The 72089-nt window shown below is 40.5% G+C and overlaps 3 protein-coding genes across 3 annotated transcripts; 2 read left to right on the top strand and 1 right to left on the bottom strand.

Moving 5' to 3' along the window:
- The first annotated feature begins 33653 nt into the window (after window positions 1-33653).
- LOC104228080 (adenylate isopentenyltransferase 3, chloroplastic-like) lies at window positions 33654-35867 on the top strand. The gene is made up of 2 exons (XM_009780479.2): window positions 33654-34257; window positions 35080-35867. Exons 1-2 carry the CDS (start codon window positions 33797-33799, stop codon window positions 35633-35635), a joined length of 1017 nt encoding a protein of 338 aa, XP_009778781.1. The 5' UTR covers window positions 33654-33796; the 3' UTR covers window positions 35636-35867.
- A 777-nt stretch (window positions 35868-36644) lies between these two features.
- LOC104228079 (uncharacterized) lies at window positions 36645-37097 on the top strand. The gene has a single exon (XM_009780478.2). The coding sequence runs from the start codon at window positions 36645-36647 to the stop codon at window positions 37095-37097; it is 453 nt and encodes a 150-aa protein (XP_009778780.1).
- A 1068-nt stretch (window positions 37098-38165) lies between these two features.
- On the bottom strand, window positions 38166-44719 carry LOC104221377 (probable glutathione peroxidase 5). The gene is made up of 6 exons (XM_070147678.1): window positions 44397-44719; window positions 44199-44275; window positions 43941-44002; window positions 43459-43577; window positions 39831-39998; window positions 38166-38435 (listed from the first exon to the last, which is right to left on the bottom strand). The coding sequence occupies exons 1-6, from the start codon at window positions 44448-44450 to the stop codon at window positions 38403-38405; spliced, it is 513 nt and encodes a 170-aa protein (XP_070003779.1). The 5' UTR covers window positions 44451-44719; the 3' UTR covers window positions 38166-38402.
- Window positions 44720-72089: the final 27370 nt, after the last annotated feature.

The following is a 72089-nucleotide window of genomic DNA, read 5'->3' as shown; positions in this document are numbered from 1 at the left end:
ACCCGATAGCAATAAGTCCCCCATGGCGAAATGAAAGCTGTCTTCTCTGCATCTTCTTCATCCATCAGAATCTGATGATACCCGGCATAGCAATCCACAAAAGATCCGATTTCTCGTCCGGCGCAATTGTCGATCAAGATATGGATATTGGGTAAGGGAAAGTTATCTTTTGGGCTGGCCCTGTTCAGATTGCGGTAGTCGACGCATACCCTGATCTTCCCATCTTTATTTGGTACTGGCACCACATTAGCTAACCAATCAGGATATCGAGTGACCCGAATAACCTTTGCTTGCAGCTGCTTGGTTACTTCTTCTTTAATCTTCACACTCATATCTGTCTTGAACTTCCTCAATTTCTGCTTGACGGGAGGGCATGCCGGGTCAGTGGGTAATTTATGAACCACTAGCTTGGCGCTTAAACCCGGCATGTCATCATACGACCACGCAAAAACATCTTTAAACTCAATGAGTGCTTTGATTAGTTCTTCCTTGATGCTAGGCTCAATGTGGATGCTGATTTTGGTTTCCCTGACATTGTCGACATCCCCCAAATTGACTGCTTCAGTGTCACTCAAATTGGGCTTAGGTTTCTTTTCGAACTGGCTCAACTCTCTGTTTATCTCTTCGAAGGCATCATCCTCCTCGTATTCCGATTCATCATCGTAATCGATCTCTTGTGCGATTAATTTAGAATCAGATTGATTATTTAGACTGGGTTGAAGATCCGTTGTGCATGCCACATCGTTAGTACCAGTGCAAAGAGAACTGTTCAGAAATAAAAGAAGAAGAAACAAAATTAAAACAAAACAAGAAAAGGAAACTTTCACTCTTTATTAAAATGCAGGATAACAGAGTTTCACACTTTTACTGAATAAAAATCAAAACTGGATTACAACTCTGGAATAAACCAGGAAACAAGAAAGAAAATCCAAAGCCTACTACCAAGACTCCCTCCGGGTAGGAAGAGGAGTAGCTGTCCAATTGTTGATCTTGGCCCTAGGCCCCACAAATTGTATATCCACCCTACTGGAACCTTCTTCAACTTCTACCATGTTGACACCGGCGAACAACCTTTCAAATCCCTCATCTAAATCTCCATCTGGCCCAATCATTGGTCCGAGAACTTTCGGGACCGACAACTTTCTGGTACCTGCTCTAACAAAGGATTTGGACAGGCACGGGACTGGCTTGGGAAGAACCCAAACTTTCTTCTTCATCTTACGGGAATGTCTGACATCTACTGATGTGGGCTTGAATCCCAGCCCAAAGGTCTTTACATTCTTGGGTAAAGAGACAGGTTGGACAATACCTTGAAGTTCAGCCCCCAGACCTTTTCCTGGCACGAACCCGTTACTCAGCATCTCTGAAACTATCATGACGATGGCAGAAGCTATTCTGGGGTGTGGAATGCTTGTACCCTCGGGGATCTTGTTTGCTGACACTGCATCAAAAATCTGGTAAACCCAAGGGCCTTTGTCATCGTTGGTTTCTATGAATGGCACAATGGAACCTCCTATAGTGCATGCAATGTCTTCCCCATGCAGCACCACATCTTGTCTGTCCCATTCAAACTTGATCATTTGATGCAATGTGGATGGCACTGCTTTGGCCGCGTGGATCCAAGGTCGTCCGAACAAAAGGTTATAAGATACCGCGACATCCAATACCTGGAACTCCATAGTAAACTCGACCGGGCCGATGGTTACCTCGAGTATAATATCCCCCACGGTGTCTGTTCCACTTCCATCAAATCCTCGGACGCAAACACTGTTCTTGTGGATTCTATCATGGTCAATCTTCAACTGGTTCAATGTGGATAATGGACAAATATTGGCACTTGAACCATTATCCACCAACGCCCGAGTAACCGCCGAATTTTCACATTTGACAGTCAATTAAAGGGCTTTATTATATTTCGTGCCTCCACTGGTAAATCGTCATCAGAGAACGTTACCCTGTTTACATCAAAAAATTTGTTGGCAATTGTTTCAAGGTGGTTTACTGAAATTTCATTGGGCACATGAGCTTCATTTAGTATCTTCATTAGGGCCCGACAATGCTCATCCGAATGGATCAATAGTGATAACAACGAGATCTGAGCCGGTGTTTTCTTCAATTGTTCGACAATGGAGTAATCCTACACTTTCATTTTTTTAGGAATTCCTCCGCCTCTTCTTCTGACACGGGTTTATTTGTTACTGCTGGATTGGACCTTCTCAACTCCGCGGGAGCAAAACACCGTCCCGATCGAGTTAGTCCCTGCGCCTCACAACTATCTTCCTCCACTTGCTTTCCCTTGTACATTACCACTGCCTTTTCATACTTCCAAGGCACGGCCTTGCTATCAATCACTGGCAATTGTACTACCGGCTTTATGATGATCGGTTCCCTGCAGACCCCTTTCACAACAACTGCGGGTGTAGATGATGCTCCCGCTATTACCAATTTGGCCGGTTCTGGTTTCCTTGTAGCGGCAGATGGATTCTTCCCTAATATCACCACTGGCTTGACATCCTCCCCTTTTACTTGTACCCCTGCTTCCCCACCGGTCGATTCTTCTTTCGAAGTGGCACGAATCATCATCACTGTCTGTGAGGGCTTCTTTGGCTCCCCTCCTTCGTGCACAAGCTCGATCATGTGGGCTTCGGGGTGCTTTGGCAATGGGTTCTGGTTAATGTTGGGTGCCTCCGGTGCCTATACCTCGATCTTGTTAGTATCAATAAGATCTTGTATCGCATGTTTCAGCCTCCAACATTTCTCTGTATCATGTCCGGGAGCTCCCGAACAATATTCACATCTTACCGAGTGATCCATATTTTGGGGTAAGGTATTTGGCAACCTAGGCTCAACATGATTTAATAAATCCAACTGCCTCAATTTGTGGAACAAGGCAGTATAAGTTTCTCCCAACTCAGTAAAGATTCTTTGCCTCTGCAGTCTTTCATTTCTAGAAGCCGGATTTCCCCTAAAACACATCCCTGGAGGGTTCCTGTAGGCTCTTGGCGGTGGATAGGTGTTTTGTGGTGGTGGGTAGGTATTATGTGGAGGTGGGTGTGTATTGTGGTAAGCTGGCGCGCGCCATTGCGGGCGAACCGGAGGTTGGGTGTATGTTTGGGCTTGATGGACGGAGAAGTGTTGTTCTTGTGGTGGGTAGTAGGGTTGTGGTGGGTAATTTGGAATGTGTGGGTAGTTTAGATGATGGGGTCTGGGTTGGTAATGAGGGGAAGGACCTCTAGATCTGGACCAATTGCCGACTTCTGTTGTCGTGACCTCTTCTCTCCTTTTCTTTCCGAGCGCACCTCCCGTGCCGCTCTGAATGGCCTGAGTCGTTGCCTTAATTGCCGAGTAACTTAGGATCTTATTGGACTTAAGTACCTCTTCTATCATGCTTCCCATTTTCACCACTTCATTGAAGGATTTGCCAACTGGCGTCACCAAGTGACCGAAGTAAGTTGGCTCTAGAGTTTGTAGAAAGTAATCTACCATTTCCCCCTCTCTCATCGGAGGATCAACTCTGGCTGCCTGTTCCCTCCATCGGAAACCAAATTCCCGGAAGCTCTCCCCAGATTTCTTTTCGAGCTTTAGCAATGTGAGACGGTCTGGGACTATCTCAAGGTTGTACTGGAAATGTCCTGCGAAAGCCTGTGCCAAGTCATCTCAGGTGTACCACCTGCTCGGATCTTGTCTCGTGTACCACTCCAATGCCGACCCACTCAAACTCTGGCCAAAGTAAGCTATCAGTAGCTCATCTTTTCCCCCTGCTCCCCTCATTTTGCTGCAAAAACCCCGCAGATGTGCCATAGGATCGCCATGCCCTTCGTACAAATCAAACTTGGGCATCTTGAACCCTGTTGGTAATTGGACATCAGGGAAAAGGCATAGATCCTTGTAGGCCACGCTGACCTGGTTGCCTAACCCGTGTATGTTCCTGAAGGACTGCTCCAGGCTTTTAAATTTCCGCATCACCTCATCCTGCTCTAGGCTCTTTGCCGGCTTTTCAATCTCCGTCGGGACCTCAAAGTGGGGATTATAGGTATGTGGCTCGGGTGCTTTGAATGTGAGTTCAGGAGGGTAATATTGTGTGTCGTGAGCCTGAAACATCGGCTCGCTAGATGATCTGTGCAATGGGGCTGGGGGAGGTGCTACAAAGACGGGAACATTTGGTGGAGGAGGGTTTTGACTGGGTGGTGGGGCTTGGTGATCATAGGCCTCTCTTCCCTGATAGTAGTGATGGCTTGGGAAACTCGTTGAAGGGCCGGTGGAAAGGTATTCCGGCGTGTTTATTGGTTGGAGGGTAGGAGTAACGGGTAGTTCCTGCCCCTTCTGGGCTCTAGCTAAGGCTATCCGCATTTCATTCATTTCTAGCCTCATTTTTTCCATTTTCTCCAAGGCGTCCTTCAGCATCTGATTGGCCGTCTTTTCTGACTCAACGCTGTTGTCTGACCCAGTCATGCTTTCTGGTATAGGACCTTTCGATCTTGTTTGATAATGGTACTGTGCCAGCACGCCCTAACAAACTAACTGGTATTGGATTGAAAAACAACAAACTTGTCAGTGTTAGCGTCTTAACAAATATTGTAATTGCACATTGGGATGCAATGTTCCTAGGCAGTTAACCATTTCTAACATGCTTTTGCTCTGACCGCACGCATCATCCCGGCTTATTTTATTTACCTCTTTCGAGTGTTCCAGAATCTCCTTTTTCTTCTTCTCCCTCTCTCTTTCCTTTTTTTTTTATTATTTAACAATTACGGTGGAATCCTATAGAGATTGCCTACGCATCGTGACCCCGCACGAATCAGACCAAGCGTAGTTCATGCAGAAAGATTTTCAATTTTTCATTACTTAAAACAAACATTACAAACTAAAATCCTTTTTGCAGAAAGAAAATGACAAACGCAAACTAAGGTCAGATACAAGTTCCAATACTACGGAAACACTTTGATGTGAAAAGACAATGGACAGACAAACCATAGGCTAAAAAATATATAAAGAAATACAGACACGAACTACGCATACTCTAAAGCTTCAAATATGGGTGCCCACGGGGCATCGTTCGGCCTCGCCGCGGGCCTAGGTTCCAAGTCCCTTTTGAGTTGCTCTAATTCATTTATGGTCCGTTTCACATAGATCAGCACTGTTGAGACAAAAGTAGCATGGTTCATGTCTTCACAAGCGCGACATCTTCTAAAAATGGCGCGGGCAATGGCTCTAATCATGTCCCTTGCTTGCTTCTTTTCTAGAATCAGGCGTTTTATCTGATCACTGCATGTTTTCAATGCCTGAGAATCCTGCATATGCTGATTTTTCAGTTGCCGCACTTCTACCTCCATTTGGGCCAACAAGTCGTAACAGTGTCCGCTTTCAATTTGGAAATCCTCAGCCTGCTTAACTGCTTTACCCTCAAGTGTAGCCACATTTCTCTTCATGTTGGCAAGAGCTTTCTCGTGGTCGCGTTTCAATTGATTCAAGTATCGGCGACGCTTATCTTCTCTTGTACCCCACTGTTCTTTGAGTTTTGCCATGATGTTCTCAGATTTTTCTAAACCATCCCGCCATTCCCTGACTTCATTTTTCAGCCCTTTTATCAACTGCTCATCTGATCGACTCCTTGGTTGTTTATCAGGAGCCATTCTCAATTTCTTGATTTGGGCCCTAAGTTCTTCATTTTCTTGGGCCAATCTATTCCTTTCACCTCGATCCGCAGCAACTTGCACACTGTTATTGAATTTCAGACTTTCATCCTGTTGCTTCAACTCACCGATCTCCGCCCGATAACCCTTTTCCTTTGCTAACCAGTTCCATTGCTCCTGGGATGACTCAGCAAAATCTATGAGATGAGGTCTTTTAGCTAGTCTCCCGCAGGACGTGTCACCTATGAACCAAGCGTGATACCCCGGGGAAACTTCTCCTTTAGCCGTATCCAACACGCAAGTATTTGCCGTCAAATGTTGACACTCACTCCAGATCTGGCGAACTTCTTTTTTGGGGAACCGACCGTCAGGACTGATTTCAACCACCTGGGTACTCAAGTCTTCATCTTTCAGAACTACTTGATACCTCCCAAGTTGCCTCAAAACCTGATACGGTGCATAGGGTTGGATGCTTTTGAGTCCCATCAACAGAAAGTGGGGCCTGGTTGCCGGCATGTATAGGATTTCCTCAACAGGCAACCATCCGAGTGTCCACTGGATTTGGTTGGCAGTGAGAGTTCGGAAGAATGACGTCCAAGCTGTGACTCCCTCGGGTAGACTAACCCCTTTGATTCTTGTGTAAAATTCTCCAATGCAAGTCTTCTCGGGCGAACCGTAACCCAAGAGCTGGGAGCGGTGGCATAAATGATCGGTCATCCACATTTGCAACAATAGGTTACATCCCTCGAAAAAGTTGCCCCCGGCTCGGCAAGCAGTGAGAGCCCGGAAGATGTCAGCCATAATCATAGGCGCCAGAGTGCTTTTATCTTGGGTGAGCAAGGTACTGACGACCCCAGCTACTTTCAAATCAATGTTTCCGTCTTTCCTTGGGAATACTATAAGACCCAAAAAAGCTATCATAAAAGCTACCAGCCTGTGTTCATCCCACTTCTGTCGGTTATCTCTACTGCATAGTTTGAAGTCTGGCTTATTGAACCCGCCCACGTGGCCGTATCTAGCATATATGAGGCGGAGACTGCAGAAACCTTTTGCAAAATCTGGATGGTGAAATGTTCGGGGTATTTTTAGGGAATCCAGAAACCGGTGTACAGTGACGGCCCTGGGTGCAATCAAGTACTTGAACCTTAACGGAGCTTCATCATTTCCGATGTATCCTGCTATTTCTTCCAATGTCGGGGTGAGCTCAAAGTCCGAGAAGTGGAATACATTATGTGTTGAATCCCAGCAAGTGACCAATGATCTGATAATATCACCCCGAGGCTGGATGTTTAGCAAATCCGAGAGATCTTTCAGATACTTCTTTACTTTGTCTTGCCCTTCCTTGCCTAGGTCATTCCACCATAATCGCAACTCAAAAGGGATCTTGGTCATTATTGAAAAGGGTTCGTTTTGTATTGTGCTCATCCTGCACATTTATTAAGGTGATTATGCCAACGAAAAACTTTTATTTGACTCAAAATAAAACTATCTATATTCTTTTCCAAGATTTTTTTTTCAAAACGATGGGCTCGGTTTTCAAATGCGGCCTTTTAGCACTTCGAGAACGAAGCATTTAAGGCTGCGAGAGTCAACTGGTCAAAAATCAAAAATGATGACCAAAGATGGCCGTTTATGCAATGTCAGCCTTCCGGCGTCCTGTTTAGGAACATTCGGCTATTTTTGCAAAAAAACGGCATCATCCAACTTATTTATAACGAAAATTAAAATAGACTTTTTGGATATTTTTTACAAAAAGGGAGGTTGGACCCGATGAGGGTTGCCTACGTATCTCACACCCAGTGAGAATCAAACCAGCGTAGTTCGGGCCAATAAACCAATTAATTTTGAAAACAAATATATTTTCCATTTTTTAGCAAAACACACTATTTTTCCTTCCTGTTTTTTTTTTGAAAACAAAGCAAACTAAAATAAAGGATTCTTTTCTACATTGAATGCTTTTTATTTCTCTCTATTTTTTTTATTATTATGGGTAAATAAAAAAAATAAAAAAGTAAAATATTTTTTTAAAAATTCGGCAGAGTTCTGATAGTACTTGGACACTCGGTTTTCTAAAAGAATCAATTAACTCCCTATTTGTTATTTCTCTCTTTTTCTCCTTTTTTTTTCAATTTTCCAATGTTCCCGAGATTAAAGCCGGTCAACATTCGGATTTGGGACAAATAAATGCACAGCATAAATAAGATGCATCAGGATGGTCTTTTCATTTCAGGTTGCTAGTCCTAGACGGACCCAACCCCTGTGTTGAGTCCCCTAAGTCAAATGCAACATGATGCAAATAATCGTTCCTACTAGGGATCCGACATGAAATTTTGTTATATTAAGTTTCAAACCTGGGTTTTTTGTTCTAGACCTGGCTTACCCGAGCGGACAACTCGAGTCGAGGAGGGGGCAACTTTCCGGGAACCAAAAGGCCATCCGACTTAGTAACTTGTCCGAGCCTCTTTTTTATTTCAGGGTATGACACTAACAGAATAGGGAGTCTCAACCAGTAAGCACATCCCCAGAGGTGAGGAGAGAAGGGTTCGACATAGTTTATATATACAGTCAGATAATATCAAAGCGGTAACAAGACATCATTTTGCACATTAAGCATGTATCATATGAAAATATCAGATAATAAAGCAACATTATAACAGTTTATCAAAGGCTCGAATTTTTAACCCTGAACCAGTGGTTCTGGGTCCATTCCCCAGCAGAGTCGCCAGAGCTGTCACACCTCCTTTTTCTGCCCCCGCGAGGGTATAAGGAGTTTTTTCCAATTAAAGGACAATCGCAACGGGATTTGTTTATTTATTTCAGAGTCGCCACTTGGGAGATTTTAGAGTTTCCCAAGTCACCAATTTTAATCCCGAATCGAGGAAAAGAATGACTCCATATTACAGTCTGCGCACCAGAAATCCGGATAAGGAATTCTGTTAACCCGGGAGAAGGTGTTAGGCATTCCCGAGTTCCGTGGTTCTAGCACGGTCGCTCAACTGTCATATTCGGCTTGATTATCTGATTTTTATACAAGTATGAACTTATGTGCAAATTTTAACTTTTTACCGCTTTCTTAATTATTATTATTATTTTTACAGGGAATTGCAACGTTGTGAAAATGTATCTCAAACCGCATCACAATCAATGTACCCGTGGTCGTCGACACACTTTGACTCCGTTGAGATTTTGATTTGGGTCACATAAATGTGCACCCGAGTTTAAGAAGGTAAGATTTATTAAAATGCGCGACTAAAGCGATTAGCATATTATTATTTTGGGTAAGGCCGTAGAGTTCGCTAAGCGGCCTATCCCGAGTTCTAAGTAATTAACACGTACATTTTGTGAGGGCCCCGCAATCTGTGCGTTTTATTTGGCGAGGCTCGTCTCATTTTTATTTAAAAGGATAAACCTACAGTGACTACATTTTTTTCTATTAAGTTCGTCTCTAAAATAAAAGAAAATCTCTTAATTAATTACATGCTGAAAAACGTAACTTATTAGTTATTAGTTTACGGCTAATGCGAATGGAAAATTGCGATCGAGTTTGTACAAAGAAAAACTGCTTTCATTCTATATTCTATTATTCAATAATACTAGAACATGAGATTGACACACCATAATATCAAAACAAATTAACTAGTATTTGATTAATTTAAACTAACATTATTAGATGAAGTTATACATATGCAACCTCATTACTCATTAATCAGTCAACTACATTTTTATACAAAGAAAGGAAAATTATATTCAAACACAAATCTAAACAGGAGGAATTCAACAGGAACAAAGCCTGATTAATATTTCATTTCGCTTCAAGCCGAGAGTGTACAAATGTGTACCTGAAAATGGCAGTACAAGAACAAAAGAAGGAGAAGTCAGCAGCAATAATAACACAGCAACAGCAGGTTCAGCAACACCGCAAAACCAGTAATAACCAGTAGAATAACCCAGCAACGGATTGAAAAATCAGCAATATCAAAGTGCAATCGCAGTCAAAGCAGAAGAGAGATGGATACAAGATGCAGTAGTTTACTGATTTTGAATAACACTCGAGAAAAGGCAAAACGGAAATTATTCAAGTGAAAGTTCAAATTGTCTTTCTCTTTTACTCTCTAACACTCTTGAAATTTTCCAGAATGTATTACTCTTAAAAATATTCTCCCAATAATAATCTCTCTAGAAGATAATCCTCCTAATCCAATCCCCTCTTCAATTCAATCCCCTCATCCCCCCTTATATACAAAGCAAGACTCCCTTTTACATCTTTCCCCTTTAACTTTTATTATTACCCACACTTTTACTTTAGTAAAAGTAGTCAACGTGGTCCCCCCGTGTTCCTTCTTTTTGAAAAGTAGTTAAAGTGGGCCCCCATATTCCCTCTTTTTGAAAAGTAGTCAAAGTGGGCCCCTTGTTCCCTCTTTTTGAAAAGAAGACATCATTATCCACCTTTTCCTTTTTGCTTTTATCATTACGTCTTGTCCCCCACCATAATTAAATAATCTGCAATTGGTTAATTCTCGTATTACCCCTAAAACTACTGTTACTGCCCTGATTCAAAATCTGTTATAACTTCAAAATCTGTTATAACTTCAATATCCGGGCCAAAGTCTCCTGAAGACCTGGAATCACAATGGGCACAACTGTGCCTGAGCGGGTGCTGCTGAAGCGTCCACAGCCGGGACCTGATCCTGAACTGGGGCGGCTGGTGGATCTGTAGGTGCTGCCCCAACTGCTGTGTGGGCTGCACCTCTGCCCCTACTATGGCCTCGACCGCATCCTCGTCCTCTAGTGGCTCCAGCCGGTGGTACTGGTGGTCGTCCATCCTGACCGGTAACGTGTGTCCTCACCATCTGTGAGAGAATTGAATAACAGAAGTTCAATTCTCGGATCAACAAATTCGCACGACAAGAATTTCAAGAATATGGAATTTTTCCTAAAGGTTCTGCAGCCTCTCGAGGATAAATACAGACGTCTCCGTACAGATCCGCGAGACTCTACTAAACCTGTTCATGACTCGTGAGACCTATGTAACCTAGGCTCTGATACCAACTTGTCACGACCCTAAACCCAACCCGGTCGTGATGGTGCATCTCGTAAAGACAAGGCTAGCCGACTCACTTCCAATTCACTTTAAGCAATTAAAATAATAACTACTAAGTCTTTAATCAGAAATAAAATCCCAAAATAAGCATTTAACAGTATAATTTGCGGAAATAAAAGCCAACACAGCCCGACATCGGGGTGTCACCAATCATGAGCATCTAAAACAATACTACCAGTCTGAAAGTATACTCCACTACTAAATAACTAAATCAGAAAAGAAATAAGATAGAGGGAGGTTTCACTAGGCTGTGAATCACCAAGAAGCTACCTAGTAAACCTCCGAAGATCTGCTGGGACTGTCAACCCTCAGTAGCAGAACCTGTAGCGCCCGAATCTGCACACAAATGTGCAGTGAGTAAAGTGTGTACTTCCAACTCAGTGAGTAATAAGAATAAATGAAGACTGAACGATAAAAAATCACGTTAAACACAACATTTAGCTATCAGAGGCATAAAAAAATCAGTAACACAATTTAACGATGAAATCTCATAAAAAGACCTTTTTAAGCAGTCAACAATAGATATGAAAAACAACTAGGATTTGTAAACATATAAGAATTGCCCCTCGGGCACAATAACATCAAATCACCCCCTCGGGCTATATCTCATGTCACAATGGATACCTGCACTCACTAGGGGTGTGCAGACTCCTGGAGGGCCCCTTACGACCCAAGCGCAATATCAAGCCATCTCGTGGCATCATAAACAGGCTCTCGGCCTCATATTAATATCAAGCCACCTCGTGGCATACAATCTCAGGCCCTCGGCCTCATTATCATAATTAGTGTATCACTGCTACGGCATGCAGCCCGACCCAAAAGTATCCTCACAATATAGGCCCTCAGCCTTACTCAGTCAGAATCTCATAAGCCCTTTGGGCAATAGTAAAAATATGCAGCCCAACTCAAAATATCTTTAAAACATTATTTAAGGTTTCTAAAATAGATTAACATAGCTAAGTTTTGAAAACATTGAAAGATCTGGCATGACTGAGCACAAGTAAGAAATCAAACAGTGAGGAAAATATCATTAACTATCCCCTAAGGGTTCAACCAGTTGGCACGAAGACCAAATATGGCATTTAGCCAAAAGTATAATAATATCAAATAATTAGCTACCAAATATACAGAAAAATAGTCATTCGGGATGGACTAAGTCACAATCCCCAATGGTGCACGACCCCACGCTCGTCATCTAGCGTGTGCGTCACCTCAACACACCCGAACGTTGTATAATCTGGGGTTTCAAACCCTCAGAACAACATTTAAAATCATTACTCACCTCGAACTAGCCCAAAAAGCTACTCTGCAACACACTTGCCTCTCAAACCAACTTCCGAGTGCTCCAAATCTACCAAGTTCATATGTTTATCATCAAATTATGCTAAACGAATGAATTCCAATTGAAAAATATTGATTTTAAGCATAAACCCCGAAATCAGTCAAAACCTGACCTCCGAGCTCACGTCCCGAAACTGGACAAACTTTATAAAATGTTCTTCATCATCTCACAAGTCCGTACATATAAAGAACTCGAAAATCGGAGTTCGTTTGACCCCTCAAATCATCCCTAGAAGGTCTCATAATCTCAAGCCCTAACTCTACCTTTTTCTACTGATTTTCATGAATTAAACACTGATATTTTGTTCTTAATCACAAATAATCGAGCTTTAGGGTCCAAAATCCTTACCTCAATGAAGAACAATGATTTCCTCTCTTCAAAATCGCCTCAAAGCTCTTTCCTAGTTCAAAAAATGGTGTGAAAGGGTTTAATAGTTGCGGAGGGTTTATTTAAATATTACTCACATGGGTTACTGTTCACCCGAGTACTGTTCACTCGAGTTACTATTTATGCTGCTGTGAAAAAATGCAGCAGCTTTTCTTCTAGTCTAAATTGATCCGTTAACCTTTCGAGATCCACCCGAGGTCCTCGAAAATCTCAACAAATATACCAACACGTCCCATAACATCATTCGAACTTAGTCGAGCCTTTGAAACATCAAAAACAACATCAAAACACCAAAATCATATCAAATTCAAGCCTATGAACTTTGAAATTCCTAAATTCCACCAACGACGCCGAAACTATCCAAAACAACTCCGATTGACCTAAAATTTTGCAGACATATCCAAAATAACATTACAAACCTGTTCCAATTGTCGGAATTCCATTCCAACCCCAATAGCCTATTTTCCACTGCCGACCGAAAATTGCCAAAAATTAACTTTCGCCAATTCAAGCCTAATTCTACACCGGACATCACAAAAATATTTCGGTCACACTGCTAAGTCCCAAATCACCTAACGAAGCTATCAAGCCATAAAATCCGCATTACGAGGTCGTTTACTAATAAGTCAACTCTCGGTTGACTTTTCTAACTCTAAAGCTACTTTTAGAGACTAAGTGTCTCAAACCTTACCAAAACCATTTCGGATTCGATCCGACCAACCCAATACCACATAACATGGATAAACAAAGAATAAAAAAGAAAAAATGGGGAAAAACGGAGCATTAACTCATGAGACGACTGGACGGGTCGTCAGAAAGTTTCAGAAGCATGTTCTGGTGGCAACTACAAATAAAGAAGACTGTAGATTATGGCATATGAGACTAGGGTACCCCTTTATTATTGCTATGAAGAGTATGAGTTTACTAAGTCACAATATAAATAGTTCACTTTTGAATAATTGTCCAGTCTGCCTTTTCGCTAAACAGACTATGTTGAAGTTTCCTATAAGCAATTCTAGAGCTATAACACCATTTCATCTTGTATAAATGGATCTTTGGGGACCCTATAGAAATCCTACTTTTGATAAGAAATACTATTTCTTAACCATTGTGGATGATCACAGTAGATTCACTTGGGTTTCTCTATTACAATTGAAAACTGAAGTCATAGTTGCTAAAACTAACTATCTATTGTTGATCAAAAATCAATTTGGCATAATGGTTAAAACAATAAGATCAAATAATGGCAATGAATTCTTCAATTCATAGTGCACTAAGCTATTTTAGGATTTGGGAATTGTACATCAAAGCAGTTGTATTTATACTCCACAACAGAATGGCATTGTAGAAAAAAAGCATAGGCATATACTGGATGTGGCTAGGGCCTTGAGATTTCAAGCCAACTTACCTATCAGATACCGGGGACTATGTGGACAAGTTGTAGTCTACATGTTGAACAAACTACCTTCCACTGCTATACAAGGAAAGAGTCATTTTGAACTCTTATATGGCAGACAAGTATCTCTCATACATTTGAGAGTAATAGGTTGCTTATGCTATGCAATAGTGGTTCCCAAAGGTGACAAATTTGCCGAAAGAGCCAAAGCATGTGTGCTTATAGGCTATTCTAGCACACAGAAGGGCTACCTATTGATGAATTTATCTACCAAGCATTTCTTTGTAAGCAGAGATGTAGTGTTCAAGGAGTCAGTTTTTCCTTTTGCACACTCACAAACTTCTAAATCTCCTTCAATCACTGACTTTCTTATGCAGGAACCTAAAGTATTTTCTGATACACACATTCTTGTTGATATTCCCACTCAACTAGTTGTAGAAGCTACATCACTATTTATAGATCAACATGCTGGTGATACAGTTGATGTTGGTGATACAGTGGATGTTGATGCAGTTGAAGATCTCTCATTTGATTCTCCTGCTGAAACCAATAGTCATAGAGAATCTCATGATGTTCCAATGGACAACTTGCCAAACTTAGGTGTTGGTGAACCTTCACACACATGTTCAAGAGATTTTGCAGAAGCAAACACTTCCTCAACTTCAGAAATCCATCCACACTCAGGAAATCAAAGAGACAATGTATACAACCAATATGGATGAAAGACGATATCAACTGGAAAGAATACCAGCAAATATCCCATAGCCAACTATATATCATACAACAATACTACTACTCAGTATCAGTCTTATTTGGCTAACTTTTATAATCTGGCGGAACCTCAATCTTTTAAGCAGGCGGCCAAAGATAAAAGATGGATAGAAGCCATAAAGCAAGAGATTAACGATCTAGAGGATAATCACACTTGGGAAGTAGTACTTCTACCTCAAGGGAAACATGTAGTGGGATCTAAATGGGTATATAAAATAAAGTATCGTGCTAATGGTAAAGTTGAAAGGTTCAAGGAAAAGCTAGTGGCCAAAGGGTATAGCCAACACGAAGGCTTGGATTATCATGATACATTTTTACCCGTTGTGAAGATGGTCAGTGTAAGATCAGTGATAACCTTGGCAGTGTCAAAACGATGGAACTTATGTCAAGTGGATGTCTACAATGTCTTCTTACAAGGTGATCTTTGTGAAGAAGTATACATGAAAATGCCTGAGGGATTTAGAAGTCAGGGGGAGAAGAAAGTGTGCAAGTTAAGAAAGTCCCTATATGGACTCAAACAGGCCTCTAGGCAATGGAATATTAAGCTCACATATGCTTTATTGAGTGCAAGTTTTGTTCAAAGCACTTATGATTACTCTTTGTTCACACTGAATAAGCAAGGAGACATAGTGATCATCCTTGTCTATGTTGATGACTTGATGATCACTGGCAGTAATTTACAGCTAATCACTGAAGCCAAACAGGTTTTACATCAGCAATTCATGATGAAGGACTTAGGGGATCTGAAGTACTTTCTGAGCATTGAAGTACTTAGATCCAAATTTGGTGTTATTCTAAATCACAGGAAATATCTACTAGAGTTAATCTCTGAGTTGGGGTTAAGTGGAGCCAACCAGCTAGTACACCTCTTGAATCAAACCTAAAACTTACCACAGTAGAGTTTGATGCTGCCACATGAGACAAAGATGATACACTTTTAGAGGATGTTAGTCTCTACCAAAGACTTGTTGGGAAGTTAATGTATGTGACCATCACTAGACCTGATATCAGTTATGGAGTTCAAACCTTGAGTCAGTTTATGCAAAAACCTAAGAAGTCACACTGGGAGGCTGGTATCAGAATGGTAAGATACCTGAAGTGTTTACCAGGACAAGGAGTATGGCTTAAGGCTGAACCTAGTAATACACTAACATGCTGGTGTGACTCAAATTGGGCTGCTTTCCCAAACACCAGAAGATCTGTAACATGTTACGTATCAAATTTGGAAGCTCCTTGATCTCCTGGAAGTCTAAGAAACAACATACTGTGTCCAGAAGGTCAGCTGAAGCAGAGTATAGAAGCATGGCCTCAGGTGTTGCAGAAGTTACTTGGCTACTTGGATTGTGTCAGGAATTGGGAGTTCAAATCCTTTAACCTATAGTTGTGATGAGTGATAGCAAAGCTGCTATGCAAATAGCTGCTAATCTCATCTTTCACGAGAGACAAAATATATTGAGATCGACTGCCACTTTATTCGAGACAAGATTAAAGGGGGAATGGTACAAATATTCTATATGCCTAACAGGGATCAACTAGCTGATCTGTTGACTATGGGCTTAGGACAATAGCAACACTTGCATTTGTTAGGCAAGCTAGGTGTGCTCAACATATTGCACCTTCCAGTTTGAGGGGGAGTATTATCAGTACAGATTTGTACATGTGGCTTATTTAATAGATAGATAATTAGTTAGTTAGTTAGGTGGTTATCAACTGTTAATGAGCTGTCATTAGTTGAGTTAGTCAGCCTGTATATATGTATGGCTACTATTGCTGAAGCAATGGAACAATTTCATTTCCAAAAATCCCTTTCTCTCTTCTCTTCTCCAGCTTCTCTCTAATTGCTCCCATGGATGAACACTATTCTCATCCATAATTTAAAAATGAATATTTGTATTGGCTGGCTAATATGCCTTCTTTCAGCGATAGAATTTTATCATTTGACTTTGAAAATGAAAAGTTTCTAACTATATCTCGCCCATCATCTTTTGATAAGATGATGGGTTTGAATTTGATGGATTTGAAAGGGATGCTTTTGCGTGCCATACATGGCTCATTACTATTGGTGTTCAACTCTAGACCTGTGGATACTTAAAGATAAAATTAAGTTGCATTTGGGAAAAAGAGTATAGCATCAATTTGGTTGAGCCCAGGTTTTATTCACCTATCTTCAGGATATGGAATGAAGAGAGAATAGTTAGTAAGTCAAACAGGTTCGTCTTCTATGACCTAAAAGGAAAATACTTTAGAGAAAGGATGATTGATATTGGAATTTGCCGAGACATAGTGGGTTTTGAAATTTACCAGAAAAGCTTGTTTTCATTAGGAATCACATAGGTCATTCCTATTTATATCCCTTTTATGTTACATGATAAACTATCCTTATTCCTAATGTTAGGAGATATTACTCAGATATCTTATTGCATCGCATTATTGGTGAACATTGTAAGACGGGTTAATGTTATTGTTTGACCAAAAAGTATAAACTTTCGGTTAAACTATTAAATTTTATGTAATGAGAGGTTAAACTTAGTTAATGATAATATCTCTAGATATGAAGCTTGACAATGCGGATAACGTAAGATAGCATCAGTGTGAGATCGAAAGTAATGCGCATTTAATATTCAAAAAGGTATGAGCAATAATGGAGGAATAACAAGACATAAATAGCAATAAATGGAATTTAAGTGAATAGAGAGAACGATTCAACCAATAATGATTAAGATAGATGATTGTTCCCTCTAATAATGATGAGTGACAGACAAATCCTAGAATGTTTGAACTATTCTCGGATCTGATGAAAAAGTATAATGTGAGTATAAATATTTATGAAAAGGTAAAGTTTGTATCTTTGCTAGAGAGAGAATCTTCTTTTGAAAAGTGTTCTTATCAAGTGAATATTACATGTCTTATCCCCTTATTTTTTTTCTATTTATACAAGACATATCCCTAACAAACCCTAATAATACAAGTGAAGAGAATATTCAATATTCTCTTCAATGTCCTATTTCAAATACTAGCCGTTACAATCCTTTACACAATAACCAACCTCGGTCATTGTTGACACCTCGGTCATGAACTTTGCTGCTTCCTGGTCGACTTCGACTGATTCTTTCCTTAAGGTCATATTACGCTAAGGATCCTTAAAGCAGATTTGGCATATACAGTTATTTTTTATAATCGAAAAATAAAATGATGACTTATAACTCTTCAACAACAGTTATTTGCATATAAATGGGATTGAGATTATTAGTTGAATATTGATGGATTAATGATTCAGTTCCATGGTTAGAACTTTGTTTCCCTCCTTCATTATTGTTGGCCTTTACTGACATATGTTCTTGAACTTGTAAAGACTAGATTGACAATTCGGGTAAAATTCTAACAACTTATATTTTTTCCTTGTTTGTGCAAATGGCATGTGAATTTGTGATTTTATTGATCTACTTATCTACAGAGAGAAGCTTATAATGGCTTACTTTATACTATTTCCGTGTTATTAAATGGAATACAATGAAGCTCATGAAAATCGAAATTGATAATTAGTATAAAAGTTTATTTTGAATTATGTTAGGGTGTCTTGTCTCGCAATAGCAGGAAATTAAAAATTCAATATTGAGAAGACTGACATGTGTTTAAGATTGAGATTCAATCTTGATCTCCCTGGGAACAAAATAGAGATTTAGGAAAATGTAGTAGCACCAATATTTTGAAAAGTAAAATATGCGTGGGCAATAATAAAAATGTTAAATAAATATGGCACTGAATTATATGCAGTTTAAATTATTTTTTTTAATGATGTGTGGTTACACTTTAGTGAGATTTTTGCACTTAGCCTTTGAGAATTATGATATCAGTTCGATAGTTTAAACTTGACCAGGGGTTGGAATAAAAAAATGAGAGTGATAAATTAGTTTTGGTAATTTCTTCTACAAACTTGTGAGATTTTACTAGGTTGTTGTTGTTGTTATTGATTTCTTCTGCAAAAGAGTAATTTAGTTTTATCAGGTACTATATGCCAAGTAAAATCAAGTTTAACAGGACGTAAAATTAGTTGCTTGCTTGTTAAGAATAATATCAGAAACAAGTATAATAATAATCTCGAATGAAAATGAAAGAAAGACTAAGCTTTGTGAGTAGTTCGACAATTCTACTGGGTATCTTGTTTGAGCAAATAAATGCTAAACTAATTATTGATAAATTAATGGGCGAATCTTAGTTGAACTTAATAACTTCTAGACCGACTAAAATAAAACCCTTGTATAGCGAGTAGAACTCAAGAGCATTTTATAACAAATTTGTTATGCTATGATAGGCAATAAATATGATAGCACAAATGTATAATAACTATAAATAATGACAAGAAATGTAATGGAAAGAGAACTATCACCCAATGATTGTATGATTGGAATGTTTCTTTTCTTCTGACGATGACGTGGAAAAGTATGAAGTCAAAATATATATGGGATCTTGAGATTTATGGATAAGGGTTTGAACAACATGTGCTTGAATAAATAAATGAATAAGACAACTCTTTCGTATATTCTTCTCTCAATCTTTACAATATGTTTTAGTTTAGAAAAAGGCAGATCCTCCTTTTGTCCCTTATCTCTTCCTATTTATAAGGGACATTCCCCAAAAAATCCTAAAAAGTACAGCATAAAAAATATCCAAATGAGGACGACCAAGTAAAATCAAGTTATTATTATTATCCTATCCCAGCTATCTGCATCTGGTGTCAGCCTTTATGAGGACGACCTTCAATTGTTGTATCTTGGTCGACCCGTCCTTTGTCTTGCTTATCTGTTACCGTGGTTACCAAATTTGGACCTAAACATTTAGTTCCTTGCTTGTTGAGGTCGTAGCCCTGCACGTCCTCGATAAGCGAATATCATTCATTTTCGTCGTGGGAGAATTTAGTTATTAAATCATGCTGGGTCGACCAAGATCGAGAGAGCGACACAAGCAATAGAGTCATTACTGGTGTGGCTACCATGATGTGACGTCACTGCCACGCACGTCATCATTGCGCATCTTCCCAAGATAGCGTCTGTGTGCTTGTCGCTTTGGTTTTAGTGACATTATCAATCTTTCGCTTTGATTCTTGCGCCATTCTTCCCTATAAATAGATGAGGGTTTCGTATTTTCAGAAGTTTCCGCCATTTCCCTCTTTGCATGTATATCATCTTCCTTCGATTCTCTTTACCAGTTTTTGTTATCAGTTTTGTTTCTTCGATTCCATTTCTCACCTTCCCATTTAGTCATCATCTCTTTCTTTAGGCTTAATAGCACACCATTTGCTGTTGAGATGTCCTGAACCCTTCGCATACCTGACAAAGTTTCCGATGCCACTCCATTGTCGGTGTAGAAGAGATACTTCCCAGAAATCCCTCATCCAGAAGCAATTTCCAGAAGGAACCCGCTCCTTCTTCCATTCCGGTGATCTCCGAAACTGGGCCGTCTCATATAGATGAACTCCGATCCACTTACCATATTCCTTCTCATGTCGAGATGGTTTCAGCTGGGGGCGACATCGTGGAGGTACATAGACCTAGGTACTGTGCTTTTTATGTTTATCCTTTCGTGATTGGATATACTTTCCCTCTTTTTTTGCTGGCGGAGGAGTTCTATCGGTTTTACGATGTCTGCCCGGCATAACTCTCTCTGTATTTGTGTAAAGCTTTTTTGATGCTGACCATGTATGCAGAGTTGGCTAGTTGCGAGGTCGACATCTGCCACCTATTACATTTGTTCTCACCAAGCTTTCACAGAGGCACCATGATACACCTGCGACATCGCGGGACCAGGGGGCTAATAGTTGGAATCGATAACAGGGCGAGCCGAAAATTTTGGCACAAGTACTTTTTTATCAAAACGGAGCACTTGATGTTGGACCCTGCTGGATTTCCTGAGCAGTGGAATCATAATCGTAAGTGTTGATCACATATACTTGTTATCTTTTTTCATCCTTTTTTGATATTTATTCATCTGTGATTTTTCTGTGTAGCTGAGAGGCGTGCACCCTTTCCCGTCGTTGGCATTGAGGACTGAGTAGCTCGCGTGTTACCTCACGTGGTGGGGATCCAAGATTGGGCGGTTTTCTACAAAGGCTTTGGGCCGAAAGTTTCGTCTAGTAAGTGTTACTTCTGTTTCGATCTTCAGCTATTTGCCGTCATTTATTAATACGACTTCTTTGTGGTGACAGGTCGATGGGCTTCCAAAAAGAAAGCTCCAATGCCGGCATTTCGCCAGGCCATTGCATCGGCAGGGATGCCATTTACTTTGGCTGAGTCCGCCCGTGGATGTTGTACTCAAACTTTATCAACAAGGGACCCCCTCTTCGGGATGTCGCTGTACGGGACAAGATCTCTTCCTAGCCTATCTACCACCTCGTAGATGAGTCCTCTGACGGGGAGGAGTCGCCGTCGAGAAAGAGGAGGAGGGTGGAGCTCGGGAAGGCTGTCAACACCAGCGTTGAAAAGAAGAAGGTCATTGCTTTGAGAGTGGAATCCTCGCCTATGTTAGACGCTGGGACCGTTTTTATGGCGGATGCTATAACAGCGGGGAGGTGTCCTAGGGCCGAAGGGACATGCCAAGGCGGGGAACATGTACGGGCTGCTGAAGGTGGCACATCGTCAGCTACCGAAGGGGATGGAACGGTGCTCGCAGAGGACGATGGTTCAGGCTCGAACATCGATCCCGAAGAGGTACATGCCTTTTTAGAGAGAAATACCCACGTGGAAGTGAGGACAGAGGGTCATATCCGACACGTAATCATTCTTGTGGGTTACGATCTTTTGGCGAACCCTGAGTAGGCAGTGTTGGCCTTCTCCCCCTTGTGCGTTACTTCTGAGAACGCGGTGCTTCAGGCGATGAGTAAAGTGGAGCTACCGCGGAGTATTTCTGGCATGTCTTTGTAAGTAAGTATTTTTTTTCTATTAGGATTTGTTTCGTGTGTGTAATTTACTTATGCTGACTTTCTTTCCTCTGCATGTTAGACTCTCATTATGGAGATCGAGCGCGACCGGAGGGACGAACGAAGGACGACCATTTTTATGAATGTGGCCTCCAAATACAAAGAGCATCACACCAAGCACCGTGCGTTGGCTGATGTCTTTACTCAAGATAGCAATTTTTAGCTGTTTGCGACGGGCTCAAGCAGAAAGAGGAAGAGTTAGCGTAGAAAGTCGAAGAGCTGAAAGAGCGGGATGATGAGCTGATGAAGGCCATAGGTCAATGCAGTGAACTTGAGGTGGCTCTTAAGGCCAAGGATGATGAGCTCGAGGTGAGCAAGGGGGTAATGGCCGAGAACGCCGATCTTCAATCGTGGGTGGCCATCTTAACTACTGAGTTTGGGCGAAGGGAAGCGGAGGTTGTTGATTTGAGTGGTGAGTTTAGCGTCAAAGTTGATGAATTGGCTTGTGCCGAAAAGGGCAGGGTGACCGCTGTATCTGAGGTAGCAGCCCTGGATGATGCCATTTGTGTTTGTAGGTCTGAGCGGGAAAATGAGGTGGAGACATCGGCGCTCAAGGTAGTAAGGTTAGAAGAGCAGATCCAAGATCTGGAGGCGGAGTTGTCCGGTTTGAACATACAGGTTGTTTCTTTGAAGGCAAAGGAAGTGCAACGACAGTCACAGCCATCCACATCTCATACTTCTGTTGATCCTGTCGTGCCGCGGGAGTTGCATGAGATATGGGTTCATGCCGAGGCTCATCTTGATGTGTACAAGTCCCTGAAAGCTAACAGGAAGGTTTCTAAGGCAGAACTCGAGGGTGTTCGTGTTAAAGCATGTGCAACCCGTGAAGCGTATGGTTATGATCCCGGCATGCCTGGCGGGGACGATATCGATGATGATGCAGACATGCTCGCCTCTGATTCTTGGTATAACGAGGAGTATGCCGCAGGGGATGACGCGGCGTAGGGTCATTGTATTTATTTTGTTTTGCCTTGCTATTTTTGTGAGGGCGTCTTCGAGCCCTTTGTAAAAAGGTTTTGTAATGTAACAGTTTTGATGGAATGATTACCTTTTTGCTGTGTACCTTCGAATTGTTATTTTTGTTTGTTGTGAGGGGATACCTAGCTTTTCGGCAGCTTGTGTAATGTTTTGGTGTAGTCGATCACAGATCTTAGTAACTCCAGCAAGGTCGAATGTAAAATAATTCGAGCGAGGTCGAATGTTGAGTAATTCGAGCGAGGTCGAATGTTGAGTAATTCGAGCGAGGTCAAATGTTGAGTAATTCGAGCGAGGTCGAATGTTGAGTAATTCGAGCGAGGTCGAATGTTGAGTAATTAAAGCGAGGTCGAATGTTGAGTAATTTGAGCGAGGCCGAATGTTAAGTAATTTGAGCGAGGTCGAATGTTAAGTAATTCGAGCGAGGTCGAATGTTAAGTAATTTGAGCGAGGTCGAATGTTAAGTAATTTGAGCGAGGTCGAATGTTAAGTAATTCGAGCGAGGTCGAATGTTAGAAGCAAAAAACGATGGAGAGTAAAATGTTGCTTTATTTCACTCATTGGAGATTATCTTAGTGGAGAGTACAAAATGTTGCTTTATTTCATTCACTGGAGAATACTATACATGTCTGTTTTGCATATATTGGAGAAGTTTCCATGTATCTAGTCCCTTCATCGTTTGTCCTGGAGAAGCAATCGCCAGGCGGGGCGATGAATTATACTTAGAACTTCGAGATGTCCCTTTTGTCACCACGTTAAAAACCTCCCCGAGAAAACCCAATTGGGACAAAACCCGTGTAAGGGAAAAAGAGTACGACTTGAGGGGCGTCCTTTTTTAGAAGTTGAAGTATTTGAGGTGGGCGACATTCCAGTTATTTTGTAATAGTTTTCCTTCCATTGTTTCTAGTTGGAATGCTCCTTTGCTTGCTACCGCTGCTGTAATTTTGTATGGTCCATCCCAATTGGTTCCTAGTTTCCCTTCCTCCGGGTCTTTGCTCGCTTGTGTTTTGGCCTTGAGAACATAGTCTCCGACTTTGAGTGGTCGCATTTTGGCCTTTTTGTTATAGTACCTCTCTGCTTGTTGTTTTTGGGATACCATTCTTATGTAATCCATGTCTCTTCGTTCTTCTGCCTCGTCGAGGTCTTATTTTCTGTTCTCGTCATTGTTTTGTCCGCTTTCATTGGAGTATCTCAGGCTAGGCTCTCCGACCTTAACAGGTATCATGACGTTAGTCCCATAGACTAGTGAATATGGCGTTTCGCCTGTGCTTGTTTTTGGCGTGGTGTGGTAGGCCCATAGTACCTTTGGTAGCAACTCCGACCATAATCATTTGGCATCTTCGAGCTTTTTATTTAAGATATTCAATATTGTTTTGTTGGAGGATTCAACTTGGTCGTTGCCAGTGGGATGATATGGCATGGAGAGTATTCTCTTGATGCGTCATTTTTCGAAGAACTCATTGGCCTTTTTTCCGGTGAATTGGGTCCCATTATCGCAACTTATTTCTTTGGGGATGCCGAAACGACATATGATGTTCCTTCATATGAATGTGATGACTTTCTGTTTGCGTATTTGGTGAACGCACCTACTTCCACCCATTTGGAAAAGTAGTTAGTTAAAACCAAAAGAAAATGTATCTTACCTCGCCACGCTGGGAGGGGTCCGACGATGTCCATTCCCCATTTGAACGGCCATGGCAAAGTGACAGAGTGGAGGTTATTGCCCGCTTGATGTATCATAGGCACATACTTTTGGCACTAGTCGCACCTCTTGACGTAATCTGTGGCTTCCTTTTTTATAGTGATCCAGTAATAACTTGCCCGAATGAGACATCTGGCGAGGGCTCGGTTGCCTGTATGGGCGCCACAATGACCTTCGTGCACTTCTTCAAGAATGCATCTTGTTTGATTTGGCCCTAAGTCCTTTGCCAAGGGCCCCCCGAACGTTCTCTTGTACAGGTTGTGATTTATGATGTTGTACCTGGCCGCTTGCATTCGAAGCTTTTTGGCTTCTTTTTTGTCTTGTGGGAGTACTCCCTCCTGCAAATATGTCATGATGCGGTTGCGCCAGTCCCAAGTCAAATTTATGGAATGTACCTCGAGTTGATCTATTGACGAGTGAAGGTGGGTGACCACGTTTTCTTTAGTGATATTTTTGGTGGCTGTTGCTAGTTTGGCGAGGCCATCCACTTCGATGTTTTGAGCTCGAGGTATCTGGTCGAATTGACATTCATCAAATTCTGGCAGTAGTTTTTGAATTTCTGCGTGGTACTTTTGTAGCCTTTGCTCTTTGATTTGGAAAGTCCCTGCAACTTGGTTGACGACGAGTTGTGAGTCGCATCTGAGGACGACCCTTCGTGCTCCATATTTGAGAGCTAACTTTAACCTTGCAATTATGGCCTCGTACTCGGCCTTATTGTAAGTCATATCGGGGCACCGTATGGACTGGAGGATAACTTCCCCTGTTAGGACCTCGAGTACGAGTCCCAGTCCAGATCCCGACGCGTTGGATGCGCCATCGGTGTAAAGGACCCATAGGTTGGGTTGCCTAGGAGAGGTATGAGAAGCTTCCTGCTCGACCTCGGGCATTATCTTGGCAGTGAAATCGACGACGAAGTCAGCAAGTACCTACGATTTTATCGTTATTCGTGGCTGATATGTTATATCGTGCTCGCTTAGTTCTATGGACCACTTGGCCAGTCTTCCCGGCAATTCGGGTTTATACAGGATGCTCCGCAGAGGAAAGGTAGTCACCATCGATATGGGGTGACATTGAAAATAGGGTCTAAGCTTTTGTGAAGCTGTGACCAGTGCTAAGGCCAATATAATAAATTGGAGATTGTGTACCTTTATTCTCGCGGACCAGCACCGCACTTACCGCGACTTCTAAGACGGCCAAATATACTAGGAGGCATTCGCCGGGCTCTACTTTGGCAAGTAGTGGGGGCGAGGACAAGTATTCCTTTAGTTCTCTTAAGGCGTCCATTCATTTTGAATTCCACTGGAACCCGTTGTCTTTTTTCAGCACGTTGAAGAATTTGTGGCATCTGTCAGGTGACCGCGAGATAAATCTTGACAGGGTGTCTATACGGCCAGTCAGTTTTTGCACCTGTTTCTTGATGGTTAACACTTCAGGTATCCCTTCAATGGCTTTGATTTGATCTGGGTTGACTTCTATGCCTCTAGGTGATACCAAGAAACCGAGAAATTTTTTCGAGGTTACGCAGAAGGCGCATTTTTCGGGTTTAGTCTCATGTCGTACTGCCTCAATATACCGAAGGCTTCTTTCAGGTGGTCGATGTGGTCCTCTTTCCTTTTTGACTTGACCAACATGTCGTCGATGTAAACTTATATTGTTTTACCGAGTTGATCTTTGAACATCTTGGTGTCCAACCTTTGGTAAGTTGCTCTCGTATTCTTCAACCCGAATGGCATGACTGTGTAGCAGTACATTCCCGGATGGGTGATGAAAGTAGTTTTCTCTTAGTCCTCTTCCTCCATGAGGATTTGGTTGTAACCCGAGTAGGCGTCGAAGAAGCTTAGCAATTCATGTCCTGTTGTTGCATCGATGAGCTGGTCGATGTGAGGCAATAGGAAGGAGTTTTTTGAGTATGCCTTGTTTAGGTCTGTGAAATCTATGCACATCCGCCATTTTCCGTTTTTCTTTTTGACTATGACCACATTGACGACCCACTAGGGGTATTTTGATTCCCGGATGGAGCCGTTGGCAAGGAGCTTATCTACTTCATAACTTACGGTCTCGTTGATTGTGGCGTTGAATTTCCTTCTAATTTTCCACACTGGTGGATAGAATGGGTCGACGTTCAGCTTGTGTGTGGCCACGTCTCTCGGAAACCAGGCATATCTGCATGGGAGAAAGCAAATAGATCGGTATTATCAATTAAAGACTTCTAAAATTTACCTGGTTCTGAGAGCTTATGTCCGATGTATACCTTTTTGTTGCTGTCGTTGTTGTTTAGTTGGACCGGGTCAAGATCTTCTACCGTTGACTCAGCTGCTTCCACGATGTCGGGGTCCCTGATGACGTCTGTTTGTATGTCGAGTATAGTCCCTGACCTTGGTAATTGCTATGCCTCTGCATCTATTCCCTTCAGTTGTTGGGTATACGCGCAATCTTGGGCGATATGATAGCACTTTTGGGCGGTGCATTGTTCACCCCAGATACTGAATATTCCCCATGGAGTAGGGAACTTGATTACTTGATAGAGGCTTGATGGGATGGTCCTCATGATGTGTATCCATGGCCACCCTATGATGGCATTGTAAGCTGTGTCTTTATTTATGACATGGAATGTTGTTTCTAGGGTGACACCCCCGGCCAGGACGGGTATCTCCCCAGAAGTTCGCTCAACTACATTGTTAAAACCTTTAGTGTTATACAACGTGGTACTATCTTGTCTTCGAGTCTCATTTGTGTGAGAACTCGAGGGTGGATAATACACGCGCCACTTCCATCATCTACCATTATTATTTTCACATCGGTATCTGAAATACGTAAATTAATAACAAGAGCATCGAAACGTCGGTATCTGACTTATCAAAGATGATACTATCTCCGAGGTCGTCGTATCGTTCGTGAGTGATCGACCGCTTTAGTTTGTGTGTGGTGGTGAACTTTACATGTTTGATCGTTGCTTCATCGCCTCTGCTGATGATCATCTGGATGGTGCGAGCGGGGGAAGGTGGCTTTGGAGGCCCCTAGTGTTGTTCACGTCCGCGGTTGAAGTTGGCTCGTCCACGGTCGCTCATTAGTTCCCTCAGGTACCCTTGGTTCAGCATGTTTACTACCTCTTACCGTAGAGCTATGCAGTCCTCAATTTTGTGACCCCTCTCCAAGTGGAAATCACAGAGGACGTTCGACTTCCGAGTACTTGGGTCGGACTTTATCTTTTACGGCTATTCACCTTTGTGCCAATCTTCTCTAGTGCGTACACTATTTATAAAGGGGAAACACAAAAATTTTGAGTGGATAAGAGTGGAGGCATACCTCTTTCGTTTCGCTGAGTCCCTATGTACGACCTGGGCGGCCCTTTCGTATGTCGAGGAGACGGTGGGACGACTAGTCTGACGTAGGGCTGATATCTTTCTCAGTTGAGAATGAGGCTCGACTGATCCCTTCAACCGTCATTGCAATGATATTTCCTTAATTCTGCTTGAACTGATGTCATCCATTTGGTCAGACTGTTAAGGTCGTCCTCGTCGGCTCTCACCTCGGTGCAATAGGCATTGTGAATTTCTTCCCAAGTGGTGGGAGGGTATTTTATGAGCCTGGTTAATAGTTTTCTAGTTGCTCTCGACCCATTCCTACTCAATCCGTTCTGGAAAGCCGCTACCACCATCCCTTCTGACACATTCAGTAGGCTCATTCTCACCTTGTTAAACCGGGTGAGGAAGTTCCTGAGTCCCTCGCCAGGCGATTGCCTAACGGCGAATATGTCATCCATCCTGGCTTTCGCCTTTTTAGCCCCTGCATGAGCGGTGACAAACTTGTCGTCCATTTCCTCGAACGTCGCTATGGGCCGCGCTAGCAGTTGTGAATACCAAGTTAAGGCTCCCCTGTAAAGGTTTCGCCGATCTTTTTCATTAATGCTGATGGTACTTGCTCTTTCGAAAGATCGTTGCCCTTTATCACTGTAACATAATGGATGATGTGATCTTCTAGGTCTGTAGTACCATTGTATATCTTCAGGTATAGTAGCATTTTCAAGGTTTTGAGAATGGCGTGTGGAGACGCTTCCTTGTTGTATGGTTGTTCGACGAATCGGCTAACGTCTCATTTTGGTAGTAACTTTAGGGCGCCTGGTATCTTATCGACCCTTTCTTGATGCTCCCCCATCTGATCACGGAGTGCCTTGTTTCCATTTTCCATTTCTTTCATTTTCTTTAGAACGGTTGCGAGCGCATTGTTACCTGCATCAACAGTGGGGTTAGTGTTACCTGTTTGAGGAATGGGCTGCGCGCCAGTGGTTGTTATGATATTTGCTTGCGCGGTGTTTCTATTCTCCCTTTGAGAAGGTCTGTCGAGTATATAGTTTAGAGTGCTTATCGGCCATTCTTCTAGTAATTTTTTCACTGTTGGTGATGCTTCTTCAGCTGTAGACATGGAGGCTCCCCTTTCGCGTGAAGCTGTCACGCATTCGTGAGGGGAAGGTGAAGCATTTCGCCTCGGCGTAGCGTTCGGTGTCACATTCTCATTGTCTTCCCTGCCATCTTCGTTTATGGTGTTCAAAATATTGGTAGTGACGCCTGCTATCGCTTTTAGCCTTGCATCTCCTTTTCCTGCCATCGTTAGTTCGTGCAAACGAATAAGAGATGTCTGTTTTTTTTTATCTAGAAAGAATTATAGTTTCAACTAAAACCTCCCCACAGACGGTGCCAAATTATTTGAGAAAATAAATACTAAACTAATTATTGATAAATTAATCGGCAAATCTTAGTTGAACTTAATAAATTCTAGACCGACTAAAATAAAACCCTTGTATAGCGAGTAGAACTCAAGAGCATTAAATAGCAAATTTGTTATGCTATGATATGCAATAAATATGATAGCACAAATGTATAATAACGGTAAATAATGACAAGAAATGTAATGGAAAAGGAACTATAACCCAATGATTGTATGATTGAGATGTTCCTTTTCTTCTAACAGCGACGTGAAAAAGTATGAAGTCAAAATATATATGTGATCTTGAGATTTATGGATAAGGGTTTGAACAACATGTGCTTGAATAAATAAATGAATAAGACAACTCTTTCGTATATTCTTCTCTCAATCTTTACAATATGTTTTAGTTAAAAAAAAAGGCAGATCCCCCCTTTGTCCCCTATCTCTTTCTATTTATAAGGGACATTCCCAAAAAAATTCTAAAAAGTACAACATAAAGAATATCCAAAGGAATATTCCTTTATGTATACTTCTAAAGCTAAGTTACCGTTATTATCATATCTCAGCTATCTGCTTCTGGTGTCAACCTTTATGAGGACGACCTTCAATCGTTGTATCTTGGTCGACCTGCCCTTTGTCTTGCTTATCCATTATCGTGATTACCAAATTTGAAACTATACAATCACTGCAAAGACACTATCTGCCATAAACAAGAGTTGTTGACCCTTTCCAATAATCAAACTTCTGATAATTTTGTCACCTAAATTTAAACGCACGAGAAGAAATCACCTAGCATTTTCTTGTCTCTATCAAAACTTGAATCCTGATCGTGGTTAGCCTTAGTTTAAGACATGCCAGTGTCATGGATTGTATATGTTAACTTCAATTGCAATTTGCAAGTAAGTTGGGGTTTAGGTTTGGTGAAGTCCCAGTAATTTTATTGTTGTTCAAATTTGATAGAGACGCCTCAAGGGGCAAAGGGCGTCTAACACTGCCTTTGGATTAAATATAAGGCTAAAAAATTGTCAATTCTCTTTATGCATTGTTATACGATTCTATTTTTCTAGAAAAATAGAGGCAAATTTTGTTCCGTGGTTTTTTCTCCCTTCTCTTTGCTATACTTTTACATATTAGACAAAGTACTACTTAAGTAAGGTACTGGGCACACATTTACAAGGAAAAAAATCAGAAATAATTAGATATACAATTGGTAATTGAAAAATAGCCACAGTTTTAAAAGTAATCAAAATTTAATCACTTTTTCATGTACAAATAAAATATGAACAAAAACACTCTTAAGAATTCGGAAAAATCCCAGCATAATATGCTGGAGTTTGAATTTTTTATATATGAGATTCCAACATAATATGCTGGAAGTTTATATGCAGGAGCTCCATATCCAGCATATTATGCTTTGAACTTTCTGACGCTGGAATTCCAACATAATATGCAGGAAGTTTATACACATGAATTCCATAATCCAGCATATTATGTTGGAATTTTCCGTGTTTCAGCAAAATAGTAATTATTTTTCAATGACTTTACAAACGCTGGCTCTTTTTTAATTACCAGTCCGAAAACTTGCTAGCTCGTACTATTTTCACACATTTATATGTTCGGTATCAGTAGGACTGATCATAAAATCTGCCAATCTGGGCCATAAGAAAAAGCAAGGCCATTTGTCCTGTGGGTGTTTCTAACATAAGTTGAGTCAATGAGGATCCAGTGTTAAGGAGTGGTCAATTTCTAGTGATTAACCCAAATCTGAAATGGTCCATTGTTCAAGGACCATCTCGTTGCAGTTGTCTTGCACATTTTCTATGACCATACAAGAGAAGTACCTAAGCTCTTATTGTATTTTGGTGCAAAAAGTGTTGTTCCCTTGTTTGTAGTTGTCCCTTGGTACTTCAAAAGGCTAATTCAAAACATGTTAAAAAGGTATAGACGAGTGAATCTTTCAATTCTACCTCTTGATAGCGTAGATACCTTTATTGGTAGACTTGGTCCATAAATAAAATGAATAAATTGTTATCCACCATAATTAAAGAGCCTAACTAAATAAAAAACATTTAGTTGGGAGAGAAGGAAGATGATCAAGTTAAATAATTGATTGTTTTCTATCCAGAATCATTCTTTTCATTTCAAAAGCACTAATCTTCCTTTGTTTAATTAGCTTGCGAATCCTAAGATCGTGTTTGATTTCATGAATAGGATAAAACCATAATATTATAATGTTAGATCTGCTTGTTCTTTTATTACCCCCAAAATGTATATATGGTCGAATTCTTCTATTCTTAATTAGAGATCTTGATTTGAATTGCGGGAATGAAAAACTTCTTGGTAGGAAATGTTTTACTTATAGTTGAGCTATCTGGTGCGATCAAAATTAGTTGAACTAAGGGGCCGTTTGGTAGGATGTATTAGGGAAAATAATATATGTATTAGCTTTAGGGGCCGTTTAGTATGGTGTATAAGTAGATATAGTACTGGTATAAAAACTTAATACCACATTAATACTTTGTTTGGTTAGCAAATCTGGTATAAGATATCCGGGATTAAAATTAGTATCGGGATAACTCATACCTTGTAGGGGGTAGGGTAATTAGTGCCGAAATAACTTATACCTTCTTCTTAGAAATTATGCAATTGTCATTTTTAATACAACATACTAAACAGTGGATAAAAAATAATACCAGAATAATTAATCCCAACATAAGCCGTATTGTAACCAAACGACCCCTCAGTATTTTACAACCTATGTATAAATAGTGTATTAGTTATACACCATATTCAGTATTATTTTTATACATAGCAAACCATGGTATTAGCACCATAGTTTTTAATACATGGATAAACATGTATAAAGACAGAAATATCCTTTCAAAACCTTTAATACACCAAATCAAATATACAATAAGAAATAATAATCTGAGCATAATTAATTCGAACATTACTAATACACCATATTCAGTATTATTCTTATACACTCTACCAAACTACCCCTAAGGGGTCGTTTGGTAGGAGATATTAGAAAAAATAATGCAAGCATTAGCTCTATGCATTACTAATACATTGTTTGGTACATTTTTTCAACTTATGTATAACTAATGTATTAGTTATACATCATACTTGGTATTATCCTATGTATAAGTAATGCATAGAAAACCATGGCATTAGTAATACCAAGGCTATTAAGGCATGCATTAGTATGGTTAAAGACAAAATTATTCTTAAAGTCCCTTAAAGCTAGAGAATATGGAAAGCATATTTGTAAACAACTATTTTTCTTAAAAATTATGTAATGCATTATAATTTTAATACACCACACCAAAACAGTAGATAAGAAATAATATCTGCATAACTAATGCTTGCGTTACTAATACATGCGTTACTAATACACCTTATTCCGCACTATTCTTATACACTCTACCAAACGGCCCCTAATGTGTTACAATACTGGCACAAGCGATTAGTATATTCATTCGTTAAGTAATGTAGAGGTCGACGGCTAAAGAGTGAAACACTACTATATTTAACCTCCCACTTGAATAAAGAATCAAATGTGAAACGATTGATTTTAATAAAGTTTGAAAATTAAAATGTCACCATCTGCATCTGTCCTTTTTTTCTTTTTCTTTCCAGTGGTCATGGATAAGCTAATTCTTCTCAGCTTTATTAAGGCTGAGAATAAACAAAGAGGATTAGCGACAAAACATGATTCGACTTCCATTAGCAGTAATTATGTATGATCATTTCATGATATTAATCCATGAAATATGATTCGTCATCCGTACAAATCTGAATGGATTGGACTGAGTATACATTCATTGGCGGGTCATTTTGAGCATTACCCATAAAACAAACTTACCAATACATAGAAAAATAGTAAACTTTTTAGATTTGGTTTGTTTGAAATTTTCATGATAAATAGAAGAGAAAGTTTTATTAGCTTGATTGATAATTAAACAAATTATAAAAAATAAACAAACAAATAAAAAATGATTTTCAGTTGAGACGAATAATTAGGTTATGACTCATGTTCGTCCTCATGAGGTCAGAATTCAATACATTATCAGGAGCTCAAATTCTAGAGTCTCTTGTTTACTTTTAAGATTATTTATCTCCCATTTGATAATTAAGAAAACTAAGCATATGCTTATCAAAAACAAGCGTATCATTGACCCATTTGGTTAAACTAATTAAAGAAATTGTTTATGTTATCTTGAGTTAACAAACTGACCCCAAAAGTTATTAGGGAGTACCTAGTCACTTTCAACGACTCGTGACTGAGAATAACTAAAAGGTGAAAAGTGTTATATGTCGTTGAATTTAAATATCATGCGAAATCTACAGTACAGTATAAGAATAAAAGTATCCAAAAAAAAAACATTATTTTTCTTCCTTTTATCCTTTAATAATTGGACCGGGCTGCTTGACCAATTTATAAAAACAGTTTAGGATACTAATGGGCGAACCAGATTTGAATTTTATGAGTTCAAGATATATAATTATTAAATTTTTTTAATACAATTATAGAATTTGGACAAAAACTATTGAGTTTGACGAAATTGATAGTCCATCTTAAATACTCGACTCACCTCTCATTTGGCTATAAAACAAGTAGTTCCATGCATATGCTATACCCAGCAGATATACATACTAACTACCATCTAAAAGAGGAGAAACACTAGAATAATTCTGAATTTCCTTTGCTTTTCTTTCTTTCTTGATTTTCTCAATCATTCTTTGATTTATCATTAACAAATACACTAGCATTTCTTAAGAACTTTCTCACAAATTTACGTACGTTGTATGATTGGTATGAGAATATCAACAATAATGTGCAACCAAACATGGCCATCCTTACGTATTAGCAACGTTAGCCTCGATAATATGCCATTTCACCGTCAACCACCGAAAATGGACAAGCTTGTGGTGGTGATGGGAGCCACCGGCGCCGGAAAATCAAGACTCTCCGTCGACTTAGCCACTCATTTCGGGGGAGAAATTGTCAACTCCGACAAAATACAAGTGTACAAAGGACTTGATGTTGCAACAAACAAAATTACCGAAGAAGAACGTTGTGGTATACGTCATCATCTATTAGGTGCTATTGATCCTCATAAGGAGTTCACAGCCAGTAACTTTTGTGACATGGCTTCACTTGCTATTAACTCCATTACTTGCCGTGGGAAGCTTCCGATCATCGTCGGAGGATCGAATTCGTTCATTGAGGCACTCATCTACGATAAAACCTACGAATTATATACGAGGTACTATTGAAATGTGTGATTATCTCATCTAAAATAATAGCCGGTAAAATGTATATTTTTTACATATTTTATATGTTTTTTGGCCAGTGATTACAATTAATTTTGTCCGACCAGTCAAATGTATTAAACCCTTACAACAACAACAACAACCCAGTATAATCCCACTAATGGGGTCTGGGGAGGGTAGTGTACGCAGACCTTACCCCTACCCTGGGGTAGAGAGGCTGTTTCCAAATAGACCCTCGGCATCCTTCCCTCCAAGAACTCCCCACCCTGCTCTTGGGGTGACTCGAACTCACAACCTCTTGGTTGGAAGTGGAGGTTTCTAAGGGTTGTATTAAACCCTTAGAAAATGTAAATTTTTAGAGAGCATTTGTACAAATAACCTTTTTTGAGGCCAGACTTTAAATTATGCCCCACATTAGTCTACTGGGCTACATTTGTTTGAAAATAATTCATCCAGCTATTTAAACGCCAAGCCCACTAGACTAACGGAAATTTAAAGGTAGAAATGATACCAAGTAGCCATTTTAAAGGGCTGCTGTTTAGGAATTAATTAGTGCATCCTAAATTTTAGTATTTCAATTCAATTTTTTAGGACAAAAATATCCTGAAATTAAGATTTTTAGTTTAAAATTTCAGGATAAAATAAGTACTTGCTAATTCCTAAATAGCATCCTTGAGAATGACTATCTCCGCACTTGATCCAATTTAAAGAGTGGCGTCAAAAATGCTATATGGTGCAAATAATCCCTTTTATTATTTTTTGCTTTGCTTATAAAGTGTACACATTTTTTATTAATTTAATTATGTTTTCAACAGGTACAACTTTTGTTTTCTCTGGGTGGACGTGTCCATGCACGTACTAAATTCTTTTTTGACCAAACGAGTGGACAAAATGATCGAGAAAGGACTGGTCAACGAGGTAAGAAACATATTCAATCCTAAAAATGAAGATTACTCCAAAGGCATTCGAAAAGCAATTGGTGTCCCAGAATTCGATCGTTATTTTCGGGCTGAATCATCAAATTCCATTGACGAGGAGACCAGAATTAAGCTACTTGAGGAAGCCATTAATGAAGTAAAAATCAACAACTGTAAATTAGCAAGCCAACAGTTAGAGAAAATAAAGAGGTTGATAAACGTTAAGGGATGGAATGTACATCGACTGGATGCTACAGAAGTGTATACAAAACGAGGAAATGAAGAGGAAGTAATGGTGGAGGAATTGTGGAAAAATTTGGTTGTGGGACAAAGTAAAAGGATTGTGGATAGATTTTTATGCGAAAATTATAAGAGTTCAATGGGTTGTAGTAGTGATGGGACAGCCATTAACAGAGCGATATTGACTACGGCAGCAGCATCTTACTACTACTAGCTAATAGCTATACACAGGCTACAGCAGCACCGATCAAGAATTTTCACTAAAGCCATTTAAAATATAAAAAGGTAAAGACACGAAAAAGTTAAAGAGTTCATATATGTACATAAAAAATAATTTTGACCTTAATTTTATCATTTTCTCAACGTATGCCTCTTTAGTCTTTATGGCTTTCAGCTGGCAGTAATTCTCTAAGTGTTACCAACTTGATCTGCTTCACATTATCAAATGCCAGGAAGACAGTTAGAACTATTTCCTCTCCATTGCATTTTATGTCAAATTGTTTGATTGAGAATGGAGTTTAAAAAAAAATTATTGATTTTTGAAACTTGCGATTTTAAATATATGCCATAATACTTTTGTGGCTATAGGAAATTAACCATCAAATCATTAAAGATAAAACTGAAATATTGAAAGTTTGAATTATATATACTGAGAACGTAAATAGTATTTATACTATTAAAAGATAATATAATTACAAGTAATTCTAATAATAACTATTGATTGTTAACCTAAAATAAATAATAGTAGCCGTAATTATTAACCATTTTTACCATAACATCAATTAATGTTTATCATCAAAATTTACTTGTAAGTACCATGTAAATGACCTAATTGTCAGAATATTTAACACTGACTATGCACAGATAGAATATTCAACCCTTAGACCATACTATTATTAGTCAAATGTGATTGAGTTTGACGAGTAAAAAATAGTATTCAATTTCAAACTGGGTTTCTAAAGTTTGTTTACATATCAATTCGTCCAGTTAGGAAGTTTTTAGTGCTGAATAAAAGAAGCGTTGTTAACATAAAAAGAATGAGTCCTACTCACCCCCCCCCCCCTTTGTCTTCTTTACTTGCAAAACCAGAAAAAGAAAACCTAACTATGAAAGCATACAAAGATTATGAATGCAACCTTGTCATTATAAAAGACTAACATAGGATTAATTCTGGGTAAGTATCTAACTTTTCCTTGCTATTTGTCACAACATAACAAGCAAAAATGAACCGACAGAACATGATCCCAGAGATTTTATTAACTTTGGTACTCCTAGTACTTAACCTAGGAGGATCAAATAGCCAATTTATGCCTTGGCCACCTATTGTCACACGTCCACTTTGTCTCCATCAATTTACACTTGCTAACCATGCATGTCGATTTTTGCCATATACTCCATTGCCTCCACCATCCACTACCCCTTCACCCGAGCCACAACCGTCACCTCCTTCTCTTACGAGCTCTGAGTATGAAGAAACTCCTGTAGAAGAAGAATGTTGCAGGTGGATGAAATCAATCGATAGCGAATGTGTTTGTGCCCTATTGGCTCATTTGCCTCCTTTTCTTTCTAAGCCGATTCACCAATATACTGCTGTGGTTGATGCATCTTGCAGTGTCACTTTCAAGTGTAGTTCGAGGATTAGGTATGAAAATGAGAAGTCACCGCAATCTCCATGATGTCCATCTCACTTCCTTCGTGACTGAAGTACGTTCAGATGATTATGTTTTATTAATAATTAAAATGGCATATGTTGGGAAATTTGATCAGTATATTAATAGTCAATAAGTAAAGATATTTATGAGGGGCTATTGAGCTTAATTATTAACCTCCTAATTAAAGGTTTAAATGTAGTATGACTCATTGTATCACATTTTGTTATATAACATATAGTACTATTTTTCATCTCATGGATGCTTGGAAATTCTAAATGTAACAGATGGGCAGAACATTCTGAAATATTTTGATTTTCTAACAAAACGAATAAGCATTCGAATTATCATTACACTAACCTCTCAATCTCCTTCGATCTCATTCACAATCACTCTCAAATCTTATCAAGATTTTCTCAATTCAATTTGTGGGGGGGGGGGGGGCAATTTGAGCCCAAACTCATTCAATCCCCCAACCCGCTCAAGGTTGGGCTGCTCATTGACCCCCACGCCCACCCTCCATTGTTGAACTCAGCTATCTTGACCCAGTCCATCTAAAGTTGGCTGCTTTTTTGCCCAAATTGGTCCATAAGCAACTTTGCTTAAATATCTTTAAAATAATTTTTTTGGTTTGATATGTTATATATAACCGTAACAAAAGAAAAGAAGTCTTATTTGGTAATTAAACACTTCATAAGAAAACAAACACACATTAATTAAAGCATGATAAGAGTTAGATGTGTTGGGCTATAACCCAAATTTTAGCTCATCTCAACCCGGTCAATCTCAGTCCAAGTAACTTTTGGGCGGGTGACCCGCCCATTTATTGACTCAGCCCATTTTCACCGGCTAAAAATCAGCCCAACCCGCCCATTTGGCACCCCTAATTCAATTCAGAGATCAAAAGAGCGTTAAAGGGAATCAATCATCTGTATTCGACCGAGTTCAATTGACTTAACAACAGCAGCAGCTATAATTGATGTTATCATGAGCAACTTGCTTGGACAGTTTAAACTGCAAGCTATATCTTAAGCAACTAGTTTTACCTGCAACTGTCTGTGACAGGTTCTCACCATGAATGCGCGCGCCCAAGAATAAAAATAATAGAAGTTATACTTTTTTACTATGAAACAGAGACTATATACTGTATTACAAATTACATTGAGGTGAGAGGGAGGTAGGAGGCGCAACAATTGAAACCGTGTTCCCTGGATAACACAATATACAAGAGCACAAGCAGGTTGAACAAACAGAATATACAAGAAATCTCCATCCTCTCTTTTTATTATATAATTGAGTTCATCAACTGACCAATCTGTACTTGGTAGCCTCTCACACTTCCCCTAGTGCTTTTTGGATATCTGCCTGCAAGAAAATCAAAGGAGAACTATCAAAACCACCTCAAAATGTACATGAACCTCGTAAAGGGCACCGAATAAACTTCTTGATTGGGAGTCATCAACCAAAATTGTATTTCAGAAAAGCTAATAGTCTTCAATTAATACATGAGATAGTGGATATCTTGCTTATCGACAAATAAGTAAATAAACATTAGGTAATGGAGATGGTAGCAACTTGAAGCCTCCTCAACCTGAGTGGAAATTTCTCAGGTGCAAGTTTACTGCTCAAGGCATGTTTTCCACTACTGCAACAACAACAACAACCAAGTGAGATCCCACAGGTGGGGTCTGGGGAGGGTAGTGTGTACGCAGACCTTACCCCTACTCCGGAGGAGTAGAGAGGCTGTTTCCGGTATGTTTTCTACTACTGCATAGAAATGAAATCATATGCAAATGTTTAACAAGATAAGCTTTAGTAACTGGTAGTGATTAAGCCTCCTGATACAACATATGTACATCATAATCTCCAGATGACAACAGTCAATGATGGCAAACAAGAAATGCATAGCGCTCCGTTAAGGGCAGCCCCATGCACTAAGCGGGGGGCCCGGGGAAGGTCTGGACCACAAGGGTCTATTGTACGCAGCCTTACCCTGCATTTCTACAAGAGGTTGTTTCCAAGAACCCGTGACCTCCTGGTCACATGGCAACAACTTTACCAGTTACGTCAAGGCTCCTCTTCATAGCGCTCCTTTCTATACATGAAAGTTTATTAATCTTCGGTGCTCCTTATTCTTTTTGTTTCCTCTTCCTTTAAATATCTGCCTTTTCCAACTTTGGCATATCCTCAAGTCAAATAGTATTCTTCTTGAAAGCCGATATCATCAGCTCATACACAGTTCTCTACTTCTCTTCATCTCCTACTTTTCTTCCCCAACTACCCTTTCCCCTCTGGAAAAAGTTTTAACTTTGTCACCCTGCGACAGATGGATTCTGAAGTATTTCTTGCCATGAAGAGCAGGACAAGATAGGTTTTATTACTGAAAGATAAGAGGAACCCTTGTGAGAAATTTCAATTTGGTGAGTTATAAAGCGACTTTTGGATAAGTTTATTTCCCATGAGACCAAGTAAAATAAGGAGATACTCTGGATATATTTGTCCACAAAATTATCTAGTCCAACTAATCATGGACATTTGAATAGAAGAAAGACTTGCAGGAAGGACCAGTGTATTAGCTTCATTAGGACACAAGTTTTTGCCACACTTGTTGGAGAACTGCTAAGATGCAGTTACTTCAAAAACAAATCTCACCTTTACCTTAAAAGATTTAAGATGTAGAGGCAAGGACAAGTAAAACCATATAAACTTCGCTGGGTTGATGTATGTGTGTGTGTGAGTGAGAGAGAGAGAGAGGCGAACCTCAATTGCCAACGGTGTAGTGGTGGAGCCATAACGCTTGATAACTTTCCCTTCCTTATCAATCAGAAACTTGGTGAAATTCCATTTGATGCTGGAACCAAGAAAACCACCTTTGCTTGATTTAAGGAATTGATAGACTGGTGCTTCGTCCGGACCATTAACTCGCACCTAGTTTGACTTTCAAGTTTGTTATTAGGTCCACAAAATTACAGTAAAACAACAAAAGATATTCTCAATAACCAGCTACAGATAGACTCTTCAAAATCCTGATCCACAAGACTGACTAATACATGGAATGCAAAAAGGTCATATATAGCAGTATGACTGCTTCCAAGTTCTGGTACAAGGAAATAAACATGTTCAATGGTACAACACACTCGAAAAACTTGAATTATCACCTTTAAATTGAAATAACGAAAAAAATAAGAAGACAAATGGCTAAAAAGTAAAGGAGCAGAGCAACTAAAAGCAATTGCTATCACACACATTCCCCTTTATACAGTTCTAGCTGCTCTGTGGCAAGCCTACAAAATTAGATTAAGGAAGTTCCATACAGAAATGATAAATGGATAATGAACCATTACAACAATGGCTATAATTTCCCGATGCATTTGATAAGTTTTTTGGTCTTTTAACAAGATTCAGTCTAGCAAAATGACAAGTTGTCAGTACCATTTATTTGTTCAACTAAAATACTCACCAATGAAATTACAAACAGATACTAGAAAGTACCGGTGGCCACAAAGGAGACTGGTGGTGGAATGCAGTTGTCCAAGGTAAAGTGGAAGTGAAGAAGGCGGCGTACCTGCGGTTCGTAGGGAGCACTGGAGAGGAGGAGAAGAGAGCGAACAGTGAGAGATATAAGGTAGCTAGGAAGGAGGCGAAGATGGCAGTAATGGAGGCTAAGACGGCAGCTTTTGCTCGTCTGTATGAGGAACTAGGGAACAAAGGAGGGGAGAAGAAGTTATTCCGACTCGCTAAGGTGAGAGAGAGGACAGCTCGGGATCTGAACCAAGTGAGGTGCATAAAAGATGATGACGGCAAAGTTTTGATGCGGGATGACCAGATTAAGAGGAGATGACAGACTTACTTTCATAAACTTCTGAATGAAGAAGGGGATCAGGATATTGTGCTAGGTGAATTGAGGAATGCCGACAGCCCCCATGAATTAAGTTATTGTGGGGACATTGAGGTCGATGAGGTCATGGACGCAATCCGTAAGATGAGGAGGGGCAAAGCTACCGGGCCAGACGAAATTCCGGTTGAGCTTTGGAGGTGTGTGGGTAGAGCAGGCTTGGAATGGCTTACTGCATTGTTTAGTGTTATATTCAAGACTAATAGGATGCCTGAAGAGTGGAGGTGGAGTACAATGGTCCCGTTGTATAAGAACAAAGGTGATGTCCAGAGCTGTAACAACTATAGGGGCATCAAATTACTAAGTCATACCATGAAAGTTTGGGAGAGAGTGGTAGAAATGAGAGTGCGAAGGACGGTGTCTATTTCAGACAACCAGTTCGGGTTCATGCCGGGGCGATCTACCACAGAAGCTATCCACCTTATTAGGAGGATGGTGGAACAATACAGGGATAAGAAGAAGGATCTCCACATGGTGTTTATCGATCTAGAGAAAGCGTACGACAGGGTTCCTAGGGAGGTCTTATGGAGATGCCTAGAGGTTAAAGGGGTCCCGGTTGCCTACATTAGGGTGATTAAAGACATGTATGATGGAGCTAAGACTCGGGTTAGGACAGTAGGAGGCGACTCCGACCATTTTTCGGTTGTTACAGGGTTGCACCAAGGGTCTGCGTTCAGCCCTTTCCTATTTGCCCTGGTGATGGATGCCATAACGCATCATATTCAAGGGGAGGTGCCATGGTGCATGCTATTTGCTGATGACAATAGTCCTAATTGACGAGACACGACGCGGCGTCAACGAGAGGCTAGAGGTTTGGAGACATGCCCTTGAGTCTAAAGGTTTCAGGTTGAGCAGGACGAAGACGGAATACCTCGAGTGCAAATTTGGGGCCGAGCCGACGGAAACAGGAATGGAAGTGAGGCTTGACTCTCAAGTCATCCCTAAGAGGGATAGTTTCAAGTACCTTGGGTCAGTTATTCAGGGGATCGGGGAGATCGACGAGGATGGCACACACCGTATAGGAGTGGGGTGGATGAAGTGGAGGTTAGCGACGGGAGTCTTGTGTGACAAGAAAGTGCCACCGTTACTAAAAGGTAAGTTTTATAGAGCAGTGGTTAGGCCTGCTATGTTGTATAGGACCGAGTGTTGGCCGGTTAAGTACTCACACATCCAGAAGATGAAAATAGCAGAGATGAGGATGCTGAGATGGATGTGCGGGCATACAAGGATGGATAGGATTAGGAATGAAGATATTCGAGAAAAGGTGGGCGTGGCCCCCATAGAGGACAAGATGCGGGAAGCAAGACTCAGATGGTTCGGGCACATTCAGAGGAGGAGCACTGATGCACCAGTGAGGAGGTGTGAGCGACTAGCTATGGTGGGCACGAGGAGAGGTAGAGGGAGACCTAAGAAGTATTGGGGAGAGGTGATCAGGCAGGACATGGCACGACCTAGGATTACTGAGGACATGGCCCTTGACAGGGAATTGTGGAGGTCGAGCATTAAGGTTGTAGGTTAGGAGGAAGTTGTGAATATTTCTACAACGCACTAGAGTGAGACTAGCCAGTTAGGAGTTAGTCTTAGGATGCTACTGATCAGCTACTGATGTTGGGCTTTATCTGTTGGATATTAGTATACTTTTCATCCTTTTCGTATTTCTTATATTGCTGTTATTTTGTTATTTTATGTTATGTATTTTATGTTATTTTATTATGAGTCTATTGATAGTACTAATATATCGTCTCTTGTTGCTCTCTTGAGCCGAGGGTCTCTTAGAAACAGCCTCTCTGCCCCTCGGGTTAGGGGTAACGTCCGCGTACATATTACCCTCCCCAGACCCCACTTGTAGGATTATACTGGAATGTTGTTGTTGTTGTTGTATACTACAAAGTACCTAATATCTGGATGCTAAGATGACCATATGGCAAAAAGAAAGGATCCAAAGAGAAGCAACGACATATGGTATAGAAACCTATAAAGTAGACAACAAAAACAAATGAGGATTACTTAGGAAAAGTTTAGACATAGATAAAGAGTAGACAACAAACCTATTGGTTAATGTATAGAAACCTATTGTTTCTCTATGTTAACCTTGGGTGCACGCAGATAAGGTTTACTTATGGAAGGCTTAAACAAAGATAAAGAGAAGAGAGCTAACAAAAGGTAATAACCGGCAATGATGCAATCATAGCAATGGAATGATTGGATTCAAAATCAGCAAGTTAAAACACTGATGAGCTAAATGCTAAACTTTGCAAAGAACCTATTATCCCCATTCTGCTACTGGTTTTATGTTTTTTTAAATGTACTACGCTTAAATTGAACTGTGTACTCTTTATACTTTTTCAGCATCCAATAGACAAGACCGTGAGCTGCTTCTTTCACCCAAGAGACCACTAAGAGCATCAGTCTAATTGTAATAGTAGTCACTAAATCCATGTCATTAGGTGAAAAGGCCTCAAATATCAAAATTTGTCAGTTATGCCATCTTACCTTTTGGAAAATGGGATATTCTGCCTTGAACCTTGTGCAAGCAAATTGTTGTGCTTCCTCACTTGTACCAGGCTCTTGCTTCAGGAATTGGTTGCAGGGAAAAGCCAATACCTCAAAGCCTGAAATTCAATTAAAATATATATGATGGAGATGTACGTCAGTTCGGTGCACAAAGCATCCCGCGTTCACCAGGGTCCGAGGAAGGCGCCGCACCCCAAGGGGCGCGATGTTGGTAGCCTACCCTGATGCAAGCATCAGTGGTTGATTCCACAGCTCAAACCCGTGACTTATAGGTCACACGGAGATAACTTGACCATTGCTCTAAGGCTCCCTTCTGATGGAGTATGTACAGAGTCACAAAATACCTCAAAGAGTACAAACTCCAGACAAAATTAATGAGTCAAGAGTATTATATTTAATAAATATGAACATGTGATAATGTATAAGGCAGCAACTAATCTTAACAATCTGAGGAAAGTTACCTTTATCCTTGTATTTGTTGTAGAGTTCAGTTAATTGGGTATAGTTGGAGTTTGTGAACCCACTGTTTCAATAAACATGAACACCATCACCATATGTCCAAGGACTTAATATCATCAAGAATAATAAAAAAATATCGTGAAAAAGAAAAAAGAAGAAATTTGAGCTGAATAACTAACAAATACAGTTATACAGTATAAGATATAGCTCAAAGTTTAAAACTTGTATACAGAGAAAAGGGAAAAAGGAAAAGTGGAGACCATTTGGAAGCAACATTGACGACAAGAAGCACTTTTCCATTGTAGATGTTGAGGTCCACATCCTTTCCTTTGCAATCCTGTATATTGGAAACAACCCCACCCATTTTTTTTTTTTAAAAAAAAGAACAAAAAGGAAATCCAACATACGAGAATGATTACGCCTGAGAAAAATAAAAAGGAGGTGGTAAAAATGATCACCTTGACAGTGAATTCATGAATTGAGTTTTGTGGAACTGATGAAGAGGCACCCATTTTGAATTTTTGATAGGGGAATTATGGGTCAGTGTATAATTCTCTGTCCCCCTACTCTGTGATTGGTAATTTCCAAGAGTAGGGAATATTCTAGCAAAATGGGGCAAAGGAATTAAAATGGAGATTGGAGAATTTAACAAAGACAAAGGAGAAAGGAGGCGTCCATGATCAGATAATTGAGGCAGTCCACAAGCTACAGCTTGGCAGATTTCTCTTTTCTTTTTTCTATTTTTGCATTTACAGTTAGGGTTAATCAGAAACAGAAAATCATGTAGGAATGGCAGTTGGATTTCTTTAATGTGGATTGCGACCCGAAAGGAATTAAGCGTTTACCCTAGTGGGGCAAGTGCATAATAGCTGCATACTATTTAGAGATTATTATGTAATTATTTTACCCTAAACTTTAAACTATAAATCTTAATTTTAGTATATTTTTGTCCGAAAAATTAAAAATTAAAATTTATCTGGTGTCATTTCTACTAATTTAGTAGGCCTTGCAATAATTAGTTTAAATTAAAGTAGATGTCCATATTTTTATGGATTTTCAATTTATATAATTACTCTCTCCGTTCCAGTTTATGTGAACCTATTTACTATTTGGTTTGTTCCAAAAAGAATGACCCCTTTTTAAATATGAAAACAATTTAGCTTAAACTACCCTTAATGAAAAGCTTTTACAACCACACAAATACTCTGGACCCCTTTTTGACTTGTTTAGGACCACAAATTCCAGAAGTCTTCATTTTTTTTTTAAATTACGATTTAAATATAATAAATGCATTCAAACCTCCAAAATATGGTCTTATGTAGGACTGATATTTATTCGTCTATTCCTTTTAGTCGAGCTTTTCGATCTGTCGTTATACCTCAAGGTCATCTATTGCTTCGCCTCTGACCCATTACTAATTATTAAGAGAGATATTTCGACGCAAATCTACATTACTAGTGATCAATTACTATTTCGTGCGAATTCGAATTATTTGAGCCACACAGAGGATACTGGACACTAATAGAATACCAGAAAAAAGATTATAGTACTAATACTTAAGTGAAGTGGGAACTCGGTTCTAATCAGAGGCGGAGCTAGAGTGCCGCCAACGGGTTCGGCCGAACCCAATAGCTTTGGTTCGAACCTTGTATTTGTCTTAAAAATTTCATTAAATATGTATAAATTATTAAATTAGAACCCAATAACTTAAAACAATTAGAATCCCGAACCCATAAGCTTGAAATCCTGACTCCGCCTTTGGTTCTAATCAATACATATTCCTACTTTTACATCATGATTGACAGTATTGTTTAACCAAAAAATAAAATTTTAGTCAAAACTAAAATTTAGAAGAACACGGGTTACTGATAATCAAAAGAGTGTATAGAAGGACGTAATTTAGGTAACAAGAGAGTAATCAAGAGAAAAACAAGTAAATCAAAGTTTATATCAATAGTATTTCGTGTCCTTACAATTGATCAGATATCTCCTTTTTATAGATATCTTGGAGATATACGTTTTGTCCAAATCATAATGAGGCTATTATGAGTAATTAAAGACATTTAATGCTACGTTACATAATCATTATATTTAATACAAATTCTCTAATGTATTCCACATTTAATGTCTATTAAATGCCGTATCTGCACTCTTTTCTATTGTCAGATTCATTCCTTTTGATTCTCAGACATAAATGACTTAGATAGGTACGGGTGTTGGGTTATTTGTATTCCTGCTCGTGCCTCTTCATCTGCCATTTGCTCGTATCTGTTGCAACTCGTGCCCCTTGGCTAGTTGTAATTCTTTGACCATTTGACCAGTCCACGTGTTTCGACACGTATTCGACACGTCACCTTTATATTTAAATATAATTTTTTCCAATACAGATAGTCCCCCCACTTTCCATTTACTCATCAGTTTGAATATTTGGGAAGTGGATTTCATTAAAAGAGAATTTTTGTCACCATTAATGCTATGACAAAATTGACGCTTCAATTTAATGCTCCATACACGTGTCTTTTTTCCATTAGTTCTGCAGTTTTGCAGCCCTTTTTCAAGGCTTTTTACGACTCCACTATTCACGAAGTGCCAGTTATCATTATTATGGTCATTCCATCACTGCACTTTTACCTTTGGCGGTGGCGTATTAATATAAATATAACTTCTCTCCTTGTCTTTTACCACATAAAGCTTATTGAACACTTAATCCCTCACATTCTTCTCATTCGTCATGTCTTCACCAAATCCTAACCCTAGGAGAGTTCCCATTATTGATACCTTCCCTAATGCCCCCATTAGACATAGAAGGGGAGGTAGACTTCGTAGCTTAAGGTCTACTCGCGGTGGTGGTTCGTCTATACCTTCTCCTAGTTCTGGTCCTTCTTCCAGAACTAGAGGTTCCTTTTCTCACAGATCTTCTTCTAGAGATAAAGAACCTTCTGAACCATTACGTGAACCTTTAGTAGAGAAGATAGTCCCTACAAAATTATTTTTTTACCATGATAGGGAATCTCTTAGAAATCAGGTTTCCGCCTTAGACCGTACTGACGCTTACCCCTCTCAAATTACAGAAGTTTTGACTCTTGTAGTTCGCAAAGACTGCCATTGGAGTAATGATTTTCCCATTATTATCCCTAATCCAAATCAGAGAATTACTTCTTACTTGACTGGGTTCTCTTTTGTTTATACATACCCTTTCACTTTAGGGTTCAAACCAGCTATTGACCCAGTTATTCTTGAATTTTGCCTCTTCTTTAATGTCTATTTGGGTCAAATTGGCCAAATCATATGGAGGGTTGTTGCCTGTTTGAGGCATTTAACCAATTTGGTTGACGTCTCCTTTACTTTCCCTCACCTGATTCATCTTTACTCCCCTAGACTTTTCCGTAATGGCATTTTTGCCCTAGTAGCCAGGAGTAAGAGGGTTTTAGTGAGCCCTGAAGATGACAAAGACCGTGGCTGGTACGCCCGATTTGTTGCTGCCCCACTGTTGGTTTAGTGGGTGAGAATAACGTTCCCTTCCCTAAGAAGTGGAATTTTGCACGTAAGTCTTTTATCCATCTCGTACCTTTTTCCTTCAAGTTTATCAACTTCTCTAATTTTTGCTCCTCCCTTTTTTTAGCAACCATGGGAGTGGTGGAAAATATTTCCAATTTTCGTGGTTGGGTAGATAAATTGCTAAAGGTCGCACCAATAGATGGTAGGTCTTGGAAAACACTTTCTAACCATTACGGTTGGAAAGTAAAGACTCATGGTAAGAGTTTTTATTTCATCTTTCACGCATGTATATATTTTTCTTTATGGTTCTAACTTCCATCCGTCTTTTTATCAGGATTTGCTATTCGAGGAGTTACTGCTGAAGAAGTTGCAGCCTTTCGTGTCTCTTCGGGAACCCGTATCTCTTTAGAAAGAGCCCGAGAAATAGTCTGGGTTCTTCTTCTGCAAAAAGGAAAACTGTTGAAGAAGGATACTCTGAAGAAGTGGAAGATGGGGGTTCCCTGGTGACGAGGCCACGAGCTAGGAGACGCATGGTCTCTGACGACGAAGTTGAAGTTTCCCCTCGCCTTTCTGTTCCTCTTACCAAACCTGTTGAAACCCCAATAATAATTCCTGACGATGACGTCACTCCCCATGATACCCATGAATCTATTGATCAACTTTTCTTTAGTGGTTTTGGTAGTGGAAGTTTAGGGCATGTTTTAGATGAAATACCCTTATCTTCTTTCTCAACTTCCGTGCCTGTGATTCCTTCCTTACCAGCCCCGGCTGTTTCTGTTCCTTCTTCTACTGTTTTCACTTTCTCTACCGCTCCTCCTTCAACAACTCCCCCTCCTATTGTTCACCATATAGAAGTGGGCTCTTCAAGTAGAAGTGCCGCTATGAGGAGGGTAACCATTGAAGTTCATGCTGATAGCAGTCTTTTGAGGAAGTCAGGTCAGGCAGACGTATGGCTGGAACCTTTAATCGGTCCAATAGAAAAAGCAAAGCTAGAGAGCCATAGTTCCCTGACTCTAATGAATGATATCGTGCATGACACTTGTCACACCTCCTTTTTCCGTCCCCGCGAGGGGTGAAGGAGTTTTTCCAATTAAAGGACAATCAAAACGGGATTTATTTATTTATTCAGAGTCGCCACTTGAGAGATTTAGGGTGTCCCAAGTCACCAATTTTAATCCCGAATCGAGGAAAAGAATGACTCTGTATTACAGTCCGCGAACCAGAAATTCGGATAAGGAATTCTGTTAACCCGGGAGAAGGTGTTAGGCATTCCCGAGTTCCGTGGTTCTAGCACTGTCGCTCAACTGTCATATTCGGCTTGTTTATCTGATTTTATACAATTATGAGCTCATGTGCAAATTTTAACTCTTTAACGCTTTTATTATTTTATTTTAAAAGAATATGAACATCGTTTAAAAACATGTCTTTGGATTGCATCACATGAAATGCACCCGCGATCAGGAACGCATTTTTATTCAATGTTTTGGGATTTGGATTTGAGTCGCATAAATGTGCGCCCGAGTTTAAGAAGGTAAGATTATTAAAATGCGCGCCTAAAGCAATTAGCATATTATTATTTCTGGGTAAGGCCGTGGAATTTTGCTAAAACGGCTCATCCTGAAGTCTAAGTAATTTTAATTAAACATTTATCGAGGGCCCCACAATTTGTGTGTTTTATTGGGCGAGGATAATCCTAAAGTGCCTACATTTTTTCTGTTAAAATTGTCTCTACAAAATGAAAGAGAAAAAGGTCTTAGTTTATTTACATGCTTGAGTTGTTATATTTGGGTTTCGAATATGATTCATAAATTCTAAAAATGATGCAAGCGGGGAAATCTGTTGCCAATGCGGGCCCAGGCTCAACGTGTATGGCATAAACTAGACCTGGGCCATCTTATTCACATGTTACTACCTAGTTACATTATACTAGGCATGTTCACAGTTTGTCAAATTAAAAAAAACTTAGTAATCTAATTTTAATTCTAAATCATTTACATGCTGAAATTAACCAATAGTATTTAACTAAACAACATTCCTACAAGTTCCTAAATGGTCTATTCGTTTGATGAACTAACGTGCTTTTTGAGACATGGTAATCATCCAACAATAACGAATTAACTAGACGGAGTTACTACACCATTTATTTATTTTTAGGCAATATATAGATAGTTCGTCTGTTAAGCTATCGTCAGATGTTCCACTATATATATTAACAGCTACATGATTCTGATTAGAGTAAGCTAAATAATTTATATATACAAATAAAATTCAGAATATAATTAAAATAAATTTAGAACTTCAACTCTTCATTTTTCATGCTTCATGTTTCAGTTTACAATAATCAGTGTGTCAGTTGTGTACCTGATATTGGAAGCAAAAGAAAAGGGAGATCAGCAGAAATTCAGTAGCATACAACAACAACACCCAGCAACCAACAATGAGAAACTAGTGACGGATTTTAAAACCCAAGATAAAAATCCAGAAAACACCAACAACAATCAACGGACAGAAGCCAAGGGAATCTTTTTAGATTTGAAAGACTAATTAATGTTCAACCCTTAATTTCTGAATCCGTATATCAGAATATTTAAATTGTATATAGGGTGTATACTACTCTCTCTTTTGATTTCCAGAATGTTTTTATTTTTATTTTCTGAAGTCTTAATATTTTCGGAATTTTTCTCTCTCTTCAATATTCAGCTCTCTCTTTTTATCTCTCTCCCTTCTTTTCTTCTTTTCCTAAAATCTGATCCAGTCGCCTCTTTATTACCATCTTTCAGCATTTTTAAACATAAAATCCACTATATTCCCACTCATCCCCCTTTTAATCCCACTACCTAATGTTTTGTCCCCCACTACATTAAACAAATACCCCATTATATCTTGTCCCTCATGCTTGATTATTTTAATATTATTTTAATCCTAATTGACAGAGCACTCAAAATAAATAATTGTTCAGAATTTTAATTCAAAAAATACCCCTCCGACCTTACTGAAATTACCAATTTACCCCTGAACGTACTGCAAATTACCAAACTACCCCCATCAGCTATAACCAATTCACCTAATCAATTTCAACCAAAATACAGCAAATATGACCAATTTCTAAACAATTTTCAACAACAAATTCAAACTAAATGATGAACAACAAAGAAACAACTAAAATTATTTTGATTGAACAATATTTTTTAACAACAAACAAACCTACTTTCAGATTCAACAACAACAACAACAAACAAGTATATTCAGATTTCTAAATTCAACAATCATTTGAACTTAAAATTAAATCTAACAACATTACAACCAACAATTTCTATATTAAACTAAACAAGATCATGAAACAAACTGAAGAAATAATCAAAAATGATAAACAACAAACAAGAAAATCAAACTTATACTAATTTCGGATTCAAGAACAATCAAACAAAGTATGGACATAAATGAAAAGATTCAACAACAATAACAAGCAAGTTTTATTCAAATTCGAATTAAACTCGAATTAAGCTTAAACAAAACAAATAAACATATTCAAATCACTAAACTTCAAATAATCAATTGATCTTTTTAAATTAAATCCAACAAAATTATAACAAAGATACATTGAATCAAAAAATTAAAAACCAAAACATAACTTCACATTAAATCACTGAATTAAAAACGAACTTCAAACAAAATGAACACGAATTAAATCTATATTAAACAACAAACAACGGATTCAAGCGATTTAAACTAACACTCTTCTATATTAAAATTAAATCCTTTTAAATTAATAAAACAAACTGAAAAATAATTAATTGAATCTTCAACTTAAATTTAGCAACATTATAATTAAGCTAATCAATTTCTTCCTAAAAATAAACAAGAAGAATGAATGATACAAACTGAAGAAAATAACAAAACGATAAACATGAAATTAATATCGAACATATCTAATTTTAGATCCGAAAATATCAAAAAAAATACGGAAGAAATAAAACTTAGAACAACTGACCGTAAATGACCAACGACGAACTCGAACGAACTTAAACGAAACCAACGAAACTTTGACATAAACGGACTTGAAGACGACGAAGCAACAAGCTGCGACGGCAGCCATGGCGAAAGAAACGAAGATGAAGGAGCAGCAGCAGTACGAAGCAGTTAGCAGCAGCACGAAGCAGTAGCAGCAGGCGACGAAGGAGAAGAAGACGAAGCAGTGGCGAACCAGCTGCTTGGCGGGGCTGGAGGCAGTAGGAAGCAGAAGCAGTCGAGGTTTGCTTGGTCGACGATGCGTGAAGACGAGGCAACAGTCTTGAAGCAGCGGCAGCCATGGGTGTTGAGCTCAAGCTCGAGCTTGACGAAGAAGATGAAGCAGCAGACATGGATGTCTAGCTCAAGCTCGACGACGATGGGTTCTTGTGCTGTTGGTGGTCAAAGACGAAGTAGTGGCGATGGGGTTTGGTTTCGAACCAGCTGCTCGACCAGGAAGATGAAGAGAGCAGCAACTGATGTTCAAGGTTTTGACTAGTTTTGGCTAACGGGAAGAAGCATAAGCAACGATGGCCATGGTTTTCGCCATTTCTCGGTCCAACGACGACTGTGTGTGTGTGGTCGTTTTGGAGGTGAACAATGGAGTGGGGGGGGCAGCAGCTATGTTGGCTGCTCGTGTGGAAGGGGAGGCATCCGGGCAGCCAGGGATGGCTTGTTTGAAGCTTGAAGAAGAAGAAAGAAAAAAGAGGGGGGGGGGGTGGCGGATGGGGTAGTGTTTTAGGTTTAGGGTTTTTTGTTTTGTTTTGTGTAAGATAGGGGGTGTTAAGTATTTGGGTTATGGAGCGAACCGGGTTGACCCGTGTCGAGATGGACCGGGTCATGGGGAAGGTTGGGTATTTTTTGGGCCTATGGCTTGAATTTGAAGAAGAGCCCAATTCCGATTTTCTTTATATTTTTTGCTCTCTTTTCTTCTTTTATTTTTCTAAAACTAAATTCTAAAAATCCTTAAATTATTATATAGAACTAAATTAAGTTATAAAAGCGCAAATTAACTCCCAATAATAATTAACACACAATTAAGTAATAATTAAGCATGATATTGTACAATTGGACATTAAATGCTAAAAAATGCAAAAGATGCCTATTTTTGTGATTTTCATTTTTTGTAAAACAAACTTAATTACCAACAATTGTAGGATTAAATCCGAAATGCAAATGCGACATATTTTTGTATTTTTTATTAATTTAACAAAACATGCGCAGACAAAAATACAAATAATTATACAAAAATATCACAAAAATTCAAAAATTGCACACCAAGGAAAAAATCGTTTTATTTTGAATTTTTTGGGAGTAATTCTTTCATAGGGCAAAAATCACGTGCTTACACCACTTTGAAGGTACTTTCCTTCTTTCCCTTCTTTCCCTTATAAAAAAATTATCTTTGGGATTCTTGTATTCTTATTTCCTTTTCCTTTTTTTTAGGCCAATCTTATCGGCACAGAAATGATGAGCAGAATCCCTCTCTTAGAGAAGGTAGCACGTGATTCTCAATTGGAGGCGATCAATTGGAAGGAACAATTTGAGAGTGCACAAATTGATATGGAAGATTTATAAGAAGGCAAGAGTACCCTAGAACAGCAGGTGCGGGCTTTAACTTCAGAGTTAGCGGTTGCAAAGGCTTCCTCAAGCCAAGCAGAAAAAGACAAAGAATGTCTCGAATCTTCCTTGTCAGATCAACTATCTAAAGCCAGCGAAGAGAACAGAGAGTTGAAGGCTCTTTTGAGTCAAAAAGAAGTTTACGTTGGGGAGCTCGTGCAAAGCTTAACTCAAGCACAAGAAGACCTTCGAGTCTCGGCTGACAAGGTTCGTGATTTAGAGGGCTCCCATGCCTCTCTTCAAGCTTCTTACAATTCCACCTTGGCTGAAAATGAAGAGCTAAAGAATGAGATTGCTGATTGGGAAAAGGATTATGAGACCCTTGAAGAAAAATCTGTTGTTGAGGTAAGTTGGGCATTTTTGAATTCACGTCGAGATACCCTAATTGAAGCTGGCCAAGAAAACTTCAACCTGGAGTTGGAGTTTGTCACACCTCCTTTTTCCGCCCCGCTAGGGGTGAAGGAGTTTTTTCCAATTAAAGGACAATCGAAAGGGGATTTATTTGTTTATTTCAGAGTCGCCACTTGGGAGATTTAGGGTATCCCAAGTCACCAATTTTAATCCCGAATCGAGGAAAAGAATGACTCAATATTACAATCTGCGCACCAGAAATCCGGATAAGGAATTCTGTTAACCCGGGAGAAGGTGTTAGGCATTCCCGAGTTCCGTGGTTCTAGCACGGTCACTCAACTGTTATATTCGGCTTGATTATCTGATTTTATACAAATATGAACTTATGTGCAAATTTTAACTTTTTACCGCTTTCATAATTATTATTATTTTTTTTTACAAGGAATTGCAATGTTGTGAAAAATGTATCTCGAACCGCGTTACAATCAATGTACCCGTGGTCGTCGACATACTTTGACTCCGCTGAGATTTGGATTTGGGTCACATCAATGTGCACCCGAGTTTAAGGAAATTAAATTATTAAAGGCACACCTAAAGCGACTAGCGTATCATCTACTTTGGGGTAGGGTCGTGGAATTTTGCTAAACGGTCCATCCCGAAGTCTAAGCAATTTTAAAGCAAAAATTTACTGAGGGCCCCGCAATTTTGTATTTTTATTTGGCGAGGCTCATCTCATTCTTATTTTTTAAAGGAATTTGCAACGTCGTGGATATGCATCTCGGATCACGTCACAATCAATGTACCCGTGATTAGAGCCACATTTCGACTCCGTTGAGATTTGGATTTGGGTCACATAAATGTGCACCCGAGTTTAAGAAAGTAAGATTTATTAAGGCGCGTCCTAAAGAGACTAACGTTTTGTTATTTTAGGAAGAGGCCGTGAAGGTTCATTAAACGGCCAAATCCAAAGTCTAGTCAATGGTTATGTATTTATTGAGGGCCCCGCAATTGGTATTTTTTATTGGGCGAGGCTCGTCTCATTTTTTATTTTAAGGATAGACCTACAGTGACTACATTTCTGCTATTAAGTTTGTCTCTAAAATAAAAGAAAATCCCTCAATTAATTACATGCTGAAAAGGTCGAACTTATTAGTTATTAGTTTGCGGCTAATGCAAATGAAAAATTGCAATCGAGTTTGTACAAAAAGAGATTGCTCCCGCTCTATGTTCTATTATTTAATAACAATGAAACATGAGATTGACGCATAATAATATCGAAGCAGATCATCTATTTTAGATGAAGAAATTAGACGTATGCAACCTTATTTATTGACGGGCATACATATGAGATTCAGTTAATTATTCCTTACATGATTGACACTTAAAAAAAAACGAAACAACTGAAACTGACCCTATCTAACTTGGGTGATATTACTACATGTTTTATGCCTAACTACGCGATTTCTTATCTTTTTGCGATAATCCAAATTGCCTAGTGTGCCTTCGAAATATACATTATCTACTGATGAATTAGGGTGGAACAAACGTAATTATTGTATTGACATTTTTAACAGACCCTATGTGAAATCATCGTTGGCCAAATATCACTGCTACTCCGCTAGTTTCTTTCTGAGTTGCATACAACGACAAATTACCGGGCCAAACTCTTATGGACTGAAAATTATTTCATTATATAGTTTAAAATCCCAAACTTTACATGTCAAACATACAAAGATGTTCTAAACTACAAACAGCAAAATAAAAGTAACTATGCTAATGTTCGGACTGCGATTTTTCTTATGCCCTTATTCATGCTCCAAATTCATCATTACACCAATGCAATTAGAATGTGTACCTGTATGTTGGACAACAAGAATGAGAAGAAGAAGAATGATATTAGCATCAATCAAACAGACAGCAGCAACACAACAGTATCACAGCAGCAACAACCAGACACAATACAACCAACGATCCCAGAACAGAGTGGTAAACCAGCAGAAAAACCAGAATAATCCAAGTGCAATAGTGACAACAGTTCAATAATCACAACAAACTCGATGAATAACCAACAACAGCTTCAATAGCAATAAGACCAAACTCAATCGACAGTACGCAGAAGCCCAGATTTCAGTAGTAATCTCACAGGGAAATTAGAATACCCTAATGAACTAGTTACAGCCCAAACCCTTCAGAATTTAACAGTTTGTTTCTCTCTGAACACTTAGTAATTTTCCAACCTATACTCTCAATATTCACTGACCTCTCAGCTGTTTTTCAGAACTCTCTTTTTTCTGTTTGTTTTTTTTTTCTCTTTCAAAAATCCCCTCTCTGTTATCAGTGGAAACCTTCTCTATTTATACCAGCCTCAGATCTATCCAAAACAGTCTGTTAAAACCAACTAAACCCCCTCCCATGTTCCCCTCCTATTTTTTCCACTGAACAATTTAAAAATAAAAGGCCCTTCCCATGAGATTCCCCTGACAGCCCCTCTCTTTCTGGTTGTTAAAGTGGCCTAATCTCTTATTCAATTAGCAAAGCATGGGCAGCAGGAATATGCCCTGACAGCACATGCTGTCAAGTTAATTTTAATCTCCTAAAGGCCTTAATGCACATGCTGTCCACAAGTGCACATGCCATCAATTCAGACTTAGCCCTGAACTGTAACTACAACCCAATCCTTAGATATTTCTGATTCAAATACACCAACTGTACTCAATTCTTATTTTGATTCAATCAAAGCTTCAGCAGAAAACAAACAACATGAGTCGAATTATCATCATTCACAGTTGAAGCTAATCGACGACATATATTGAATCGACTACGCGAATTACAACACATACAATCAAATAGCTAATGATCGAAATCGAACAGTATTGAACAAAATGGTTCAGATTGCACTGTCAAAACAAGAAATGATCTGGGGAACCAATTGATCGACCAAATTCAATTTCAGTCGATTGTACAGTTCACACACATACATACGATCAGTAAATGAAGAAAAAACTTGACCAAATAAAAGGTATCATGAAGGCAGGGGGGGATTGAAAGAACATGTCAGACATATCAAACCAATTAATTAAACATGCTGACAAAAATGAAACAAATGTTTAAAACAACAATGGAAAAGAGCAAAGAGACACACTCTGAAAACCTAACAACAGTTGACCCCCCCCAAGCTTTGACCAGATTTGCCCATTTTGGGGTTGAACAGATCTTAATCAAGGTGTTCTCGAACGAGAACACTTCGATTAGGGTCTATTAGACCCCTGTTCGAGAACACTTCGATTAGGGTCTATTAGACCCCAAACTTCCGTTTAAATCCAAACAGTCTCCACAAATTCTTGTTCTAGGGTTCGAATCTTCAGATTTGGGGTTTTGGGATTTGTGGGTAGATTCGGACCAAACCAAACTTGGTTTGGTCACGAGGAAGGTCAAAGGGACACCTGGTATGAATTTGGGGTAGGTTGGTGTAGATTGAGGTCCGGCTTGAATCTTCAAATGAAGATTCGAGATGGTGGAGGAAGATTCGAGACCCACGGCTAGTGGATCTGTGTTCAGGGGGTGGAGGAGGTCCTAGGGTGTTAAGGTGGTGGTCACCGGCGTCCTTGCCGCCGGCTTTACGGTGAAGGGGCACAGGGGCGGCTAGGGTTTGGAACGGGAGTTTGGGGTTTGTGTTTGGGACGATGGAAGGGGGGGTGTTCGGATATGAGGGCTGGGTAAAGGGTTAGGCTTATATATGTAATGGGCAGTTAGATCCTGGCTGTTGGATGAAGCGAGATCGATGGCCAGGATCTTTCATTTAATGTGGAACGACACCGTTTGGCCTTGGTTGGGGGTCGGTTTGAACCGGTTACTGGGTCGGGTTTGGAAACGGGTTGCTGAAGGGGTTTTGGGCCGTTGGATTGGACGGGATGGATGGCTCAGATCAAACACCCTATGCGGCGTCGTTTTGGGGCCGTGCCTGGGCAGCCCGGTTTGGACTGGGTCGTGAAATGATTTGGACCTGATTTTGGTCTCAAATATGAGCCCAAACCCGGATTTTTCTCCAATTTAAACTCTTTTCTTTTTATTCTTTTAATTTCTAATTTAAATAAAATTCCTAACTAAGTTGTAAAATCAAAAAATAATCTTATACAAACATTGATTATTACTTAAACAACAATTATCACATACATTAACTATTTAAATAAAATAAAATCACTTAATGACAACAAATAGAATAAAAGATGCATATTTTTGTGATTTTTCCTTAAAACCAAATTAAAGTTTAATTAATTCCTAAATGCATAATTAAATCGTACATGCACATGTGACACATATTTTTTTTCTTCTTAATTAATGTATAAATAAACATGCACAGACAAATACAAACAATACACAAAATTCACAACAAATGCAAACTATCGAAAAATTGTTTTATTATTATTATATTTTTATTTGGAATTTTTGGGAGTAATTCTTTCATAGGGCAAAATTCACGTGCTTACAGCTGCCCCTCTTTGCCCGAAGACACTAAGAGTTTTCGTGCAAAGATAAAGTTAGCAATTTTTGCTCATCCGAGTACTCCGTGTGAAGCATTTTTTTGAAAAAGATTTGACCGAACCTTTGCATCAGAGGTTTCCTACATATCCTGGGCTGAACAGGAATCAGGTCAATGTAGTTCGAGAAGTTTTGGTAGCTGGGACTACCGTGTGACTGTAATGTTCGCTGCTGTTGTGTGCTGTTACATGTTGTTGTATGCTGTTATTGCTTACCGATCTCTTTGTTACATCGTGCTAAAAAGAAAAACAAGAAGCTAGGCTAGACTATGGATCATAAGATCTCATCTATCTTCAACTTGTTCTTGTTGCCTTGCTTTCTTGTCGGCTTGTGTTTCCTCCGGTGCTTTTATTCCGTGAACTTGGGGATGACACTGGCCCTTTGCTTTTCTGAGTACAGTTTTCATCATTTTGCTTGGTACGATGGGGACATGGCTTTCTTCATTAAGCTTTTCGGCGGTTCCTCTGGGGGTACGGCCGTCTTCATCAGATTTGTTATGCTGGACATAATTTTAATGTTCACAAGCCACTTCTTTCAAGACGCGTCTTTTCTCCCTTTGACTCAGGCGCTTGAATTTATGCTGGGACCTCTTGTTGCAACCTCCTGCTTTCTGGTGTCGGGGATTTTTATTGTTTCCTGCTGGGGGTTCCTGTTGTAACCTTCTGCCTTCTGATGGGCTACTGATCTCAAAATCTGAAGTATAAGACTAAAAAAAATATTCCTCTCGTTATACAGGTGGGCGCCTAATTAAACCTAGATATGAAAAGTATTCCTCTCATTATACAGGTGGGCACCTATTTAAACTAAGACTGAAAATATTCCTCTCATTATACAGGTGGGCGCTTATTTAAACTAAGACTGAAAATATTCCTCTCGTTATACAGGTGGGCGCCTATTTAAACTAAGACATGAAAAGTATTCCTCTCGTTATACAGGTGGGCGCCTATTTAAACTAAGGCATGAAAAGTATTCCTCTCGTTATACAGGTGGGCGCCTATTTAAACTAAGACATGAAAATATTCCTCTCGTTATACAGGTGGGCGCCTATTTAAACTAAGACTGAAAATATTCCTCTCGTTATACAGGTGGGCGCCTATTTAAACTAAGACATGAAAATATTCCTCTCGTTATACAGGTGGGCGCCTATTTAAACTAAGACATGAAAATTATTCCTCTCGTTATACAGGTGGGCGCCTATTTAAACTAAGACATGAAAATTATTCCTCTCGTTATACAGGTGGGCGCCTATTTAAACTAAGACTGAAAATTATTCCTCTCGTTATACAGGTGGGCGCCTATTTAAACTAAGACATGAAATTTATTCCTCTCGTTATACAGGTGGGCGAGTTTTAATCATGGTGGGCAGCGGTGTCCTTCCCGCTGGGGGATGATTTTCCTTTTCTTTTCCTTGCTCTGTGCTCCCACAACTGGTTGGTGGATAAAGCTGCTTGCTGGGGGTGACCTGCATACTGGGGATGGTTCTCCATTTATCCCCTCCCTGCCTTCTCTTTACAGAACAAACTGTAGGAGTCCTCTTCAATCCCGAAACCACTCCCTTAGGAGTTTATTTCCTCCCCGAACTGCAAGGCATGGAATTTTATCGCCTGGGGATAACCCTTAGGACTGTTAGGGTTATCTTGTGTCGGGTTAATTTTCCTTTCCTGTGGTGTCTGACCACTTCGAACTTGGGTCCGTGACTTATCGACATTCTGTGGGGAAACCTTCTCGGAACTTGGTCCACAAGTCCTTCTCCCGTCGTTTGTCGCTCTCTTCACGTCACCCTTAACTTTCTAAACAATTCGTCCTCTGGTTTTTGCAACCAACGCTTTTTGTCTTATCGCCTCGGCTTGTGGCATGTCCCTTTCGTATTTTGCTTTTTGTACCCCTTCGGCCTCTGGTAGTAAACTCTGAAAAATCTTTTCCGAAACGAATTTCTAGAAAGAAATGAAAAAGATAGAAAAAGGAGAAAAAATCTTTCTGAACCAATACTGGTGGAAAAAAAGGAAAAGAGAAGAACTTATCTGGATGACATGACTGGTCCTTACGATCATGACGTGTACCATAGATTCCCGACCCAATCTATTTGTATCAATCAACCTGCCTGATGGCCTTACTTGCTGGGGATAAAGGGGTGTCCATCTCTTCGCGAATATGGACCCTTTTGTCAATCTGTCTTGTCGCCTTATAGTGCCCTTCGAGGGGTTTTCACTAATGAGACTCTCTCTTTTCTCTCATCTCCCGGCGCCCTATGGTGACTGTGAAGGTTTTCACCGATAAGACTCTCTCGTTTTGTATCTCTCATCTTTCGTCGCCTTATGGTGCCTGCGAAGGTTTTCACCGATAAGACGTTCTCATTTTATTTCTTCAGCGGGGAATTGGAGTGCTGCCGATATGACCCTCTCTTCTGGAGATTCTTTTCGACTATCAATTTATTTCCAGTTTTATGATCCTCTTCTTTGCTAGGGATCAGTGTATTATTCTCGGCTTTATTTGCCTGACTTAGCACCTCTCAGAGGTTGATCGGGAGGTCTTTTTTGGATATCGATGTTGGTTTTGGTGTGGGGCTAAAAGAAAAGCTATCAAGAATTCGAAATAACTTTGACGGGTGAGCCACTACAACTCTTGGAATCAAACCTTTGTTGAAACTTTTAAAACATAACCTCTGCCCCTGTTTTCTTGGTTGGGGGATTTTATTTCTACACTATGTTGAGCTATGTGCGCTACACACACTGTGACCGAACCGTGAGGCGCCTACGTATCCTCTTTGAGGAATCAGGTCAAACATAGTTCCTAACTGCTTTTGTTTTTCTTGTGATCTTTATCTTTTTCTTTTTCATTTTTCTTGTAATTTCTTTTTTTTTCTTCTTCTTTTCATGTTTCTTCCCTTAGTGATTCCAAAAGAGGGGTATGAAAGAATAACTTAAGGCTCAAAAGGGGGAAACAAGGGTTAAAAGTGTTTGGATAGAAGAAAGAATTGCCTCCGTCATTTCATTATCCAATAAGTACCAAATACAAACAAACGAACCAATAACTACCATAATCAAAGAAATTACGCATAATATCTTTTGACTGCATCAGAATTGATAGCCATGTCGACACATCTTCCCTCGATATCTGTTAGACACAAAGCACCATTGGACAACACTCTGGTCACGATATAAGGCCCTTGCCAATTTGGGGCGAACTTGCCTTTTGCCTCGACCTGATGCGGGAGGATCCGCTTCAATACCTGCTGCCCTACTTCAAGCTTCCTGGGGCGTACCTTCTTATTGTATGCCCTTGCCATTCTCTTCTGATACAGCTGACCATGACACACTGTTGCCAATCTTTTCTCGTCTATCAAACTCAACTGTTCCAATCGAGCTTTGACCCACTCATCATCATCAATCTCGGCTTCCGCGACAATCCGGAGGGACGGAATTTCGACCTCCGCTGGTATTACTGCCTCAGTTCCGTACACCAATAAATAGGGAGTTACACATATGGAAGTCCGGACGGTAGTGCGATAACCCAACAAAGCAAAGGGTAATCTCTCATGCCATTGTCTAGATCCTTCCACCATCTTCCGCAGTATCTTCTTGATGTTCTTATTGGCTGCTTCGACCGCTCCATTCGCCTTGGGACGATATGGGGTGGAATTGCGGTGTGTAATCTTGAATTGTTGGCATACCTCTCTCATCAGGCTGTTGTTAAGATTTGCACCGTTGTCCGTAATGATCACTTTTGGGATCCCAAATCTGCAGATGATATGGGAGTGAACAAAATCCACCACTGACTTTTTAGTTACCGACTTGAAGGTTTTAGCCTCGACCCATTTGGTGAAGTAGTCAATGGTCACCAGAATGAACCTATGGCCGTTGGATGCTGCCGGCTCGATAGGCCCAATGACATCCATGCCCCATGCAACAAACGGCCAGGGTGCTGACATCATATGTAACTCTGTTGGTGGAGAATGAATCAGATCTCCATGTATCTGACACTGGTGGCATTTTCTCACGAAAGTGATACAGTCATGCTCCATGGTGAGCCAATAATACCCTACTCGAAAGATCTTTCTTGCCAATACATATCTGCTTATATGTGGCCCGCAAACTCCAGCATGTACTTCTGCCATAACCATCGTGGCTTGACCGGCGTCTATACATCTTAACAATCCCAAGTCCGGGGTTCTTCTGTACAACACTTCTCCGCTGAGGAAGAAACCATTCGAAAAACGCTGAAGGGCTCTTTTTTGGTCTCCAGTGGCCTGTTCCGGATATATCCCCGTTTTGAGGTACTCCTTTATGTCATGAAAGCAAGGCTCGCCATCTACTTCCTCTTCTACCGCGTTGCAATAAGCGTGCTGATCACGAACCTGGATGTGCAAAGGGTTAACATACATTTTGTCAGGGTGGTGTAACATTGATGCTAAGGTGGCCAATGCATCCGCAACCTCGTTATGAACTCTCGGGATATGTTTGAATTCCACTTATCGAAATCGCTTGCTCAGATCGTGCAAACATTGTCGATATGGTATGAGTTTCAAATCCCGTGTTTCCCATTCGCCCTGAATCTGATGTACCAAGAGGTCCGAGTCTCCCAAGACTAGGACGTCTTGGACATCTATGTCCGCAGCTAATCCCAGACCCAAAATGCAAGCTTCGTACTCGGCCATATTATTGGTGCAATAGAAGCGTAGTTGAGCTGTAACAGGATAGTGGCGTCCTGTTTCAGAAATGAGCATTGCTCCTATTCCAACCCTTTTCGCGTTCGCGGCTCCATTGAAGAAAAGCTTCCAACCTAGTTCCTCGGGTAATTCTAGCTCACCCGTATGCATCACTTCTTCGTCGGGAAAATACGTTCTTAAAGGCTCGTATTTCTCATCAACAAGATTCTCTGCTAAATGGTCGGCCAGCGCTTGGGCTTTCATGGCCGTCCTCGTTACATAGACGATATCAAACTCTGTGAGCAGAATTTGCCATTTTGCCAACCTCCCTGTGGGCATAGGTTTCTGAAAGATGTACTTCAATGGGTCCAAACGGGATATGAGATAAGTAGTATACGAGGACAGGTAGTGCTTCAACTTCTGAGCCACCCAAGTTAGGGCGCAGCATGTTTTCTCGAGTTGGGTGTACTTGACCTCATATACTGTGAACTTCTTGCTAAGATAGTAAATGGCCTGCTCCTTCCTTCCTGTGACATCATGCTGCCCCAGTACACAGCCAAATGAATTTTCCAGGACCGTCAGATAAAGAATTAAGGGCTTCCCCGGCTTAGGTGGAACCAATACGGGTGGGTTGGACAGATACCCTTTGATTTGGTCGAAAGCCTCTTGACACTCCGCCGTCCAGTTTACCGCAACATCTTTTTTCAACAGCCGAAATATGGGTTCACAAGTCGCCGTGAGTTGAGCGATGAACCTGCTTATGTAATTGAGTCTCCCCAACAGACTCATTACCTCTGTTTTGTTCTTTGGCGGTGGCAAATCTTGGATGGATTTGATCTTGGATGGGTCTAACTCAATACCCCATCGACTGACGATGAATCCTAACAGCTTTCCTGATGGAACCCCGAATGCGCATTTGGCTGGGTTGAGCTTGATATCATACCTTCGGAGTCTTTGGAAAAATCTTCTTAGGTCTGCTACATGGTCTTCCTGACGCCAAGACTTTATGATCACATCATCTACGTACACCTCAATTTCTTTGTGTATCATGTCATGAAACACAGTAGTCATTGCCCGCATGTATGTTGCCCCGGCATTCTTCAATCCGAACGGCATCACCCGATAGCAGTATGTTCCCCATGGCGTGATAAAAGCTGTCTTTTCCGCATCTTCCTCGTCCATTAGGATCTGATGATATCCCGCATAGCAATCCACAAAGGACCCGATCTCGCGCCCAGCGCAATTATCGATCAGGATATGGATGTTGGGCAACGGGAAGTTATCCTTGGGACTTGCTTTGTTGAGATTGCGGCAGTCGACGCACACCCTGATTTTCCCATCCTTCTTCGGAACTGGCACCACGTTGGCCAACCACTCGGGATATCGAGTGACCCGAATGACCTTCGCCTGCAGCTGCTTAATCACCTCTTCTTTGATCTTTACACTCATTTTTGTTTTAAATTTCCTTAGCTTCTGCTTGACCGGAGGGTATGCCGGGTCAGTGGGCAATTTGTGAACCACTAAATTGGTGCTCAATCCCGGCATATCATTATATGACCATGCAAAAACATCTTTGAATTCCACGAGGGTTTTGATCAATTCTTCCCTGACGTTTGGCTCAATGTGGATGCTGATTTTGGTTTCTCGGACATTATCCGCGTCTCCTAGATTCACAGCCTCAGTGTCATTTAGGTTAGGCTTGGGTTTCTCTTCAAATTGGCACAGCTCTCGGTTTATCTCTTCGAAGGCTTCATCCTCGTCATATTCAGACTCATTGTCATAAACGACCTCTTGTATCACTAAGTCAGACTCGGATTGATTTATTAGACTAGGTCGAAGATCCGATGTGCATGCCATATCATTAGAACTAGTAAAAAGAGAAATGGTCAGAAAGAAAAAGAACAAAACAAAATTAAAATGAGACAAAAGAAGAGAACTTTATTAAACTTTCGGGATAACAGGGTTCACACTTTTACAAAACAAAAATAAAATTTGGATTACCCCCTGGAATAATCCAAACAAGAAAAGCATAAATCAAAGCCTACTACCAAGACTCCCCCCGGACAGGAAGAGGAGTAACCGTCCAATTGTTGGTTTTGGCCTCAGGCCCCACAATCTGTATATCCGCTATGCTGGAACTCTCTCCAGCTTCTACCATATTGGCATCAGCGAATAGCTTCTCGAAACTCTGATTCAGGTCCCCGTCCATCCCAATCAATGGTCCGAGAATTTTTGGGACTGGTGACCCCTTGGCACTTGCTCTAACAAAAGATCTTGAGAGACGTGGCACAGATTTGGGAAGATACCAGACTTCTTCTTCATTTTCCGCGCTTGCTTTACATCTGCTGCGGTTGGTTTGAACCCCAAGCCGAAGGTTTCCAAATTCTTGGGCAGGGAGACAGGTTGGACAATCCCCTGAAGCTCGACTCCCAGGCATTTTCCCGGCACAAATCCATTACCCAGCATTTCCGAGACCATCATGATCGTTGCAGAAGCTACCCTAGGGCGCTGGAGGATCTCACCCTTAGAAATCTTGTTTGCCGACATTTTATCGAAGATCTGGTAGACCCAAGGACCTTTGTCATCATCGGTCTCTATGAAGGGCACAATGGCTCCACCCATGGTGCACGTCGTGCAGTACGATCTCTTGTCTATCCCACTCGAACTTGACCATCTGATGTAGGGTGGAAGGCACTGCTTTGGCCGCGTGGATCCACGGTCGTCCTAACAGAAGGTTATAAGATACTGTGGCATCTAAAACCTGGAACTCCATGGTAAATTGAACTGGACCGATGGTCAATTCGAGTACAATGTCCCCCACGGTGGCTGTTCCATTTCCGTCAAATCCTCGGACGCAAATGCTATTATTGTGGATTCTTCCGTGGTCGATCTTTAACTGGTTCAGGGTGGATAATGGACAAATATTGGCACTTGAACCGTTATCCACCAATGCCCGAGTAACTATCGAATTTTCACATTTGACAGTTAGGTAGAGAGCTTTATTATGCTCCGTACCTTCCACTGGCAGATCATCATCTGAGAATGTTACCCTGTTCACCTCGAAAATTTTGTTGGCAATTGTTTCCAGGTGGTTTACAGAAATCTCGTTGGGCACATGAGCTTCATTCAATATCTTCATCAGGGCCCGACGATGTTCCTCAAAATGGATTAGTAACGATAGCAGCGAGATCCGGGCCGGTGTTTTCCTCAGCTGTTCGACCACGGAGTAGTTCTGCACTTTCATCTTCCTCAAGAATTCCTCAGCCTCTTCTTCGGACACAGGTTTCTTGGTTGCAGTTGGGTTGGGTCTTCTCAGCTCCACCGGAGCAAAACACCATCCTGATCGAGTCAGTCCTTGCGCTTTACAACTGTCTTCCTCCACTTGTTTTCCTTTGTACATCACCACCGCCTTCTCATATTTCCAAGGCACGGCCTTGCTATCGATCATCGGCAGCTGGACTACAGGCTTTATGGTGACCAGTTCCCTGTATACCCCTTTCAACACAACTGCAAGTGTGGGTGGAGTCCCTGATATTACCAACTTGGTTGGCTCGGGTTTGCTTGTCACGGCGGACGGGCTTTTTCCCAATATCACTACTGGCTTGACGCCTTCTCCCTGCGACTGTACCCCTGTTCTTCCACTGGTCGATCCTTCTTTCGGAGCGGCCTGGATCATCATCACTGTCTGTGAGGGCTTCCTCAGCTCTCCTCCCTCATACACCAACTCGATCATGTGAGCCTCATGGTGCGTTGGCAATGGGTTCTGATTGATGTTAGGTGCCTCCGGCATCTGGACCTCGATTTTGTTAGCATCAATGAGATCTTGTATCGCCTGCTTCAGCCTCCAACATTTTTCAGTATCATGTCCCAGCATTCCTGAGCAGTACTCACAGCTTATTGATCTGTTCACATTTTGGGGTGGGGGGTTTTGCTCTCTAGGTTCGATAGGACTCACCAAACCCAACCGTCTCAATTTGTGGAATACGGCGGTATAGGTCTCTCCCAACTCGGTAAAGGCTCTATGTTTCTGCAGCCTATCATTTTTAGCAGCTTGATTCCCTCGAAAACCCGTCCCCGGAGGGTTCCTGTATGCTCTTGGTGGAAGATAGGCATTTTGTGGTGGTGGGTAGGTATTATGTGGAGCTGGCGCACGCCATTGTGGGCGAACCGGAGGTTGGGTGTATGTCTGGGCTTGATGGATGGTGAAATGTGGTTCTTGAGGTAGATAGTAGTGATGTGGTAGGTTGTATGGGTAGTTTGGCCTGTGGGGTCTGGGTTGGTTGTAGTGTGGTTTGTCAGACCTGGACCAACTGCTTGCCTCAATCGTGGCAATTTCTTCTTTCTTCCTTCTTCCCAGCGCACCTCCCGTGCCGCTCTGAATAGCCTGGGTCATTGCCTTGAGTGCCGAGTAATTCAGGATTTTGTCAGACCTCAGACCCTCTTCTATCATGACCCCTATCTTCACTACTTCGTTGAAGGATTTTCCAACCGTCGTCACCAAGTGACCAAAGTAAGTTGGATCCAGTGTTTGCAAGAAGTAGTCCACCATTTCTCCCTCTCTTATGGGAAGATCAACTCTGGCCGCTTGCTTTCTCCAGCGGAACCCGAACTCGCGAAAACTTTCCCCAGGCTTCTTGCCGGTCCTCAGCAACGTGAGACGGTCAGGGACTATCTCGAGATTGTATTGAAAGTGACCTGCGAAAGCCTGCGCCAGGTCATCCCAAGTGTACCATCTGCTGGAATCCTGCCTGGTATACCATTCTAGTGTCGATCCGCTCAGACTTTGGCCGAAATAAGCTATCAGCAACTCATCTTTGTCGCCTGCCCCTCTTATTTTGCTACAAAAACCCTGCAAATGTGCCATGGGGTCACCGTGACCTTCATATAAATCAAACTTAGGCATTTTGAACCCAGCCGGGAGTTGGACGTCCGGGAAAGGGGCATAGATCCTTGTAGGCCACGCTGACCTGGTTGCCCAATCCGTGTAGGTTCCTGAAGGATTGCTCCAGGCTTTTGAACTTCCTCATCACCTCATCTTGTTCGGGGACCTTAACTGGCCTTTCAATCTCTGCCGGTACCTCCAAGTGCGGATTGTAGGTCTGTGGTTCGGGGGCATGGAATGTGGGCTCAGGGGGATAGTATTGCGTATCGTGAGCCTGAAACAATGGCTCGCTAGTCTATCTTTGTAGGGTGGCTGACGTGGGTCCCACAACAGTGGGAACATGGGGTGGTGGAGCTTGGGAATCATGGGGGCTTCTTTCCTGATGATAACGGTGATTCGGGAGGCTTGTTGAAGGGCCGGAGTGAGGGTATTCCGGCATGTGCCCTAGTGGCTCAGGGCTCTTTTGTACTTTGGCTAGAGCTAACTGCATTGCATTCATCTCTAGTCACATCCTTTCTATCTTTTCCATCGCTTCCTTTAACAACTGGCCCATCAGCCTTTCTTCCTCGGTACTATTCTCTGAAGTAGTCATGCTCGTTGTTACCGGTCCTTTGGATCTGGTTTGGTAAGGGTGTGTTGCCAGAATTCTTTAACAACTAATCGTCTGTATTTTGTGGAAAATAGCAAACTTGTTAGCGTTAGAGCTTTAACAGATTTGATAACACATGGGGGATGCAAGTGTTCCTAGGCAGTTAACCGTTTCTAACATGCTTTGCTTCGACAACATACGTCATCCCGGCTTGCTTATTTGTCCCTTTTTAAAGTACTTTGGGAACCCCTGTATTTATTTTATTTTCACATTTTCTTTTTCTTTCTTTATTTTTCTTTTCTTTTTGTTAATGGTGGCCGAATCTTATGTGGATTGCCTACGTATCACGTCCCGCGTGAATCAGACCAGGCGTAGTTCTGCCATAAAGTAAAGACACACAAAATTCTTTTGGAATCATTTAATTCATCATCAAAATTCGCTATTACAAATTACTTCAAACAAAGAATAGCAACAGTACAGATTCCAAAGTTTTTTAACCTAACTCCTTGACATAAAGAAAACAACACATAAGAAGACAACAAAGCCAATTAAACAAAACTCGAACTTAAGGCTACAACTCCAACTTGAGGGCTCGCGAGGCATCGCTCGGCCTTACCGCGACCCTTGGTGTAAGGTCTCTCTGCAAGCTCTTCAACTCATTCATGATCTGGTGGACGCAGCCCATGATGGAAACAATGAGGGTTTTCCTAGGTATTTGCTCACATGCCAGGCATCTCATGTAGATGTAGTGCCCAATCTCATCAATTCTCCCTCGAATGTTGTCCCTTTCAACGAACAATTGCTCTATTCGCCGGTCTCTTAATCCCAGTGCTCGAGCATTGTCGGCAAGTCGATCCTGGAACATCTCCATTTGTCTCTCCATGCTGGTCATTGCATCGTAACAACGTTTTCTGTCGGCCTGGGCATCTCGTGCTTGTTTGAAGATCCGTTCATGAAGAGTGGAGTTTGTTTTCCTTAATATCCCGATGCTCATTTCATAATCCCTTATGACTTGTTGCAGACGCTGCCTCCGGGCCATTGTACCTTTTGCCCATCTGACCTTCATCCTTACTATGCAAGCTTCTGATTGTTCTAATTCTTCTCGGCTTTGGATGACCTGATTTCTCAAATCGGCTATCAATCTTTCGTCGGAGCGGCGTTTCTGTCGGTCGGTGTTACTCTTACTGGCTTGGCGGATGCGGGCCTTTAGTGTCTGGTTTTCTTGGGCTAACTTGTTCTTCTCACCCCGCTCAGAGGCGACTTGCATGTTGTTCTCAAATACAAGCCTTTCAACTTGTTGCTTTAGCTTCCCGATTTCAGCCCAATAGCCTTTCTCCCCTTTTAACCAGCCCCACTGTGTATGTGATGATTCCTCAAAGTCTTGGATGTGAGCTCTCGTAGTTGGTCTCTGATGCTCAAGCTCTCTTCTGTACCACGTGAGGTATTTTGGCGACACTTCACCCTTGGCCCGATCTCGTACACAAGTATCTACCTTCAGGGTTTGACATTCATTCTAGATTTTCCGAACGAACGCTTCAAGGAACTGCCCACCAGGTCCGATTTCGATCACCTGGCTACTGAGATCCTCTTCCTTCGGGATTATCTGGTATCGCCCCAACTGTCTCAACACTCTGCATGGTGCGTAGGGCTGGATACTTTGGAGACCCATCAACAACAAATGAGATTCGGTGGCTGACATGTGTATGACTTCGTCTATGGGTAGCCACCCGAACGCCCACTCTATCTGGTTTGCTGAAACAGAGCGCAGTAGTGTGACCTATTCGGCGACCCCTTCTGGCAGGTTGAAACCATCGACCCTGGTGGGAAACTCTTCTATACAAGTCTTTTGTGATGACCCATATCTCAGCAACTGAGGGCGATGGCATAGATGCTCTATCATCCACATTTGCAGTAGTGTATTACATCCCTCGAAGAAACCTCCTCCGATTTTGCAAATAGTGAGTGCGCGGAAAATATCTGCTATTATCATTGGTGCCAGAGTGCTGTTTTCTTGTTTGAGCAAAGTGCTTACGACCCCAGCGATTTGTATGTTAATTTTCCCATCCTTTCTAGGGAACACCAGAAAACCCAAAAAGGCTATCATAAAAGCAATACATCTATGCCTCTCCCATTTCAACCGGCTTTCCCCACTGCAAATCTTACTCTCGGGATTGTTGAACCCTCCCAGATGACCGTACCTGTCGTACAGAAATGCCAAACTACAAAACCCTTTTGATAACTCTGGGTTATGTACCGTTCTGCGGATCTTTACGATGTCCAGGAACTTGTGTATGGTTACGGTCCTTGGTGCAATGAGATACTGTTCTTTCATAGGGATTTTAGGACATCTAATGTACCCTGCCAACTCCTCCAGTGTCGGGGTGAGCTCAAAGTCTGAGAAGTGAAATACATTGTGTGTCGAGTCCCAAAATGAAATTAAAGCCCTGATAACGTCCCCTCGTGGATCGATGTCCAGCAATCCAACCAAATTTCCCAAGTATATTTTGACTGTATCTTGCCCTGATTCTTCTAAGTCGTTCCACCACATGCGTAAACCCAAAGGAACTCTATTTATAATGTCCTAAGATGAACTCCTACTTGTGCTCATTCTGCACATTTATTAAGGTGATTTTAGACAAGAAAGAAAAAAAAGATTTTTATTTTGACTCCAAATATTTCCTGTTTTTTTTTTTTTTTGAAAGAAACAATATATGTATATACATACATGTGTATATATATACATACACATATATATCATTATTGGTAAAACAAAACGAGGAGTTGGACCCTATAAGGGTTGCCTACGTATCCCACATCCGGGAGAATTAAACCGACGTAGTTCGGGTAAGAAAATTATCTAAATCACGGGTTTTTCTCAAAATTGAAAAATATTTGGACATTGCTTTTCTTAAGTGAGAAACTCTTGAAAATATTCTTCATTTATTTATTTATCTATTTTTTCTCAAAATTCCTGTTATCACCCGCCGGTCAACATGCAAATTCGAAGCAAATTAAATGCGCTAACAGACAAGATGCCACATGATGGTCTTTTTGTTCTAGGTTGCTATTCCTAGATGGGCCCAACCCCTGTGGTGAGCCCCTAAGTCAAAATGCAACGTGATGCAAATAAGCGTTTTCCTACTAGGGATCCGGCATGAAGTTATGTTTTACTAAGCTTCAAACTGGGCTTTGTTCTAGACCTGGCTTACACGAGCGGACAACTCGAGTCGAGGAGGGGGCTACGTACCGGGGACCCACGGGGTCGTCCGGCTTTGTAACTTATCCGAGCCTCTTTCTACTTGGGTATGAAACTAACAGAATAGATAGTCTCGACCAGCGAGCTTCTCCCCGGAGGTAAGAAGAGAAAGGTTTCGGCACAATTTATATATACCGTCAAATAATATCAAAGCGGTAACACACATCATTTTGCACATGAAGCACATATCACATAAAAAATATCAGATAATAAATAAAACCAAATAGAACATTATTCTAAGCTCGAATTTCTAACCCTGAACCAGTGGTTCTGGGTTATACCAGTCCCTAGCAGAGTCGTCAGAGCTGTCACACCTCCTTTTTCCGCCCCGCGAGGGGTGAAGGAGTTTTTTCCAATTAAAGGACAATCGAAAGGGGATTTATTTGTTTATTTCAGAGTCGCCACTTGGGAGATTTAGGGTGTCCCAAGTCACCAATTTTAATCTCGAATCGAGGAAAAGAATGACTCCATATTACAGTCTGCCCACCAGAAATCCGGATAAGGAATTCTGTTAACCCGGGAGAAGGTGTTAGGCATTCCCGAGTTCCGTGGTTCTAGCACGGTCGCTCAACTGTTATATTCGGCTTGATTATCTGATTTTATACAAATATGAACTTATGTGCAAATTTTAACTTTTTACCGCTTTCATAATTATTATTTTTTTTTACAAGGAATTGCAACGTTGTGAAAAATGTATCTCGAACCGCGTTACAATCAATGTACCCGTGGTCGTCGACATACTTTGACTCCGCTGAGATTTGGA

Source organism: Nicotiana sylvestris, chromosome 6 (genome assembly GCF_000393655.2).
Source record: "Nicotiana sylvestris chromosome 6, ASM39365v2, whole genome shotgun sequence".
NCBI classification, from domain to species: domain Eukaryota; kingdom Viridiplantae; phylum Streptophyta; class Magnoliopsida; order Solanales; family Solanaceae; genus Nicotiana; species Nicotiana sylvestris.
This window is presented reverse-complemented; position numbering and strand designations above follow the sequence as displayed.

Coding starts and splice junctions, on each gene's coding strand:
- LOC104228080 (XM_009780479.2), top strand. CDS start 33,797: ATGATTGGTATGAGAATATCAACAATAATGTGCAACCAAACATGGCCA. Junction 34,258..35,079: donor ACCTACGAATTATATACGAG/GTACTATTGAAA, acceptor TGTTTTCAACAG/GTACAACTTTTGTTTTCTCT.
- LOC104228079 (XM_009780478.2), top strand. CDS start 36,645: ATGAACCGACAGAACATGATCCCAGAGATTTTATTAACTTTGGTACTC.
- LOC104221377 (XM_070147678.1), bottom strand. CDS start 44,450: ATGGGTGCCTCTTCATCAGTTCCACAAAACTCAATTCATGAATTCACT. Junction 43,578..43,940: donor CAACAAATACAAGGATAAAG/GTAACTTTCCTC, acceptor ATTGAATTTCAG/GCTTTGAGGTATTGGCTTTT. Junction 39,999..43,458: donor AATATCCCATTTTCCAAAAG/GTAAGATGGCAT, acceptor AAGTCAAACTAG/GTGCGAGTTAATGGTCCGGA.